Source organism: Nymphaea colorata, chromosome 3, assembly GCF_008831285.2.
Source record: "Nymphaea colorata isolate Beijing-Zhang1983 chromosome 3, ASM883128v2, whole genome shotgun sequence".
Classification (NCBI taxonomy): domain Eukaryota; kingdom Viridiplantae; phylum Streptophyta; class Magnoliopsida; order Nymphaeales; family Nymphaeaceae; genus Nymphaea; species Nymphaea colorata.
In genome coordinates, this window is record NC_045140.1 from 24,989,673 (window position 1) to 25,061,570 (window position 71,898).

At 37.5% G+C, this 71,898-nt stretch overlaps 4 protein-coding genes across 6 annotated transcripts in view; 2 read left to right on the forward strand and 2 right to left on the reverse strand.

Annotated features, from left to right (window-relative positions):
- Nucleotides 1-15,165: 15,165 nt before the first annotated feature.
- On the reverse strand, nt 15,166-18,595 carry LOC116249613 (4-coumarate--CoA ligase 1-like). Its single transcript, XM_031622769.2, has 5 exons — nt 17,450-18,595; nt 16,799-16,994; nt 15,841-16,054; nt 15,583-15,685; nt 15,166-15,479 (listed from the first exon to the last, which is right to left on the reverse strand). The coding sequence occupies exons 1-5, from the start codon at nt 18,494-18,496 to the stop codon at nt 15,360-15,362; spliced, it is 1,680 nt and encodes a 559-aa protein (XP_031478629.1). The 5' UTR covers nt 18,497-18,595; the 3' UTR covers nt 15,166-15,359.
- A 5,940-nt stretch (nt 18,596-24,535) lies between these two features.
- LOC116249612 (anaphase-promoting complex subunit 4) lies at nt 24,536-48,734 on the forward strand. 2 transcript variants are annotated; one of them, XM_031622766.2, is made up of 20 exons: nt 24,536-24,725; nt 24,845-24,956; nt 25,516-25,607; nt 25,879-25,971; nt 28,991-29,230; nt 30,136-30,216; nt 32,290-32,447; nt 33,363-33,523; nt 33,664-33,764; nt 33,835-33,909; nt 38,392-38,571; nt 39,322-39,401; nt 39,478-39,576; nt 39,825-39,929; nt 42,111-42,249; nt 43,139-43,357; nt 43,433-43,588; nt 43,947-44,028; nt 45,473-45,585; nt 47,529-48,734. In XM_031622766.2, the coding sequence occupies exons 1-19, from the start codon at nt 24,642-24,644 to the stop codon at nt 45,565-45,567; spliced, it is 2,352 nt and encodes a 783-aa protein (XP_031478626.1). In that variant the 5' UTR covers nt 24,536-24,641; the 3' UTR covers nt 45,568-45,585; nt 47,529-48,734. The 2 variants fall into 2 exon arrangements, with proteins under 2 accessions (XP_031478626.1, XP_031478625.1); XM_031622765.2 differs by lacking the exon at nt 47,529-48,734 and having other exon boundaries at nt 45,473-45,743.
- A 4,742-nt stretch (nt 48,735-53,476) lies between these two features.
- LOC116251681 (CASP-like protein 2C1) lies at nt 53,477-56,413 on the reverse strand. The gene is made up of 3 exons (XM_031626075.2): nt 56,173-56,413; nt 54,981-55,122; nt 53,477-53,887 (listed from the first exon to the last, which is right to left on the reverse strand). The coding sequence occupies exons 1-3, from the start codon at nt 56,331-56,333 to the stop codon at nt 53,639-53,641; spliced, it is 552 nt and encodes a 183-aa protein (XP_031481935.1). The 5' UTR covers nt 56,334-56,413; the 3' UTR covers nt 53,477-53,638.
- Nucleotides 56,414-65,436: 9,023 nt separating this feature from the next.
- The window catches only part of LOC116250411 (SNF2 domain-containing protein CLASSY 1-like), a 7,549-nt gene continuing 1,087 nt past the window's right edge, over nt 65,437-71,898 (forward strand). For both annotated transcript variants that reach the window (XM_031624036.2, XM_050076592.1), the window contains exons 1-6: nt 65,437-65,639; nt 65,771-66,012; nt 67,369-68,566; nt 69,007-69,593; nt 70,634-70,780; nt 70,870-71,898. The exon at nt 70,870-71,898 is cut by the window's right edge. In XM_031624036.2, the coding sequence (XP_031479896.1) occupies nt 65,600-65,639; nt 65,771-66,012; nt 67,369-68,566; nt 69,007-69,593; nt 70,634-70,780; nt 70,870-71,898 (3,243 nt within the window). In that variant the 5' untranslated portion in view covers nt 65,437-65,599. The remainder of the gene's footprint in view (nt 65,640-65,770; nt 66,013-67,368; nt 68,567-69,006; nt 69,594-70,633; nt 70,781-70,869) is intronic.

Consider the following 71,898-nt stretch of genomic DNA (forward strand, 5'->3'; position numbering starts at 1 on the left):
TCGAGTTGGTTGTTTAGTAAGAAGAATATTATCTTCTTGAAAACACTGAATTGAATGCTTATTTATTATGGCTAATATCGGTTGTTGATTCTATGAATAATATGATCTATAATCGTGTTTTATGTTTATTGGTTTTACCAATATTATGGATTTTTATGGGAACAAAATTACATTTTCTCACTAAACGCTCTCTTAGTAGTAAATAATCTGCTCTCTCGCCACTCAACGAAAACAAAATGTTGCACGACCACCCAAGACGTTTCCAAAATGAAGGAAGCAAAGAGGGCCAACTGTCTGTCTGCAACCTACTTGAAGGTTCAGTGCCATGCCTCTTGTCTTAAAAAAATAAAATCAAATAGTATTCTCTTTCAATTTTTTCTAAAATTTATTTTTTAACCCACTTTTTACTTATAATAAACTTTTTTTTTTGCATTTTTTATAAGAGTCGTGATTTAAAAAAAATGTCAAATAAAAATTTTAAGTGAGGAAAAAACAAAGAATGCAAATCATTTTTAATGTATTTTTTGTTCACTGAATTGCATCATTTTCATTTCTTTTTTTCTATTGAAGTTAATAAAAAGGTTGCTACAAGTGGGATGTCACAACACACAAGTCGCCGTGGTTGTTAAAAGTCTAAATTTTATTAATACAAATGTACAAAAGTTAGTCGCTTTTTTGAAATTATCGACAAAAGGTTTCAAAAGATGCCCTACCTTGTTGAGCATGCTTCGAAATACACCCTTGCCTTCTTCACTTTTTCCAAAATGCGCCAGCACTTTTCCTGATTAATCAAAATGACTCGCTCAGGTTCTTGGTCGAAGTCAAACATGCCACAGACTGTTAGCATTTTGAATGCGGCATTTTTCCTCCTTGTTTGAACCTTTTATTTGGCAAGGTGTGTTCGAACAGGCTATCCGAAATACGGTTTATTTTGAAATAATTTTATTCGAAAGGAGGGTTTTGGATACCCAATTTGTTTTATTCGAATTAGTTGAAACGGCTAAATTTTTATGCAACCTTACTATATCTGATCTAACATGCATCTGAAGTCAGATTTGGTTCAAATCACGAGCACTTCGTATGCTTTTCATTTCAAAATAAGTCAATATTCTTGAGCCCATCATGCAGATGTCGAAGAATCAGATTTGGACTGAACCAAAATTCTTTCATTTTCTTGAGATTTTATTGGGATTTCCGACCAAGGAACTGCTCTTGATTATTATGAACTCACTATTTCAGAACTAGATCTGACTCACATTGTTATTAAGATAAACAAACCTTTGATGCAAAAGAGAGAAAATACATCTCCAGATATGAAGCATGTTTATAACACGATCAGAATCCAAATTCTGGATTTTCTACCATTACCTCAAGTTGGGCATGGATCCTTTAGATCTGGGAAAGAATTTTGGATTTGGTATCAACATGTCTTGGGTCTAATTCAGCTGGAAAAATTACAAGATTTTATTCTCTTTTTAGATAAATAATTTTTTTCCCACACATCGAAGTAGGACTGGGAATAGGCCCAACCCTACCTGGCCCGATAAAAAGTTAGGCTCTGGCGGGATGCAGTCTCAAAGCCCTGCCCAAGAATTGGCTTGACCAATTAAATTAAAATAAAAATATATGTTGTAGTACGGTATAACACATAAATATAATTAATTACAATAATATATATAATTACATTTATCAGAATGACCTTAAATCTGTCAAATAGAAAAGCCAGGCCTATGAGGACGAAAAATTGAAAAAATGAAAAATACAAATTTTCAAAAGTATTCATTTCTTTTCCAAAAATGCTTAAGATGTCCTAAAATTCTACCCTTCACTGTTCTAAAATCCAGATGATTATGTTTATTTCAACTTATCAAATTACCCGTGAATTGTGGGTTTAAACTTGAAATTGACGAGTCTTATCTTTTTAAACCACTGTTTTTAAACTATATATGGGGATTAATTTGCTTATTATTTTCTTTTCATGCTTTTTTTTTCGGGAGAACAAACTTTTAACTTAGGAAGACAGTTAAAATTTTATGAGCATCTGAACATTGATTAAGGCCTTTGGGTTTTTAGTGATCGGCAGCAGAGTGAGTGATAGGAAATGGGTAAAATTTAAAAGTTGGCAGGTCATGCCATTTTGCTTATATGTTATGGAGCCATGATTTATTGATTAAAATTATCGAAATACCCGTATTAACTAAATGGAAGACACTTCCTCTTATAAGGGTTTAAAAAAAAGTGGAATTTAGAAAATTTTTAATATATAAAATACTAAAATGCCCCTCCGATTAGATGTGTGGGGCATGGCTTCCCAAGTTAACGCGATAACATGGAAAGTGCCTCAGGAAGTTTCTAATGAGTTTTTTTATTTTATAAAAACGATAATTTGGCATGGAATATCTCATTCCTGGGGTTGCTTTGAAGGACCGGATCAGAAGACAGCCCACCTCCTAAGTTAAGGGCTAGTTAGCCGCTACGGTCACGACAGAGGATGCCAGGAGCTCTCCTACTGTCGCCGATGGCAAGGAAGACTTGTTTGGTCATAGTTCTGAGAAGGTTTCACTAACTATTAAAATATTTATGACAATTTCCAAGTTTATGGGCATCTCTGGTGTCATTAAAGGAAAGAATCCGTACTCCATTTCTAATACCAATGTGCCCTGTCAACACTGATGGACATGCCCAAAGGAGGAAAAAAAAAACAGAGAGACTGCAAATTCGTTATTATTTTTCATATATAATGGAATTTATCACTATGGAAGCTAATGGTCGAAAGAGCTCAGCTCCTGCGTTTGCATTCTGGTTTTTTTTTTTGCCTTTAAGCTTTGTCTTATGCAGTTGACAGAAGTTGAAACAGTCAGACAACTCGAGGCAGCCGCTCTCCTTTCCTTTCATGGAACTTTTGCAGTTTGTGAAACCCAGGTAGAAGTGTGCAAAAGATGGTCGTAGTCGTAGTGTTGAGGGACTGGGAACTGGGAAGAGCTTTATCATACATTGCCAAGTTTCTCAATGGATACAGAGGATTCGTCGATCACCAACCAAGTTTTTCGTGAGTATACCATAACTTTGGATGAGTGGATCAAGGATTAAGTAAGAAACAAAAACTCTAGATTTAGAATCCAAATGTCTATTTATGCACACAAATAACAAGTACACTACTGATTTCTTACAAAAATCAACTATCTAAATAATGGAAAAGAGTTCTTTAAGAAATAAGAATGAGAAATAGATGACTATTGTAAAAGATTGGTCCACAAGATTTATTGATGATAAAGAGGCGACCACGAGCTTAACCTGAAAACAAATGGAAAGTCAATCAAGTGAATAATGAAACAATTTTCATGCATGTCGAGTCAAATAAAAAAAAAATATCAACGCACATGGTAGAAGCAAGTCTAGCAACTCAAATTCTTTCATATCCTTCATAACTGGAGATGACATGTTTAGAGCTCTAAGGATATTCTAAACCCTCAAGTATGCGCTATCTTTGCATATCACTCTTAGGTCTTATCATATGCATAGTACAAAAGAATAATCAGTAGTTTCCTTCGAAGAAACGAAATAAGTAGCTTTTATTATCATATGCATAGTACAAAAGAATAATCAGTAGTTTCCTTCGAAGAAACGAAATAAGTAGCTTTTAGCCATCATCAAGGGAACATGATAACAAAGTATAAAGGTATAAAAAAGAGAAATGTATCCACAAAATCACGAACTGCAGATAGTTGAACTTACGTTTCAAAACCTTGAGAATTCAAAAATCATGATTAGCTATTGATTTTATTACCTTCTAAAAGTTAAGATGTTTTCAATAACTATTTGGGACCAAACACTGCTCATTTGATCTATTAAGTAGCATGTTGCACCACAAATAATTACATAGGCCACCTATATTCACAACTTAATGTCCATATATTTATCAAATGAGAGATTAAAGAATTTCAACCGTTTCAATGTCATGATGGATGAAGATTTCATTCACCATTTTAGGAAGGATGATTTGGCTACGGAGCTAATTGATTCACTTTTTTATGGTTATCGAGAAAAAAGCTTGTCAGATAGCTAGAAAAGAGAAAAATACATAAATCAATGCGATAAAACCAAAATCCTGCCACAACTATTGGCCATAAAAAATAGGAGTAGACCTACTTACAAATATTACAACCTCGTTTGTTAACATCAAAAGTTCTCAACATTTTTATGTATATAGCTTAGAAAATGAAAACTATTTGAAAAAGTTGTCTGTTCAATAACGATAAAACTAATGAAGAGATCTCCAACAGAGACAAAGCACCATTGAAAATGAACAAAGACGTGAATAGTAGTTTATGACTTTATTGTTGAACTACAAAAAATATGTGCACAACCTGGTTTGATCTTTCTGGAAACTATTTGCGGAACAAAAAAAAAATGACACAAATCCAGTGAGGATTTGCAAAAGAAAACCTACCCAACTCCCTCCAGACTACGAAATTCTCATTCAACTAGAAAATAGGCTAGGCTGGACATCTGGACATAGTAAAAGAATAGATAGTTAGAAAATCACAAGCACAAAAGGCAAAAACTGTAGGCGAACATGAAAATTAACTTGATTCGATAAAAATTGGTTGTATGCATTAAAGAACACAAAAAGAAAATGAAAACACATGTTTTCTGCTCAATTTCTTGTGCCCCTCTCTTGTCTACTCAATGGGCTGAAAAGCAAATTGTGGCAAAGAGATGTTTCACATGTTTTTGAAAGTATGGCAGCAGAATGCAACTACTCATAACTATTTCTCTATTTTCTTTTTGCATGGGCTCCTTTCGTTTGAGGTCATGCTTGATTACGGAAAAATAGTTTGAATAGGAGGTTGTTTGTACATTTGGGCTGCAGGTCGCAGGCAAGGAGAAAACAGTTGAGGGAACGAGAGATCGAGAAAGAGTGAGTTGGGGAGAGAAACCATGGAATGTGAGTGGGAAATGTCACCTATCACGGGCGCTGCAGGTGGTCGTCGGTGGTCTAGGTTGCTGGCGACTATTGAGTGAATAGAGGCAATCGATGAGACAGAGCTTTGGGTGTGAAGTTTCTCTCAAGAAACGCTATTAGTCGGACCGGCTCCACCCCTGAGATCATGCCTACTTCAACCTATTTTCATCGAGTCAGTGGAGCTCATACGTATCGTTCATGTGTATCGAAAACGAAAACATCATCTCATGTCGTTCAAATGCATCGGCTCGTATAATCACTTTCAAATGTGCTTAAGTTTGAAATTAATGTTAAATTGTTATTTAGTATGATTTTTGGAATTTATTGCTTTTGGGATCCAAAAGATTTCTTACAAAAGATGAATTAGAAAAAGTGTGTTGAATTTGTCACACCCACTTTTAACATTCCATAACATTTTCTAGCAAAATGTAGACGTAAATAGTGGTCCTCAAAACAATAGAACTCTACCTAAAATGACGTTACAATGCATAAATAAGATTTTAACAGTCAATATCGTCCTTTTAAGCTTATAAAACTCATTTTGTGTAGGATCTATAGGTTTACTAAAATAGTTTTTGGTTCAAGTTACCAAATAAGATCATTGTTCACACCAAGTCAAACAATTCTAGGTATAATAAAGTTGAGATTCGAAGCAAGTCAATGAAATTAAACACACTACACAGAGTGTGCATACATGTGTGTGTGAGAGAGAGAGAGAGACAAAGAGACAGAGAACTAACATTAATGTATTATTGTGCCAAATTTATTATATGATGATACATAGCATCATAAGTAGGATTCAGTTAATGACCACAAACATGGTTGATAAAGTAAAAAACAACAACTAGTGGTTTGCTTAGGCAGTCTGGATGGGCTTGAAAATGAGAGAGTAGATTCAGTCCCATGGACTCAAGCTCCAAGACACCGACCCATCTTCATAGTTGTACATGCACTGGGAGACCCTCGCAATGTTGACAGCCACATTCATAAAAGAACGAAAGAAGGCGATATGTGGTTGCTGCTTGAGCAGAGAGCAACTCCCTGTTCAGCCTCCTCTATGCATCCCTTAGCAAGTTTCTTATATGTTGTCGTGTTTGCTCCTCTACTACCCTTGCCTCGTTCTGTTAACGATAAGGTTGAAAGGCAACCTTTTTAGAAAAATTTAAGGAAAGAATCTCAGCAAGATCAATTGAAACTAATGATAATGGAAAAAGAATTTAGTTTCTCATGTTTATCATTGTCAAGATTATAGTGTTAACGATAAGGTTGGAAGGCAACCGTTCTAGAGAAATTTAAGAAAAAAATCCTAGCAAGATCAATAAAAATTAATGGTAAAAGAAAAAGAAAATCCTTTCACAAAAATCAGATTTAGTTTCATATGTTTACCATTGCCAAAATTATAGGAACTTCAACTACTTAAATGTGTTTAATGCATTGTGTAACCAAGACTCATGTTGGCCTTTCATGGTGAAAAATCATGCACGTTTAATAAAAAAATCTTTTCAGTGCTGGTTTTTATTTGTTTTGTTTCTTTTTTATTTTTTAATTTGGTATCAGAGCATGATGCTTTATGTGACCTCGAAGCTTGAGACTACTTTTGTCATTCAGCAATAAAGCAGATTAATTATTAAAACCAATAAAAGACATTTCAGGCACTCTGCTATTTGACCTCCCGCGCTACCTTGTGTGGCCGCCGCATTTGTTTGAATTCGTTCTCGAGTCAAACCTGTGTCACTCGGTTCATATGAGGCTCGGCTCAAGCTAATTCCATCAGCACATTTTAAATGAGCCAACCTTAATCCAATTAAGTTTGACTTAGATAGGTGTGTCTTATGATTCTTAGTGCTGCAAAAAATATATATTTCAAGTTTAACAGTTACTTGTTTAGTCTTTCCAGTATTATTAGCTCTCAACTGAGTGACTCCTTATTCTTGAAGCTTAAATTATGGGGCCTTTTAAGTTGAAGCATGATAATTTTGAGCTTGAACTTAGGTTGTTAGGACTTAAGCCGCATTATGCTTGATCCAGCTTGACAAGTCAACTTGAACTCGACTCATGAACAACATTATGTGTGCTTTTTGGCCCACCTTTATCGGGCATAATGGGGACATGTAGCCTTGAAAGAAAGAAGGAGAATTGGGGTTGGGGGAAATACGTTGCCTTTCGTTTCCCCTAACATATAACCTGCTCCAAACATGATTGGCTATATGTTCATTACATTTTTATATTATATGATTAAAGAGAGGGTTATGGTAGGAAGGTGCCTAAGCTGTAAGAATAGGCACATAGATTAGAATACACGTGATATTAGGATAATTGGTTGTTTGTTTTATTTTACCTATTTTCCCGCTTGCTTATCTTCTGGTTTGTTTCTTTATTGTCGCATGAATTAAAGAGAGGACTAGAGTGTAAGGAAACAAAATTAGCAGTAATCCTATTGTGATTAGCGTGAAGAGCATATTGTAAGCTTTTTTTTTTAAATCTAAAGTTATAATGAAAATCATCCAGATGGTTCGCTAGTCTTCTTCTCATATAAGCACAAGACCACATTTTCAGCATTCCTGGAAAACAAAGCGAAATTCGTAGCACCATCATCATAGAAGGTAGCACCAAGGGGTTCAGGAAATCCCCTTGTAAGCTTTTTTTTTTTTAAATCTAAAGGGTCGCGAGAACATAAAGTAGATCTGATTGAGCAAGTGGAGCTTCGTCCTCTTTTCAACAATGTAATATGGGAAGAGGGGTCCGAAATGATATACATTTGCAAAGACATTTTAAAAAATTAAGCTTTTCTTCTTTTTTTTAGAAATGATTACAATACACGATGAATGCAAGGGCGCCTGCTGTAAAATGTTTGACGTGGCATATGCATGTGAAACATATATTGTTGATAATATTAACCAAGCTTAAACAAGCCTGGCTTCTCAACTTGCTTAAGTTATCGAGCCGAAGATTTTATTTTAACTGGAGTTGTTTTAATGAATGAGTTGAACTGAGGTTTAGTTCGTCCACTACCCGTTATGGAGCACCTCTTTGCATCTCCATCAAAAAAGGCAATGGGTGTTGTCGGCATGCATCCTAAAAGCAGAGTGGGCAACGAATAGCAACATTCTTACAGTTCAGCAACTACTGACACGTGTCTTTAAAAAAAGACAAACATATATATATATATATATATATATAAATGAGAGAAAAAATGAAATCAACTAGCTACCACTGTGGCTAGATGGTTATTTTATGTGATTAAAAATAGATGCAAAAATATGCATTAAATTAATTATGTTTGCATAAAGTATTTTCTTATTTTTTAATATACATTTTTATTGTTTTCAACGACACAAAATAGGAAATAGCTAACTCATTGATTTCAAGATATATTATATAAGATTATCGATTCCTTGACCGTTTAACCGTTGGGATGATTGGGTTGCGTGTGTGAGACCTCCACATGATAGGAAGACAGAAAGGCCAGAGGATTTTAGCTTCTTATATATATATAAGAAGCTGTGTAGCTTCTTCATCCAATTGGTGGGCCATTATAATGGATGCGGGAACAAACTTTTCTTCTCAAGTTTATGAGCTGTCAGCTCTATTCTTGAACAAGATTTTCTTGGTTATTGTAAACTTCATTTTTTACAATCAGTATTTTTAGTGTTAGCTACTTAATGTTCTGATTATTTTCTTAACAGGAAAGGATTATGGAACAGTTGGAAAAAAACTACTACATCAGTGCAATAGCAGGTGCTAACAATGGCTATTCCTTGGTTGTGATGTCAAAAGGTTAGCATTAATCCTGAACTGTGTACATGGTCATTTTCAAAGTAATCTAGTTATCTAACCAAAGGTCATTTAGAGAGAAAACAAAACATGAATTAATATTAAATCATTAAAATGTCTATCACTTTTTTTTGCTGTTTTTCTTTTAAATTGACCAGTTCAGTTCAGCTTAAGTGATAAGATGATTTTAAAAGAAGGGAGTTACCAGTCAATTTATATATATATATATATATATATGGTCCATTGTTGAGCTCATTTTCTTGATGTTTGACTGGGTTTGAAAGGTTATCTAAATGACAAGGAGGCGACGGCAAGGACGATAGACAAGGACTGGGTTTGTTGTTTTGTTGTATGAGTCTAGTTAGGAAAACGAGGATGGAGCTTCGAGGTTTCGGCAGCAGGGAGGACAAAGTCCCAACTGCTGGGCCTTATCTATGCCATTTTATACATGATATGTGAGCACCACAAATGAACATTAGCCTTATTTCCATGTCTCTCGTCAGTCCTTCTTGTTACTTGTTTTGCGACATCAACTATAATAAATTTGGTTTTCTTGTGCCGAATGTTGTATCTTGAAACAGCCGAGTTGAAGAAGGATGAGAGGTCGAAGTTTTGTTTTTGTTAACTTTTTATTGCGTACGCTAGAAAATGACCTGTGCAGGATTTCGTTTCTGCTCGACATTCTCTCCTCTGCTTTCTGTCTTCGGAACTATTGGGTCCACGACTCCACGGCATTGGCCGGCGGATTCCCACGAACACGAGATCGTCCGATGTATTGTTCTTCTTCCTTTGATTCATCATCTATCGCGGTTTTTTTTTTTTCTAAGATTTTACGCTGGGGACATCGGGTGACGAGAGGATAAAGTTTTATCCCATTGTTTTTTTCTTCTTAACTGCATACAAGGAGAAAACGATACAGAATTTCGTATCAGCTCGTACTTCTTTCTAACTCTTGTTTCGCAGGTTTCATCGTTTCCAATCGCTTATCCTTCCTTTACGAGTTCGCTGTCTCTGGGTTCCCTTGTTTATAAGAGCGCCGATGTTGAATTTATTGTGGGAATTCAAAAATCTTGGGTAATAAAGAATGAAGGAAGGGCTGATCCACTTGGCGGGGTTTACAATCTTGAGAAGACGTCAGGATCGAGGGTGTTTTAATGTACAGGGGGAACCTGCTCGGTCTGGCAACGAGATATCAATGAAATCCTCCCTCCTACTGATAAAAGTAGTCAGTCCCTCAGCCACGAGAAGGTGTGCAAGTATTCGTTTGGACGGAACTGGGTGTTGGTGTATGGAAGTTGATCCATACTGGACGCTCATTTTGTACAAATGCGGATTTACCCTAATCCTTATGTTTTGAGGATGGCCGCCGCTTGAGAGTGTCTGTTCTGTGTGTTCATAGAAGAGAGAGAATACAAGAAATCTGTGCGACCGTGGACGTAGAAGATTATTTCTCCGAACCACGTAAATCGTTGTTTTCTTCCTTGTTGCTTTTAACCCGCTCTTGAGAGTTTATTGTGTGTTGTTCCTAACACTGGGTGGCCAGGTCATTTGATGCTTATAGTGAGATTCCCTTGATTCTATGTTACAGTGTGGGAGTGCCTTATAATGTTGTCGTGGTTGTGGATAGGTTTAAGTACTGGTCAGGCAGAAGGGCTTGACCTACGAACTGAGGGTTGAGGTGTCCTCATTGCCCGCTGAGACTGGTGACCATGATTTGTTCCTATGAAATTTAAAATTGGATTTTGTGGCAATATATATCCTAAATACAGAGTGTTCACGTTGACAGGGTATGTTTAGATCAGACTCCTCTTCTTGGGTGGTCCCAGAGCATCAAAGTTTGCCTCCTGGTGCAATATGCGTTTAATTAGAAAAGTAAGATATTCTTAATTGTGGATACAACATTTCCAATTTTCTTGTTCCCTTAGTTATGGTGTAATGTGCAGCCTTTAGTTGCAATTAGCTAGAGCCAGTTTTCTGCCTGTTATTTGAAATGACTTTTTTTGTTATAAGTTAGTTGGAGATGAATCTCTTTCGCCTTAAGTTTTGGACAACTTGGATTGATGTATGAGAAAGAATTGATGTCCAGTGAAAAACGCTAGGTACATTTAATATCAAAATTTTAGATGCACCTTTTATAATTGCGAATAGTTTGCCTGTGCTTTTAAGAATTTTCTAATACTTAAAAGTGCACGTACTTTTTTTTTATAATTAATAAAAAGTCTATTATATTGTTAAGTTGCCTATAAAGCCCCACAACACATGAGATTTTCACAGAAATCATCTTCAACGGTTCAACCTTTTTCATTTTAAGTAGGGATGAATAAAAGATGGTGAAAAAGTTACCCAGCTATTACAAAATTGTCCAAGTTTGAAAGATGGAGAAAAAATGAAAAAAATGAAAACCAGATGCTCCTAAGTTCAACTTGAAAAAAAGCCCTCTTTAATGTTTGGATATTATTTGCATGATGTTTCACTATTTACCGTGAACATATGACTATTTTTTTCAAGATTAAGGTCAACTCTTTTAGAGGAATCACCGGTCATGTGATCGGTGGCCCCATAGTCAATAATCCATCCTAAATTTTTTTGAATGAGTGATGAGAGTATGTTGTGTACCTTGAGACAAATTTCCAATGGGCTGAGTAGAGACCACATTTGTCTTAGAAAAATGCTGAAAAAAGTTTTCCAGCTCCTCACGTGTAATGAAATTTGTTGTGTTGGAGTTGTTTGATAAGAGTGGCTTCTCCTTTGATGGCGGCTTCCCATTTAACTCCCAACATTTTTCTCTTTGTGTCCAGTTTTTTTGCAATATGAACATCTAAAATGATTCCTTCCTTTCTGCATGACGGTCACATTTCCACTGCCTTTGATATTAGGTCTGAAATTATTAGGCAGTGGTTCAAAATGAGTTTGGTCGCTTGTATCTTCAGCAGTCTGATTTTTCTTTTCCGGATTCATAACCTTCCGGCGAGCAACCTCTCTTTGTATGGTTTGACATACTTGAACGAAGTTTGGCAAAGGATTTGTCATAAGTATTTGACTCCGAACGCTCTCAAGTATAACACCAAGTCCACCAAGAAAACGAAAGATTTTATGCTCTTCCAAACATTGTCTATATACATTTGGATTAGTTGTAGCAGGGCGATATTGCATTAATTTCTCTCATAGACTATGGTATTGGCTGAGATAAAATTGTAACGGCTTATCTTCCATTGAGATATGAGCAAGTTCTAGTTGAATTTGATAAACTCTAGCCAAACTATTTTGTTCACCATATACTTCTTTTTATGTATCCCAAATATTTTTAACCGTTTCATGATAAACGAGCATGTTTGAAACATTCGGCTACATAAAATTAATTAACCAAGACATAACCAAATAATTTTCAGATTGCCATTTTGGATCAGATTTGTCTGGAGGGGAGATCTTACCGTTAATGTAGCCGATTTTTGATCGCCCACTAAGAAAAAGTCTTGCTGCTTTGGCCCATCCTAGATAGTTGTTCCGTTTAGAAGAGTTGTGGTGATCTTCAAGGTGGTATTTTGATCAGTCGTAACTTTTTACGCTGTCACTTAAGTTGCTGCCTTGATCTCCATTGGTATGAGATTCAGCCATGATGGAAAAGACTGAATACCACGATCACAAATAATGCTCTGATACCGTATTAAGTTGAGCAAAAAAGAGAGAATGACGGAAAACACAACAACAAGATTTACGTGGTTTATAATGGTTCTGAGAATACTTTTGATAACGTGGATTCAGAATTTATGATAGTTTAGCAGCAAAACAACTTTGTAAATAGAATACATTAAACTATGTTCTCTGTTCATGATTTTGATATGCATTATAATTAGCAAGTGTGTTTACGTGTTTATAATCGGAATGTAAGTGGGATCTAATTGAACACAATGTCAAACCATTATTAATAAGATTGAACCTTATTAAAATTGTCAAACTATTGTAGGCATGTAAACACACTTGTTAATAAGTGTCGGATTATAATGCATATCAAAACCATTAACAAAGAACATAGTTTAATGTATTCTATTTATATAAAAAGAAAGGAACCGCAAACATTTATAGCTTACGCAAAAACCATACAACTCCGAGCAATATGAAAGCCAGCGGCACAAGCATCCCATACAACTAGATTGGTGGGGTCAAACATTGTTGGTATGCAACCATTTCCATATTTAGGTTTAATTTGGTAAATGCATGGGTATCATGTGGCTAAATAATTATGAAATTACATTTTCAAAAGATTGGAATAGTGATGAACTCCATTGACATGAAATTGGAATAGTGATGAACTCGCTATTTCTTTATAACATATATTTCTTTGAGATATGTCCCCGTCATGCAGTAGGTAGGCGAGTTCCCACGCGAAATTACGGAAAAGTCCTTCAAATGACGTAGGGGAGTTGGTGGGGCGAGAAGGAAGCGTGTCCCCGCTATTGGAACGCAGATTTTACGGAAGTGCCCTGGGGGTTTTTTATAGAGACATTTCCGACAACACGTTTCAGACAATCAGCGGAAAAAAAAAGCATTTGGTCATTATTAGCCTTAGGTTATTTATAAGATAATGAAGCCAAATCTTTTTCATAAAACAAATTGTAAATCCATCAGCTGACATTAGCTCGGTTAAGTACGTTCGATGTAATCATTGTATGTTTAATTTAATTGTATCCAAATATTTTTGTCTTTTAGTAAGATTTAAAATGGTGATCGTGTTGGAATATTTTATGGATACTATGAAGTTTTTCATTAATTTCGGTAACAAAGTTGGCATTTTCATATTTTTTAGAGGGTAAAATGGTAACTCTTTAATGAGTTGACAATTAATTTTGAAAAACTAATAACATGCATCTTTTAGTTAGCTAAGTAGGTGTATTTTTTATTGGGTCAATTCCTTAGGTATGTTTTTTTTTTAATGTCTTTAACTTACTGCGGTTGTTTCATCGTGAAAATGGAACAACAAATAGTGCTTTAAGGAGACCTTTGGAAATGCAAGAGGGAAGAATATTTGTTGTGAAGGAAAATTTGTCATATCCTCTTCTTTAGCTTTCGAAAGAGACATTTGTTGGGGAAAGCTTTGGCGACATGTTAAAATTTTATCTTGGAAGATTCAGCACCACAAAATCTTTGTCTTGGGAGTATCTCCGGAATTTGTTGCATGGTGGTAAAAAAAAAAAATACAACGAACGATTGGTAGATATAAAATCTCTTTTTGGAAATGTGACTCGGTTCGTTAAGAGCATGGCTTTCCGTGATTTTCCGGCGGAGGTCCGACTGAAAATTGGGAAGAGCCTCCTGGGGGAAAGGCCATCCATCAACGGCCATCTTCTAAGGGAAACACTTTCGAGGCGAATTGTCACTTGGAAAGTCTACGGAGTCAAATGCATCGTTTGCAGTAAAGAAACAACAATGTGCAGATTAAACTAACAATGCACGAAAATATATGTCTGAGATGGTTGCAGCTCTCTAGTCTCCAGGCAACTGGTCGTGTAAATTTTGAAAATGTTACATGTCCGTACTTCCGGCGGAAGCAGAAGACGCATTAACCACTTTCAGCTAATCGCAAAGCTCAGACACCGAGCCACCTGTCTGGACCTCTCTCGACTCGCGGGGCAACGCGAAGTTTTACTACAAAAGTTTTAGATAGGAGGTGGAACGTACTTTGTAAAACTTATATACGTGATTCTGAATTTTTCTAAAATCCAGGGGTGCGACACCGTGTAGTGCATAAACCCACCCCAACCAAATCTTTTTATCTTTTTGAATTTTCCTGGGGAGGCTGAAGACGTCATAAGTGCAACCAGTTCCCAAGGCATTTCCTCACATACAATTAAATTGTGCCGATGAGGAGGCAACTTAAATTACCAATTTCTTTTGAACTTGATAGAACGTTAGAGAGAGAGAGAAGAATAGACGGAGAAAACCGGTGGGAATGGGGCCGCCATTGGCATTTCCTCTGAAGAGCTCGCTTGGCCAACATGGCGTTTGCTTTGATTGATACATTAATAATGTAATAATGGCAAGCGATACATGTTGGTTTTTAGATTTCCCAATGTTAAATCTAATAATCGAAGCGGTCCTTATTCTATTCATTATAAGCTGTTTGGCATAAGGACTCGTGTGCCCTCTTGTATTGCTATTGGAAGTGAAAATAAGGTACTCGAACTACTTGATTCTTCTGATTCGTGCAACTTCTCCCACCTAGCTCTCGTCCTCTATACCGAACTCCCTTAAGGCGGTTTTATTAATTCCATGGTAGGTGCGGGGCTACTTCCTTTGCTTCCTATTTGCTGCATTCGGTTGCATTTGATTTTCAGTTCCATCACGCTAATTGATTGCTAAGATCAAGTGCAGTAATTAATTGCTGAGTTTCTCATTTGGGGCCTCTATGTCTTCATTTTCTCACTAACTGCTGCCAAAATGAAAACTTACATTTATTATTGTAAGTGAAGGATATATGAAACCGCAGTCAAGAACATATCATATGTTGTCTAGCGTATACATCTTGCATATATGAAACGCTAAAGCCCTTAATATGGTCATAAACTGCGCACATAATCTTTCTGGCTTTTGATCTGAGAAAAGGTGGAAACTACAAAACAAATTAGTTTGTAGACAAAGCGGCCAGCTTGGCTTTCAAATCTTTCCTTAGAATCTTCCCCGACGGAGCCTTCGGGATCGTCTGTAGAAAGAAAACCTTGTGTATCTTTTTGTAGAACACCACCTGCCATGACGCACAAACAAACAAGCGGCTCCATTAGCACACACATTTAGCAAATTTTTTTATGGTTCTATTTGTTCTTTGATTATTGGCATGCTTCTCTAACCTGTTTGGCGACAAAAGCCTTGAGATCATCCTCGAAGACGTCGGAGCCGTGGGATTTGACGACGAATGCCACCGGAATCTCTCCTGCTAGCTCGTCCTCCATCCTGCGGAAAAAGAAAAAGGGGTTAACAGATTTCTGACCAAGGCATGACGTCTACTAGGTCATGCCCAAATTTCAATATAAAAGCGCCAAAGAGGTCGGGGTGGTGCATGCATCATCGTTGGCATAGGAGGCATGGAGGGGCAAATAAATACTCACGGGACGACGGCGGCATCGACGACGGCAGGGTGGGTGAGAAGAAGGGCTTCCAGCTCGGCAGGGGCCACCTGAAAGCCTTTGTACTTGATCAGCTCCTTGAGACGGTCGACTATGAAGAGCTCCTCATCTTCATCCACGTATCCGATGTCTCCGCTGTGCAGCCACCCGTCCTTGTCTATCGTCCTTGCCGTCGCCTCCTCGTCATTCAGATAACCTTTCAAAGTTCAAACCCAGTCAAACATCAAGAAAATGAGCTCAACAATAGACCATATATATATATATATAAATTGACTGGTAACTCCCTTCTTTTAAAATCATCTTATCACTTAAGCTGAACTGAACTGGTCAATTTAAAAGAAAAACAGCAAAAAAAAGTGATAGACATTTTAATGATTTAATATTAATTCATGTTTTGTTTTCTCTCTAAATGACCTTTGGTTAGATAACTAGATTACTTTGAAAATGACCATGTACACAGTTCCATGCTTGTTCATGATTGACAAACTGAAATTCCATAACTTTGTATGATGATTTCATAAACATAAAAGAAGCTATAAATTAAACAATTGATTCTTGTGAGAGTACTCGTTTAAGAGACCGGAGGAGGAGGATGTGTCCATGTCACTTAACTTTCATGGTCATCAATGAAGTTTATGGGAACCAAGACAATCGAGATGTGGGGCATCCCTTCCTTCTTTTCAACATAATTGAAGGTCTGATCTAGCCGCGTTAGGCAAATTCATTGTTCCACTGTATTTAGGATTACTATTTTATATGAGCCCTTTTAGAGGGAAAAGGTTAAAAAAAATTGCTGTCCGGTCAGCTTGTCCACCGTTCATGTACCAATTCAGATCATGAATCTAGAATCCGAGGTGCTATATATATACACATATATTATATATATATATATATATATATATATATATATATATATATAAAGTTGAGGGTGGTAGTTCACCTTTCATGATTTGGGCACCTCTAATGCAGATCTCACCGGCCTGATTGTGAGGAAGAGAGGCCCCTGTCTCTGGGTCTACAATCTTCATCTCTGCGTTCCTTATCACAGTCCCACAGGATCCTGATTTCACCTCCATCGGCTCCTTTGCAAAGGCCAAGCACATCGAAAGTGCGCCTGCTTCTGTCATCCCATATCCCTGCACATCTTCCTCTGAATTAGTCACTTTCATCTCTCTCTTTTAATATATATATATAAAAGAAAATTTGGCATTTTTGTTGACAAACTGCTTTACCAATAAAAAGCATCTAACGACTAAGATGGAGCGAGAACCACCTTCTCGCATAAATTTTTGGGTAGGTAAGGAAAACATTCCGTTTTCCCTTTCTTTAATATGGGGATTTAGACTAAGAGTCAGGACAGTCTACCCAACTCAACAAGCTGGAGATCAGGCTGCAGAATTTTGTGAGAACATCAAAAATATTAGTTACTGAGCTAAAAGTATATAATATTTCTTGAAAATGATATTTTCTACTCCATGGTTTCTTAACATGATACTATCAAATAGAGCCAATGGAAAATGCATTCATCGAGTTTTTCATAAATAGTTTAGGTCGTTGTTAATAAAACTTCATGCGTGATTCGCGGACCCACCTGACCGAGGGCGGCGTTGGGGATCCTGGCTCGGAGGGCGTCCTCGAGCTTCTTCCCCATGGGCGCGGCGCCGGAGACGACCCTCCGGATGGACGACAGGTCGTAGCGGTCGACGTCCGGATTCTTCACCAGAGTCAGCACGATGGGCGGCACGATCGGCGCCACCGTCACCCGGTGCCTCTGCACCAGCTCCATCAGCTTCCCTACCTCGAACTTCTTCATCACCAGGACGGTCGCCCCCGACCTGATCGCTCCGAGCAGCACCGACGTCAGCGCGTAGATGTGGAACATCGGCAGCACGCATAGCACCACGTCCCCCTCCCTCAGGTGCATGTTGGGGTTCTCCCCGTCGACGTGCTGCGCCACGCTCGTCACGAGCCCCCGGTGCGTCAGCATCACCCCCTTGGGCAGCCCCATCGTCCCCGACGAGTACGGCAGCGCCACCACATCCTCCGGCAGCACCTCCACCTCCGGCATCTCCCTCTCGTCCGCCTCCGTCAGGCACGAAACGTGCAGGCACCCCTCCGGGTACCCCTCGTCCACGCACACCACCTTCACCCCATCCTTCTCCCGCAGCTCCCTCACCTTCTCCGCGTGCACCGCCAGCGTCACCACCAGCCGCGCCTTGCTCGCCCTCGCCTGCCTCCCGATCTCCTCCGCGGTGTAAAACGGGTTGGCCGTCGTCGTGGTCGCGCCGCGGTAGCTCGCGCCCAGAAACACGAACGCGAACTCCGGCGAGTTGGGCAGCAGGATCATCACCACATCGCGCTGCCGAACGCCGAGCTTCGCCAGCCCGGCCGCCACACGGCGGGCGTTAAGCTCGACTTCGGCGTAGGTGTAGACGTCCCCGGTGCTCCCGTCGATGATGCAGGCCTTGTCCCTCACGGCATCCAGATTCTGGAAGCAGTAGGCGTGGAGAGGTAGGTGGTTCGGTATGTCTATGTCTGGAAGCTTGGACCGGAAAATGAACTCCTGAGTCTGAGAATCCCCCATTTTAATGGTGGTGGCTGCGGCGGTGCTGGTGGTGGCGGCGATGGCGGCAGGCATACTGGCTTTCTTTTGCGTTCCTTTTTTGGTGGTCAAGTGGGTGGGGTTGCAGATATATAAGGATTGGCATTTGAGTGCGCAGTGAGGAATGGAAATGAGAGGTAATGGAGTTGGTGGGGGTCAGAAGGAGAGAGTGGTTGACAGAACTGAGAAAAACGACGACGAAGTCGTGGGGAACGGGGATGACGTAGTGCCCAGCATACGCACATGGGGTCCAATATTATACGTTTTTATCCACCTTCTTATATAGAAAAAACATATTCATATTTGCTAATGCTGTTTTAGAAATAAATTCTGTAATTTCGACCATCCAAACATAGAGATACTTTTGATAACGTGGATTCAAAATTTCGGATAGTTTAGCATGCAAAGCAACTTTGTAAATGCTTGTTAAATTTGTTTAAAAAATTAAAATAGGTTTATGAAACAATAGTTGAATTTAACCAATGTTTAATAAAGATTTTTGAAACACTCACCCGCAAAATGTCTCTGCTGTCAATAATACAGGTTGAATTGATGGCGTGTGAATTATGATGAATTTATTGAACCAAATGCTGAGCTGCGCATTTAAAGACAACAAATACGCTAAAAACAGAGTATGTGTGTCTTTTGGTCTAAAGAGTCCACCGCTCGTTCGAAAGATGAGGTGGAAAACACAAATTGTTGTTTCAAGTAAAGAGCTTGGTGGCGGCCGAGACTGAAATGGATGGTCGCCATTTGTCTCACCAGTCGTCATTTGAGACTTTACTTTCGATTTAGCATCAAACTTGGCTCGACCTGATCGTGCTCGGAGTCTGCTGGCTGCCGACAATGGATATGGACACTTTGAGTCGCCTTCAATTAATTGGTTGGTGCACAGAGGGTTACATGCTCGGCCCGAGCATAAATCAGCCACCCTAATAACTCAAGACTGCTAAAAGAGGAACATCCTTCTAAATTCGAAGGGGTAGATACTTAAGTTCCGTTTAAAACGAGTGAACAGCAGAGCCAGACGTACCAACCCCATCACTGTACAAATTCAGAAAGTAGAAGGAAAAAAAAAAAACAGTTCAACATTTGTTTTTGTAAAAAAAAATTGTTTTAGGAGTTAGTTTGGATGACACTTCAAAATTAGATTTTGCTGTGAAAACCTGATTTTGTTTTTGAACTGGATTTGATAAAAGAGAACTGAATTTGATAAAAGAGAGCAAAAAAACTCACATCCCCGCAATTTATTCACAAAAATCCAATTTAGAAGTGTTACCCAGACAAACAAACCAAGTTTTTGAAACCCATTAAACTTGGCTTTTATAAAACTTTGCATAAGAACTGACTTAGATGAGGTTGTCATCCAAACGCTCCCTTAAACAACTTGAAGAATATATTCTCGGAGTCGGGTACATGTCTAATGGTCAAATTGACCTCTGCAACGATCACAGAAGAAATCCACAGCTCACCAAACAAAACTCGAAATCCAAACTTGTGATCCTCATTCGAAATCCAAACTTGTGATCCTCATTGATCTTAAGTTCACAAATATCTTATCCTTCCATTGATCTATATATATTTTTAGTTTTTCACCGGTTTGTGCTGACAATAGTTATGGATTTCAAGATAATGAAAAACACAAGAAAATTTCATACCTTCCCTTTCCATTTAAAAAATATTTTTCCGATAAGTTTTGGCCGCCCGCCGGCATGACCTAACTGAACCTAATTTGAGCACCTGACCTAATAGGCGACCAGCTTAATTTGATTTGTCGGAAATAACGTCACAAACAAAGACTATAATAAGTTTGTGTGATATATTATATAATCATTTAAGTCCCTATTAGAAAGTTTCCGCCTGCAACAGTACTCAACGTACTCGCTGTCCCCACCGTTGCTGGTTTCATTTGAAATCTATTTATTAGTCAGATGTGACGACGAAATCCATCTCTGATCAGATTATTAATTGGTATAGGATTAAATCGGCATACAGTTTCATACCGAAACTTGGAATTAGATATGTGTCTGAGATATGATAAACAAATTATGTGGATTACATATCATATGGCAGTAAGTCTGCGTTCAATCAAGTTTCTCCACATGCCTTATTTTATACATCAAGATTGCTTGTGGAAGTCACCCATGCATGCTACAGACTTTGAACTAATTTGGTGCCTTTGTTAGCCTGTGAGGCGCTCTCTCCATTAGTTTAATACCTTTCCAGCAAGCATTGGATGTACAATACTAGTATGTTTTTATAGTTTATTAAGAGAAAATTGAAATAAGCTGGCTAGTTATGTGGCCAGATGGGTATTTTTTATTTCGTATAATTAAAAACCATGGTAAAAGATGCATTTTATTGCTAAAAACTTTGGCCAAACAATTAGCTGTTGCAAATGCACATTTTACAATAATATTTAATAACATAAAATAAAAAATAATCATCCACCTTAGAAATAGCCAGCTCGACCCCGTTTATTAAATGTTTATTAGTCAATAATTGTCTATGCGTATCTTCAATTATTGTGGCCATTTCTGTTTTTTTGTGAAGACGATGCAGAATGACCAGCTCGTTTTAGAGGTTGATGTGTGGGCCTATTAAGATCCACTAGAGAAACATGGAACCAAGAGCATTAGGTGTGTTTTGAAAGGATCTCAATAGCATGGATTTTAAATCTATGGTACATGTTAAAAACCATGAATCTAAAGTCGAATGGAAGGAGGTCTAACCTAAAATTCATGAATTTAAGATTTTAGGAATTTCATATGAGTGAAGATCTCATACAATTAAGTAAATATTTTAAACTTCAACGAAACGTCTGTGATATGACTTGGTAGTGACGTTTATTCCCGAGCAAAATTCATGTCGGATGTACTTATGCAGGACTAAATGTTTAGTAATTTTTTTCTTTTTTACTGGTATGAACTTATGGATTGATTTTGGCTCTTAAGAAGTTCTGAAAAATATGGGGCGATCAGGATAAGCATATGCTAACAGGATAACCTTGATTTTGAGAAAAGAATCTAAAAATAATTGAAGTTTCGCCATAATGTTGCTACCACTAAGACTTTTCGAAGTTGGTCGCCTCTGTGTTGTCGTTCTCTGCACACAAATGAGCAACAACATAAAAGAGCGAAGTTGTTGAATGAAGACGACACTTTTGAGATCATTCAACATCGTGTGGCGTAAGACTCATCTTACCTACCGTCCGTTTAATCATTGTTGTTGCAGGACGTGAATCTCTCGGCCGTCCGGATGGTCCTGCCTTTAACACTCACCCAGCTCGCCGGAGCATCTGGATGGCCGGAGAATTTCAACTGTCTTGTTATCGTTGTTGTGATTCTTGTTTCGTATGTGTTTATTCAATTTTGAACTTTCCGCTTATTCATTAGATATATTTTTAAAGATATTATGAAAAAATAACCTGAAAAGGCCCCATCCACCAACTTTTTATGAGACAAAAGCAGCCGCCCCTACCCCGCCGGTAAGTATTAGCACTAAAGTCCAAGTTTTTAGCGTTATTCAAGAATTAGTACGCCTAACTTTATCTTGTGCAAAGGGTGTCAGTGTCAATCACCTATGGTGAAAAATGAACCACGAGGTGAACCGACGTTTATACTTCCAATCAACTTACCGCCATTTGATGCTGATTAATTATACTTTGAACTAACCAATCATTGTTAATTATCGGTTGCTTTGTTTTCAGCATTTTTAACAAATAGCTTTCATTTTCTTAAAATTTTTTTCGTCATCTTTATTAGTCTTTAAACATCAATTAAAAAAAAATCAAGCTTCAGTAATTAAATAATTTGATTAGCGATTTGGACACGATTCCGTTGGGGGCGAATTCCTTGACTCCATTTCTAAAAAGAAGAATACAAACTGGATTACATCAACCAGGGTAGCGTAGCGTGGACGTATTTCCAACATGACAGACAAAAAACGTCATTTCTGCGGCTTTCTGTCTTCTAGAAGACCACAAACTGGGAATGAGACGGCTACAGGTGGAGCCAGGGCGTCCCCATGAGCTACGCCGTTAGGTCCAACGTAGTTTATGAGAATCAGCCAATTATTCAAATTCTGTGGCCGGCTCTTGGTACTAAACCGTCAAAATGTCAACTATATAGGTGCATATATCCAATAAATGTTGCCAATTTATAATATCTTTTATTTTGAGACATTCTCCTCAGTAGCATGAATTTGAAAAACATTTGCTTTGCTACGCGTCACAAGCAAAACATCCATGATTAGCTAAAACCATGTACTTTTGATGCTTGCTTATTTAGCTTTTGTTTTTAGTGAGGGAGTGGTATTAATCTCATTGTTTGAAAAAGGCTCGAAGGCCCCCTAATTCTCTTTGTTTTTGGGGTTTTAAGCTGTGTCGGTGTCACTGATAGCAACGGTGTATCCTTCAACTTGGATGTCGCGTCCTACCACCTTGAGATACGAGAACATAGCGGTCATAAGAATCTCATTGTCTTTATACAGATCCTTAACCCGACTAGCTATGCTGCTCTAAAACTTTGGACAATGTTTTTTATCTTTTATATAAGTTACACGAATTGGAGTGGCATCTTTTGTCAATGTGTGATATATATATATATATATATATACCACTCCAATTCGGTATAACTGAGGCAGATTGCATGTATTTTTATGGCCATTGGTGAGAGCAACATCACATGGATGAAAGGCCAATTAATTGAGATTGCAAAACAAATTCTGCATCCCAATGGATTTGAAGATTGGGGATATGCAATTTCAGTTCATACAGCCTGCAGAACCTTACTTTCAAGTTCTTTTAACACCAGAAACTGACCTCTCAAGTTGACCATCTCTACTTCGAGGCATTGATTGATAAAGAATTTGATCACCCACAACCTGGTTTGAAAATTTTAATAAAGAATTTTAAAATATTAGTAACATATAGTATGTCGAATATTCCGCTCAAATTTGATCACCCCATCTGATCTCATAGACCATGCTTTAGAATAGAATTGTCAAGAAAAATCCTATTTTAGCGTGTCACCTTCACAAACAACCAGTTTTGATGTTTGAGCTTTGCATCAAGTTAGGTGCAAAAGTTTATTGAACCAGGATTCTAATTTGGTTTTACTATTACCCAAGTGAATCATAACTTTAACTGAAGATAGAAATGCAATTCGCCTTCACTTGTGATACAACAACATTCTACTTCCAATCTAAGGCTAGTGTCACCACCACAAGGAGCTGGTTAGAAACATAACCCCAACTGATTTGACCATCTTTCCTAAATAAAAATCCAGGCTGACTCAAAGCTCAACAAGGTTGGGCTCGGTCTACCCTAAAGCTCTTGCTGGCAGCTCAAGCTCACTTAGTTTATTTATTGGGTTGAGCTTGACCATCAACTTTATGCCCGTCAGTCAGCTACTAGGTTTGATATTTATCTTAGGTTTGATGTTTATCTTTGCTTGAAACCTTTAAATTTCATTTTTTAATATATCAAAAACACTTAGTAATGTTTTCAGAGTTTTTAAGATAGTCATTGGCAATACACTAAAAGTTTATAAAGGAGCTATTGGCTACGTGTATATATATATATATATATAGAAAGAGAGAGAGAGAGAGAATTAAAAATCTCTTATAAACAAGTTTTAATATATATATCGGGTCGAGTTGGGCCTCCAATACCTTACTCGGACCAGGTTGGCCCAGTAGATTTCTCTTATCGAACTTACTCAAATGTCAAATAACCAGTACAAGACCGACCCATTGGTGCGGTACCCAACTATCTATCGACTACCTAGCCGGTTGTCTTCCTTACGCACAGGACTTTAGTTAAATGCCTTAGTAATCAAAGCAATTTCTGAGGACCCCGGGCCCCAGCGTCACAACAGGTCGCCATCGCTACGAGCCACAGAGAGAGAGTAAGGACTCTGGGTTTGTAAACGGATCCATGTGATTGTTTAACACACCCTAATGGTTTCCGGTACGAGGTGAGACCGGGTCGTGTCCGACCCGGTGATTGCCCTAACGAATACTGAGTTCAGTTCCAGGGTGACAACACACGGGCCGTTGCTTGACCCTTATTAAACCCGTTCCCGGTACTCTTCAGCTCTGTTTTTCCCGCCCAATCTATCTACACCTCCAAGGGATCGAGTTTTTCCTCCCTTCCTGTCTCTCTCGGATTCCATCCCTAATGGCGGAATCGGAAATGCTGATCGACGAGCCTCCGGAAACCATCCCGTTCCAACTCCAGTTCGACAATCCGGTGGCCTCGGAGGTGCTCCCTCTCTTTCTTTCTCTTCTCCTATCAAGAGTCTTTCTGTTGATCCTTTCGGGATCAAGATTCAGAAAAATGTAATCGGTGATATCGATTTTTCCTCGTTTGTGATCTTGAAGATCAAGCTAGCCGAATGGAATCCCGAGAAGGACCTGCTTGCGATGGTCACCGAGGAGTCCAAGATTGTTCTGCATCGTTTCAATTGGCAGAGGCTTTGGATCACTTCTTTAGGTATATCTTTCTCCTTTTCCGGACGCAATCTAGGGTTAGGGTTTTCGTATGTCGTTGTCTAACCGAAATCAAATCGGTTGAAAGCAGATATATATAGTTGTTCTGTTGAGCCATAAGTGCATGAAAGTTGCGATCAATTACACGAAATCGGCCTCTTCATTCCTGTCCTTAAGATGGCGAGGCCAATTCATCTTCGTTCAAATGGAGGGGAAGTCCACTTCTTTGGCCATGCCTCCTCCTTTGAGGACGATACTGATACAAAAAGGAAGAAAGAGACGATGTGATTGTTCTTTAAATCTTGTGGTTTATTTATTCAATCGCCTGAAAATGGTATGGAATTAAATTCAGAAGCATATTTAACATGCAAGAATATAAATGCACAAAAATGGGGTATATTTTATTTTATCATGAAAAAAGGGTTATATCACGCATTACAGTGTATTCCTGAGGATCTTGTGGCTACCACTCTGATTAGTCTACCGACAGGGTAAAATAAAAATTGAAGCAGTATTTGTCATCTTTCGTGATATCACGCTGACGTAACCATCGTAATCTACAGGGAAACCTATTACAGCGATATGTTGGCGTCCTGATGGTAAAGTGCTAGCTATTGGCCTTGAAGATGGATCGGTTTCACTGCATGATGTTGAAGTGGGTGTCTTGAGACTACTTTGCTTTCTTGTGGGCTTCATGCATATGCTTTTGTAGTTCGTCAACGTTAGAATGTATTTTCGCCTGTCTATTATACTGTCAATAGCAGCTATGCAGTTTGTTGCTTTTCAAATCTTGGACAGTGACAGACTGAAGCTTAGTTTGCTTGCATCCGTTCATTATACACTTTTTGATCTATTGGTATGTTTATTGTCGATTCTGTCTGAGAAACTGTATTATATATTAAACTTTACTTACACCTAAACTGCAGAGTGGGAAGGTGTTGAAGCAGGTTAAATTACACATAGCAGCAATTGTCTGTCTCAAGTGGGAAGTCGAGGATCAAACGGGAGAGTCTGTAGGGGTATAAATCCATCTAGTTAAGCGTTTTAAACTGATTATTTCTTTTGCTTATAACTTGATTGACATCTGTCTACCTGTTCTTGCTGGTTAATGGTCTTTGCCACCACTTGCATGAAATACACTTTTATGTATGACATATGACGACTGACTTTTGTAAGTATAAATTGTGAGACAAATGAGCTTCTTCATTTGTGATATTCCTTTTACACTTTTGGTATTCTGTTCTGGAGTCTGGATTATGATCAGGATGTTTGACAAAAAATGGGCATGTTATGTGTCTGCCGATTTTCAATTATTTAAATGCGTGGTTAAGCTGTTGTCAAAGTTACATGCTAATTGAGAAACCAAATTTGGAAAAGTTCACTTGTTTGCTAGTTGTCATGTCCTGTTTGGACATGCAAGTGCTAAGACAGCTGCTACAACTCGTGGAGTCTCCATCATCTTTCTGTTTTTTTCTCCATTTCTATTAATTCCAAAACACCCTGACCTTATACATATAGCATCATGAGGCAAAAGCTTTTTAAATTTGTATTAAATTTAATTTCTATATTCATATATTGCTAATGTAACAGTAGCATCTTCTGTTGGTTTATCTTGGTATGGTTTCCAGAGAACAAATGCATATTGTTTGATACTTTCTATTAGCTTCTTAATTGACTAGACAGTTGATGGCATTTAAAAGGTCAAAGTCAAACATCAGATGCATGATGAACCAGACATAGAACTACGGCAGGATCAACTTTTTTTTTGGTTTTAATTGATCATGATAAGGGAAATATGGTAGATTTGTGATTCACCTAATGCTTCTTCTCAGTTGCTTAAGATAGTTACATGGCCCATATTTGAAGGTTCATCTCATCAGTTCATTTCATAGATGGCTGTTTCAAGACTTGGCAGATGGGAAAATGGGACATTCAACTTTTATGCAACGAAGTTTGTCAATTTTTTGATCTTGAGTTGCCTAGCTGGAGGATATGGACTGGGCTCAGGTTACTTGTACCACCATCACAAATATCGTGAGATTATAAAAAATCTCGCGATATTTACAAGAAAAACAGGTAACATAAAAGAAAACAGCAAAATGTCACGAAATTTTGAAAATCTTGCCAAAAATGAAAATCTCACGATTTTTCCTGAGATTTTGGGATTTTCTACTTTTTAACGATTTTTTAAGCTTTTTATACAAATTTTTTTAAATTCTGTTGAGATTTTCCTGAGAAGAATAACTTCGCTGAAAAATTACACAAGCAAAACATTGCCGATATCTTCCCAAGGATGATATTTGTGACAATGACATGTACCTCAATTACCACACCCAATTAATGGAAGTCCAGAATTGGATTAGGGCTTGGATGAAAAAGCTGTTACTTAGGTAATTGTCTTGTTTGGATATATATGTTGGAACATGATATTTGCTGAATTTAGATGGAATATCCTAAACCATGTAAAACCGTTATCAACTCATTTCTGTCTGGCAGTGGTGGATATATCCAGTTGACTAGTATCCTGTATCTAGTACTTTCTAGCTGTTAGGAGTTAGGATCAATATGCTACCCTATCCAACTCTTTAAATCCTGAACAGATGGTATAAGCCTATAAGGGACAAGAACTATGCTGTCCAGGTTTGTTGGCTATTTGAAAATTTTCTGTCATTGCCAGATCAGGCCTCAGATGTACTTAATGCTTTTTAGCATAATATCTGCAGTGGAAAATTTGTTATTACTTTTCTCATTTTTATTTCATTTTCTTACAAGAAATGATTCCTTCTGGGAAGCAAGTGGTTGTCATCTTTTCTGAAGGTTGTGCAAAGGGGTCTTCACACAGAGAAGTCACTCAGCAGTGTGCAGTAACAATGTTCTGCTGAAATTTGATCTATAATGCAATTTGTCCTATGTTTTGGAATTGAGCGCGGGTTGTTAATTACTGAAGGAATCAGCATTCTTATCTTTGTCAAGCTAAACTTTCATTGGTTAATGACTGTTGGCTTGCAGAATTAGGAGCATAAGCTTCCAATTGTTCTTATAGTTTATTATAGGAAATACTAGTAGATTATGTTTTCCTTTGATCTTTTGCTGAATATTTACATAATTGTGCTTTTGAAATCTGATTAATATTGCTTCATCTTGATAAAAAAAAAGAACTAATAATCCAGTTTATGATCAGATTCTGCTGTTTCATGCTTATAAATTTAAATATTCATGTGACAGATTTATCCCATGATTGGGTGAGGCAGGCTATTTCTTGTTATTTTCGTTTATTCGTATGAGAAAAGCTATCTGACCCAAGGCTGTGATCAGGTGGGACCATGGCTGGGTAGTGGTTGGCCCTGATCTGTTAGATTCAAATTTGTCTTTGGTTAGTTATTGGTGAGCTGTGCAAGAAACATATCTGGCCTCGTATTTTATCAAACTTGAATGCAGATTGACCTATCAATGGGTTGGATTTGTTGTCTTTGTCTTTGGGATTGGGCATTGGTTATTGTGTTGACATGTAAAATGGCTAGAAATATGCCCTTGAGTTTTGACCATGATTTGGTGCTTTAGAGTCTTAGACACTGGATCACTATTGAAGAACAGGTCTGACTTTAAACTCAGTTCGGCACCTTTTCTCATTTTTCCCGTCTGAAGTTGTGAGCTGCCAGCTGTTGGGATTATGTCTTCATAGGCAGATCTGAATATTGTTTTGTATATAGCTCTGAATTTGTCATCTAAATTTGAATAATGAGGTGTGGATTAGATTGTATATTTGTATTAAACCTGATCTCTTTGACAACCCTGTTTTCATCTATAACTTTTTGCTGATGCTTGTTCAAGTGCTAAATTTAATTTTGATGTTTTAAAGTGCTGTAGTTGCATCTTTATATCACCAATCATTATTTGAGTTGGCAGATGGAGCTCTTTGCAGAAAACTAGATATATTATTCCACCTTTTGTTCTTCCAATTTTAGCTGCTACTTGTAAGTTTTGAATTTTGATAATATGCTTTTAACTTCTCTGTGATTCTTCCGGATGATCCTGCAGGATGAGAACAGAAACATGTTCCGCTATGAGGATCGTACTTCACGCTTCTTTCCACCAGCCCCAAGAATTCCTCGAATATCTGGGGTGGGTTCTGGGGATCCTGGTTCAATGGAGAACAATGAAGATTCAAGTCAGGAGCTGTTGAATTTTTCACTTCAACGATTTAATCTTCTCTGCAGTGGAGATAAGGATGGAAGTGTTTGCTTCAGTATCTTTGGGATCTTCCCAATAGGGAGAATAGTATGTTATAATCGCTGCATTTTCTTTTAGTGTTGATGGACTTTTTGCTTTTTAATTTCTCTCTTTTGAAGCTGCTGGCGTTTTCACTTGCCATGTTCATGTGACCTATCCGTCTTCTTTTTGCTTTATCACCCATCGTGTCCTTTCCTGTGCTCATCTATTGGCATGGTTCGTTTCAATGTATGATGGCAATTTTAGTTAAACAGCCTAAAACACTTCCTATTCCTGTCTTCTATATGAGTGTTGTAGTGGGTAGCAGATTTGCTTCCTTCTAGACTGGTAGCAAACATTGCTATAAAGCAACATTCATATATGGCATGTTTTTTATACAAAACAAATTTTTGTTGTTTTTCCCAAATTTTTCTCTATTGTTCCTTACTTTTCTATTTACTGAATTTTTTAATATTAAAAAAATAAATTTACAATTTTTTTTGCAATATGTTACAGTGCATTATGATGCAACATAACTATTGGCCTGACAGATGCATGTTTTAATGCACACTTTACAACATTGATTCTTATAGTTGTAAATGTTGACATGACCTTGACCTCATGCTAAGTGTAATGCAAAAGGCAGGATGAGAGAGAGAGAGGTGAATGCTTAGATGCATCCAGCCTCATGAATAAGGTCTATTTGGAAGGGATGTTCAAACCACTAACAGGTCAAGATCAACGCAAGATATTCATAGCAGTTGTCCATTTCTAGCACTTCTACCATGCTAGTACTACACAAATATAGCCTTCATGGATTCTGCTTTCATATGAGTTCTGTTTCATGCTTGTGCAAATTATTTGTGTTACTTGGACATGTTTGATATTTTTACTTTATAAGTGGTTTTTTGGTTTTTTGCTCCCCATGTGTCAATGTCCTCATGTCTATTCTGTTCGTTGTGGTCCTTTATCAGAATATTGGAGACTTTGTTGTTCATACGGGTCACCAACACAAGAAATATACGTGTAACTTAGCCAATGCATCCATTCAGAAGGTACACCTCCATCTTTTTGCAGTTTTGAATCATAATCTGGTGTGCACAATCACTTGTACAACTTTAATTACTTACATGCATTTCCAAGTTGGCAGAAGGACAAGTTATCCTTGAACTATGATATTATAAAATGAACCGTGAAGCAGAAGAAACAAGAAAAGTTCAGTAACTCTAAAGGTGGATGTCCACGTTGATACTTTTGGAGGGCTTAGTCATTTTCTGACCGTGCTTTTGGAAAAGCATGTTTTCCACAGAAACATATTATTGATTTGATTATGGAGAAGAAGAGGAAGAAGGTGTGTGTGTGTGTGTGTGTGAGAGAGAGAGAGAGAGAGAGAGAGAGAGAGAGAGAGAGAGCATTTTATTTCATTGACCCTAATCCCATGTTAAAAATGGATTTGGGGGTGGCAACATAATTACAAGATAAGTCCACACAATAGCACAAAATTATTAAAGAAGACCACCCACACTAATAAATGTTAACCCACGACTTCTAATTATTTATTAAAATGCCCTTCACAAAATTAACTCTCAACATTCCTCCAGCCCCCTCAAGTTGTAGCATAGATGTCAACTATGCTCAACTTGTTGCGATATTTTGTAAAATCAACAATGGGAAAAGGCTTGGTAAACACATAAGCTACTTGACCTTTGAAGATGCGAATAGTCGATATAACTCCTGGCTGAACAATGTTTCAAATGTAATTGCAATCAACTGTTATATGCCTGATCCTTTCATGAAATACATGATGGTTGGCAATATAGGTGGCCGCCTTGTCGTCACATCTCATCGTCATAGGTAACTTCACCTAAACTGTTAGATTGATGAGCTCAGTCTTTATCCACGTCAGCTCAACAGTTGTTTGGGTTATAACTTTATATTTTGCCTCAGATTGGATCTAGCCACAACAGCCTGCTTCTTGCTTGTTTACGAGATCAAGTTTTCACCCACAAACACACAAAAACCTGTAATAGACTATCTATCATCAACTGTCCTACATAATCTGCATCAGAGTGAGCTTCTAGCCTGGAGAAGACTTCAAATATCTCAGGGCCATCATAGATGCATCCCAATAAATTTTCTTTGGCTTGATCATAAACTGGCCTAGTCATAGTCACGTAGAGGAGTTTCCCAATCAAATACCTATATGACTTGCTATCCACAGGTTCTGACTCATCATCATGCAAATGTAATTGTGGACTCAAGGGATAGTAGCTAGTGGGGCACCAAGTAAACTCGTTTCCTGCTCAACTTTGACTTGCAGGTCAGTGGTTCACCCAGTTGTCTGGATGGGTTAGGACATTTTTTTGTTTGTTTGTTTGTTTGTGAGCACTTGAATGAAGTGTAGACATACTCAAAGTTCCAAGCATTAAAGTCTCTAAATAATATGTGATATCATTAATGAAGCAAACTAGTCTAGTTATACATGATTGTTGGCATTATGTTTAACAAGATTTGATTTTCTGAAACAAGTTTTCCTAATGGCGTTGTGTTTTTGAATATTATGATGCATGATGTAAAAGCTGGAAAATGCATACTTGGATATCCAATCTTGACCTTATTGAAGACTTCAAGCTCTCAATTATTTTTAACCTAAATATCTGGCAAGATGGTCGTGAATTGGTGACTAATTGGTGTCTGATGTAGGCCATCTTGGATGACTCATAAGTCAGCTTGCTGGTGGCTATGATTTTACATGTATGCCCCCAATAGTATGTACCTTGGATGCTTAGGCTGTTGAAATGGATGAAACAGGTAAATGTGTTATTGACTTGGGACCTGCACAAGTATCTGTAAGGCCCAAAGAATATTAAATAAGGGTGCATATAGATTTCTCACCAATTATAGTATGCAGGGTGAGTTTTTGGCTTGATGTTTCCAGTGGTCTATTTCATGGTGAGGCTGGATTTATCTTATCTACTCTGGGCCTTTTTCTGGTTTTCCTTGTGATCGTGTTCATGCATATGCTTCTATCTGCTATCTTCTTTTTCTTCAGTATAGTGGCACGTATGTCCATGCTTCTTGAGTTTTCTAGTGATTTAAGAAAGCTAATGGTATATTCTTGTGTACAGATAGCTCTTTCGAAAGATCTATCCCATTTGGAATTGCTTTGCTTCGGAGAGTTGGTTAACAGAGACTCCTTGAGTGAGGAAGCCTCTTGCTTATACAAGGGTTCCACTCAAAATGGATTGCATTATTTACAAGTAAATACATCCATATTCTGTGAAAGGTAACAAGCCTCAAAATTGTATTATGGTCCTAATTTTGCTTCCTGTGCATGGAAACGTTTACAGAATGATAAGTTGCATGAACACATAAGATCTTGCATTACAACATTTGTGCACTCAATTTTGGGAGATTCACTTTCATTTGGATAAATTGGCTTTTTCATGTAACCAAAATTTTATCTTTTTTTTTTAATAAAGTAACGAGAATGCCCTGAATCCTGATATGCATTCCAGTGGTCTGTTTTTGTGAATGGTTTGGTTTCTATATAGATTTCTAGTAGGCTCCAGATTACATTCCACAATATATAAATAATAAGCATCTAATATGTAAATTATATGATAGCATCTACAGCAGTAGGAAAATGATTTTACACTTTTTACGCATCATGCAACAGATACAATATTTTGTGATGCTTATGAAGTACATTTATCATCTTTATCAATAATAGCTTCAAGATTTGAGGTTCTCAGTGAGCTCTCCTTTGATGTGAAAAATACAAGCCACTGATGCGATGTTTCTGTTCTTGTGTGGGAACAGCCATTTTCTTCTTAAGCTGCTGCCTGAGCAAACAACTTTTTCTCCAAGTTCTTTATTGAATTTCTGCAGTACTTTACACTTCATCCTGATCTGTGTAGTTGGAATGGTTGTATCTGAATCAAGCCTTCAATGTGGATAGATCCTCTTACCAGATTGAGTTTGATAACACATTATGCACTGGAAATTGGCATCCATTTTGACCTTGGTCTTCCATGATGTTAAAAGTTGAATGTGTTTTCCACTTGTATGGCAACTTAGTAATAGACACTAGCTATGTAGCATGAAGAGTTTGTGCATTTTTTTGAAACTGTGTTCCTTGCTGCCGTTAAACTCAATTGAATTATAAATGTTTCTCGTCTTACTTGTGTTCCTTTTCTAGGAAAAATGAGCTCCATCAAGTGGCACAACAAGCTTCGAACATTCTTGAGCTCATTGAAGTTGTTCGGTTTTCTCTATCATTGATGCACAAGCAATGGTCTGAAGTCTTGACTATCTTTCATGAGAAGTTCCGTTCTCTATCTTCTTTGATTGTTGATCATGGTAGTCACTAGTAACTTATAAAGATAGTTTATTTAAATGCATTTATTTTTTTCGTCCATTATATGCTGCATTAGGTCAACCAGTTGTTTCCTTATCATTTGGTTTAGATGTATTTTCAGCTATTTTTTATTTTTATTTAGGACTCGATTCCAGTTCCCATGAAGAGCTTCTCAGTCTTTTATGTGGAGCCAGGACAAGCCCAGCCATTCATCAGTTTCTAGTGAACTCCCTTGGTGAACTGGTACTCCCAAGTTGTACATTTTCACTTTATTAATGTTCTGTTCGCAGTGTTTAATATATCCTTCATACAGGGATTAAAACGTGTCTCAAAATCTTTTGATAGTACTGGGAAAGAGATGTATCTGATAATCCGTGAACATCTTCAGGTAAATAGATTCATCTGATGAATTAATGGAAATGATTCGCCTTAAAAAATGGTTCATCACTCTTTTTGAACTGTGGTGCCAGGATGAGGAATAAATAAATCACAACTTCTTCCTAAGAAAAGAATCTTTTTATACATTTATCTGAAAGCTTGTATGCAATGGGCAGCACTTTTGTAGTTTGTTATTTAGCTTGTTCCTTTTTTTTTTGTCAATGCTAAGATGCTGATGTGTACAGAAATGATTAATGCAGGAGAGGTAAATTTTGGGAAGTGTAAAATTTGGTCAGGAATGTGTAGCATCTTTATATGTGTATATGCAATGTTTTGGATCCTTGACAGATAAATATTGGAAAAATGGGATAACACCATATGAGACCTGACCCATCTTCATCCATGGCATGCATGTGTTTGGGGAAATGCTATAGTGATTATCCATACTGTCATGATCCAATTTCTCTAAAGTCTGTAAGCATGCAGCAACCCCAGTTGCCACTTGCATCCACACAGGCTGTAATGGATGAAACAGAAACATGAAGAAATGAAAGTCAAAAGTTTCCACTATGTTGAGAGATAATAGGCTGGCCGAGGGTTTGAGGCAACCCTTAGCATTGCATGGGCCTAAAAGTTATCGAAATACTCAATTTAAATGTTTCAATGTCTTCAGCATGAATTACATATCATATTAGTAAGTTTAATCACTTTGATGTACAGTATGCTTTGGAATGGTGAACACTAAATATTCACGATTCATGAATGGAGGAATGCTTACAGTCAGTTCTTTGTAACAATCAAAGAAAATATATGAAGACCACCAAAGTGGATGCAGTCTTTGAGGTCTGTGATTGTGATGGATTGCAAAATTATCCATCTTTGGTGCATAAGAGTGAGGCCTCTTCTACTACTCTCGCTGAGACAGATCAACACCTGGAATCTGACGTGAATGCTCTTCGAGGCATTGAGTTACTTAGTTCATGGGACCATTAGAAGCTGACATGTTTTCAGATCATGATATCACGTTGTATGTGCTTTTAGGCTGTTGTGCTATGCGATACGGGTACGTGACATTTCACAGGTACTCGTGTCAATACGTGGGTACGGCGACACTGGTATGTGGGTGTGGCTGGGTATGGCTGCATTTTAAAACATTTAAAATTATATTTTCAAACTTAAGTTTTTTCTTTAATTTTGATTTTTCCATACTTTTATATTTCCTTTCCAATAAGGTTCTATATTTTCCATTTTTCCTCTCTTTTTTATTTAATTTTGAGAATTTTTGTGGATTGTTATATATATATATATATATATATATATATATATATATTGCTGTACCTCGTACCCAAATTTTCTAAAATCGTTGTACCCATACCCGCATCTCCGTGCCTGTATCGTACCCGCACCCACGTGACATAGCTGTTGTGGATGATAAGTTGTGACGAAGAGGCTTACAGATTCTGTTTTGTAGAATTTGAGGAGTGTTCTTATTCAAGGGAAAGCAATGATGCTTTTCTCCACGTCTTTCTGATCAACAGCATGTTTCTAGATGTTTTCTTTGGCAGGAGAATCTTTCAAGCATGCTCTATTACTTCGAGCAAATAATTAAATAATTTTTTTGAACATCATGACTTTATTTGACCAGTTTCATTACTTTGATGCATGTCATGTTACCAGTCATAAACAAGGTTTAAACAATTTGCTTTTGAATACGACAGGCTGCTCTTCTTTGTCTGTTCTGCAAATATGTGCTTGTACCCGTAGTTGCAATTGCAAGTTCATGCTTATGAGAATCTTGGGGGTGGGGGTATATCTTGTAATGCCTCACGAGTCGTTTGATGCCCTAAATTTTTTTAAGGACCATTCTTCTCCTATACAGCAGGTGTAAGATTTCAGGAAAAATAAGACTCGCTGGCCAAATTTTTTCTCCCGAAATGTTAGGGAGCATTGTAACACCTGTGTGTGATTTCAAGGGTCTAATTTTTCACTGCAACCTTAAATATTTTCATTATTAGCAAATGCCTCCTCCGAGACTGGTGGTTCCTGGAAAAGAGATTAACATAGATATGTATGCATAAAAATATGTAAAAATAAGAACTAAAATGTAAATAACAGAAAAAATCAGAAAATTTCCCTGGATATGTTTTTTTGTTCGTTTTTATGTATTGTGTCAGCTATTAAAAAACTTGCAACGAGAATAGGAGATGAACAAATGAAAAGTGGTTGTAACTGTGGCTGTAATTTGCTTTTTATAGGAAAATTGTTGCAGTATCAGCGTTTGTAAAGTCTGGGGTACCCTCCATCAATCTTTACCTAAATGCATCTTCACCTCCTTCTTTTACAATTTATGCTAATTGAATTTGAGTTTGGCATTTAAGGCTTGTATTGCACATGCAACTTTTAAAAGTATGAAAAAGAAATGGTTTTCTGTGCTGGCTTTAACTCTTTTTCTTTCATGATACTTGTTTTCCTTCTTTGGGTAAAGCTGTTCATGCCATCGTGTTTGTGGCAATTATGATGGCTGTTCTTTCACTACATTCACTGCATGGATCTTAGATAATTTTCTGGCTATTATTTGGCAGATCATGTAATCTATTGACTATTTTTTAGTGACAGATTTTTAAATGTTAACCATCAGACAACCTATGACACATGATAGCATTGAATTCCCATATAATACATATATATGGATGTAGTATCAGCTAAGTAAATCCATCACCATATTTTTCTAAAAAAAAATATGAAAAAAACGTGATAAATAAAATGGCCATTTAAAACTTCAAAATAACGCCATTAAAAAAAATAAAACGAAAAATACCAGAAAAACGTGCTTTTTGCGTTTTTCCTTTTTTTTTCATTTTTTTAATGCCAAGTTTTTTTTTTCTATTTTCTGATTTTTATTTGTTGCAAATCTACTTATGATGTTTTTATTATTAGTTTCTCACTTATTTTATTTTTCTTTCACTTTTATTTTTTTATTTTTTTTAAAATTTACCATATTTTTTCCATGTTTTCCCATTTTTTTAAAGCTCTAAAAATCCTCACCGCTTAAAACATTAGAGAGTTTTTTGTGACTACAGTATGAAGATCATTGTAGAATCTGATTGAATGACGGGTTGCTTGTCGAAGGTTAGAAAATTATCCTTCATTTGTAATCTGCCTTTTCAAAAGTCACATTTAACATGGTAACCTATGTGCCTTCTTTCAAATTGATCAAATGGCTCACACTGGTCCTCATGATTGTCATGCTTCCTAATCTTCAGGTTTCGGAAGCCATGAATATATATGCATCAGGTCTGTGTTTTTTGTTATGGATGGATTGATGCTCCACATTCTAGTCTCCTCTTGCATATCTCACTGCAAAACCATCCAATCAGGATTGTTGAAAAGACTGATGGACATGATCTTGACAAATAACTGATCTATTGTGTTTTGGATCCTCTTTATTACTTTTTGGATCCACTTTGTCAGTTTTGGAGCCTTTTATATCTTTTTATTATTGTTGGACTTTTCTTTGGATTGTCGATCCAGTTTGTTTTGGTAACCATATTTAAGGTGTGTGCACTCTTTTGGAGGAATTAATTAGAAGTTATTATGAATTGTTTGCCCTAATTTCTTTGCTCATTTTGAACTTCCTTTTTAATTTCTGTCACTCAATTTGTTTTCAATTTTCTTTCCATTCGTTCTTCTGCAGGGATTAGAGCAAGAAACTCTAATCACTGCATCAGATCTAGAAGGCTTTGGACTGCATCTGTTCGACGTTTAGGAAAAGATGATCAAGCACATAAAAACAATGACATTCAATGCACCAAAACTTTTTGGTTTATAAAATTAATATTTTTATCTAGAAATTCCATATTACGATTTTTAACAAAAAGACTGCTAAATCCATTTATACAATCAGATTGAGTGCAAAAATTACTTTTTAGCCTAAGCCATAAAGGGCCATGCCAAAGCCTGGAGCACTACGTCTAATTTTTCTCTCTTTTCAAATGGGGCTCAACGTTATTTACAATTCATGTTACTAAAGAAGATTTAGTGGCTAATGGAGCTTAATGTTAGTTCATTGTAAGAGCTATTGCACAAGAAAACACAGAAAAGATCATATGCTGGGAAATGATAGAGAAAAGTGATACAAGAAGAGATGGAGAGGAAAGAACACAAATATGATGAAATAGGCAAAAAGAAATATTCTAGTAATAAATCTGTATACATTGTGTATACAATGCGTTTTGGTAAAATGGCCGATGGTTTGTCTGTTTGTGTGTTTTTTTGGCATAAATTGTTGGATGTGTGTATCTTTGCATAATCAATGGAAGCATGCAATTAGGTGTTTCTCATGTTTGAGTATTTTTTGATGTAAAAAATCGCCTCAGATTTGCCTTTCAATTTCGTTGCCACTATCTCACTTGGGGACAAAGTATTTATTATTAGTTGAAATTTGATTGGTTTTTGTCAAATAATCTTTGTCGGTTTTTGTTTAATATTTTAGCCAGCCGTCGAAATAATTGGATTTAGAGTTGGAGAACTGAGGGCCCTCTCAAGATTTCATGCTCGCTATAATACTATTGGATTGAATGAAAAGCTGATTGATCATTTTGAGGAAAAGGCTGGCATGCTATTAATACAGGTTGAAAGATTATCAAGAATTCTCTCAGTAACGTTACTTCAGGTACCATTAGTGACACTGCTTTGGTGACTTTGGAAATAGTATTTGTAGCATACAGTATAGTTGGACATTCCGCAAATTGACATTTATAGACATCATGCTTCTTCACAAGTTGGTTTCATCTTTCTTTTCTTGCGCTTTGGCATGTTGCTGGTGGTTGTTTAATTAATTTTATTTGCTACATGGATATCTACAATCAGTAAACAGAGTAGCATTAAATGAAAGTATCTACGTGTGGACTTTCAATTTCAAGTCACTACGGTCTCCTGCTTAAGTTTGTGAACCAGAATCTGAATGAATAATGAATACCAACTTTGTAGTGCACCACCATATTAGTTTGTAATGTACCCGATCACCAACGCATTAGACCTACTGCTTATGTACCAGATTATTTAACCACTGCTCTGGCACTATGTGGTGCTGTGTACAAAAAGTACAAGTTTTAGGTGCCTAATTGGGCATGATTTCTGCACATCTGTTCTGTGTTCAGCTTTCTGAGCCTATTTTGTTGCTTCAGAGTTCAGACAAGCTTTATAACGGAGCTTAAGTGAAGCCATGACCAACCTGCCCCATTTCCCTGACCCATCAGTCAGACCGCCTCAGCTGAATCTCTATTTAACTGCTTTTTTCTTTGGTTGTTTGTCACTTTTTTCCATGTTGACAGTCTTGGCATGCTTGTTCAATCTATGATTGGTGAACATTTTGAATGGTGTAGTGAAAAATTTAACTCATTCAAATTCTTCTTGTCTGCAGTTTCAGAACTTCTTCAGTTGGCTATCGAAGTGTATAAAGTTAATGTCTGAACAAAGCGATCAGCTTCCTCAGCCAAATAGGTTGTGTTTCATTAGTACTCTTGGTTTGGTTATTTAGTTTCTGTTTCTTAGAGACTCTGTGCTTTTGATTGTACAGTGAGCTCGTGGTTGTATTCTTGAGGTCTTTGTTCAATCACGATCCTTTAGGGATTCACTTGAAGTATTCAAAGCAATGCCCTCACATTAAAGTTCATGCGTAAGTCTCTTTGATCATTATTATTATAGGTATATACCTTGGGATCTAGAACCAAATAACTTTTTTCTGCTGCTGATTCACTAGTCTCATTTGAATTTTCCAGCTTCATCATTTGAGTTTGTCAAACATTGTTGTGTGTCCCATATTGAAATATGCTCATCTATCCTGTGTTTAGATTTCTTTAACAGTCTTTGGTTCTTTGGTTTCTTAAAGTTTTTTTACGGTTGAGTTGATTATTATTCTTGTAGAGCAACAATGGAAAGGGTGGAAGAGCTTATGATGATTGGAGGGTTTGCTGACCCTAAGTTTTTGCAGAGGACTCTTGTTGAAGAATTTGACTTGTTACAGAATAGGTATTTTTTCTTTTTTCAAATATCCCAAGCTGCTGTAGTCAATTTTGGCTAAAGAGTTTCTGCTTGTACGGTAGATACTTTAAATGGCAGATTTCTTCCTTTTGTGTTGATCACATTTCTCCTTATTTAGTAAAAACATAGATTGCTATCAGACTATTGAATTACCTATTTATCTATCTATCTATAGAGGACGTGAAATCCTCCAGCCCTCCGTCCAAACACAGCTGTCTGATGTAATGCATCAGGTGGTGTGCTGTGAGGAGCTGGAGGATTTTGCCATCCAAACTTGGATTGAGAAATCCAATGATCCTATATATATATATATATATAGTTCTATGTTGCCAAATGACTGAAAATAAAAAATTTATTGCATTAGTGACAGTTTATGATGCAACAATGGTATGCTGTTTTTAGCAATGATTCCAGATTTTAATTTTTTGCCATCCAGCATGCAGCAGGATGGGGTTCTCATATATATATATATATATATATATATATATATATATATATATCTCGAGATAAATTCTTCACCTACTTTTTCTCCACCTTCTTTTGTCTCTTTCATTGTTTATCTTGATAACCATCGTTACTTAGGACTGGTGGATCCTAGGGAGGGAAGGGGGACCTGAAAAACCAGTTCCAAGATGAGTGTGGTTTAACTCATTTCCTATATATATATATATATATATATATACATATTTGCATACTGTAATCTTTCCTGTTTATACATTTTCAAGGCTGTCCTTGGTCTTTCATAGCACTAGGGTGAATACCTCTTCTGTGAAGCCAATATCAGAACTGGTAAGAAAACCTTCCAAATACTATATATTCCTTGCCAGAATTGAGCTTATTATAATATTTTTGTGCCTACTTGAAATATCTTCTTGGTAACTTTACCTTCTCAAGGTGGTGATATCTTCTTTTGGCAACACCTACCTACTGAAAACCATACTTCTCGTCCACCTTCTCTTCTCATCTGCCAAAACAAGGACTGGAAATTGACTGCCTAGTTTCCTTTTGTTTCCCCAGATGGTTAGCTTAGGATAGAACCACAAGCAGCATTTCTCTATCTGATAGGTGAATTAGGTACTGTATCAATGGCAATTCGGACGACCCAACTTCTAGTCTTTCGAATCCTATATATAGGGGGATTTCATTCAATTTTAGCTTTTGTGCCTTTCATACTTATTGTTTAGTGACTGATATATCTTTATTGTGTGTCTGTTTGCTCCATGTATTTATGTATGGAAAGTTTTTTGTAGCCTTTTCTTCTTAGTCTTGTGACATTTTTGTGAGCACTCACTTTATTCTTCAAACCCTTGAGAGCTTTTTCTCGTGGAAGCCATTCAAGATATTACCCTTGGATTTGAACTTTAGGGGCAAAAGGAGAAGCAAAAATTGGCTGACTTGCACCGTTAGGTCCTTGTTTTGCCAAAATCCTCAATTTGGGTTAACTGGGTCTCCAATCTTGGTAGGGGTGTCAGGAAAATGAGGGAGAAAGAGCAATGAAGGGGAAGAATGCTACGGATTTGGGCCACTTGTACTGGGCTAGTGTGTGGGACACACATGGTAATTAGGCTTAGGCATTTATCACCTCTATTCTCTTCCAAATTTCTATTTATGTGATTGTTCCCAAGTCATTATCACATATGAAATGTTAAAGTATAAACTTTAAACGGTTTTTCATTTTTTTATCTTCTAATCTGTTTGAGTTTGAATAACTAGCACTCCCTTTATCATTTTCTTCAAAATATCTTCAGCCTACTATTTCTCTATCCTCAGTGGTAATTGTTAAGAATTAAGATAGTTGGAAAGAAGCAAATGTGGAAAATGCATTTCTTTCTAAATTCTAAGAGTAACATCTGGAACGTTTTTGAGGGGACCAACATAAGACAGAGTTTGAGCAGAGAGGAATCTCTTTTATCAAGTTTGGCTAATATGCAATATAGTGCTGTTTGGAGAAATATTTGTTTCCTGTGGAGAAATTAACATCTTCATGTTGGTGACTAGAGAATGTTGTGAGGCACGTCTTGGATTATCTCCTGTGCTTCTATTTGTTTGCTGTCATTTGTAACTGCATGTAAATGCTTGCATTTGGTTGTTGTATCTTCATTTCATCAGTTTATTTACTGCTGTTTATTGTGTGACTATGTGATGGCATATGGCCTATTAATACTGCAGTTGCAAGGAGGCCTTTTTATTACCTTTGACTGTGATTTCCCAGAAGCTCCACTGCGAAGACGTGATGCCCCTATACTCATTTCCATCAATGTCAAGTTTTGATTCAGCTGCTGTACCTACTTCTTTAGCGTACTACAAGGTCCGCACTGTGCATGGATTTGCCATTCATTTCCAGTACTTACCCTTTTTCATTCAAAATGAAAAGAGAAAGCCACACTAACGTCATGCTTGTAGCTTGAGTCTTTTAGAGATCAAAGTGACAGTTTGAATATTCATCTTCATTGCTGATCATAAATCCATGAGATTTCATTTTCCTATGATATGATTCTATGGTTTTTCTTATACGTTATTGCAATATACCTTGAGCCAAAGGGGGAGGGGTGCAGAACCTATGCCATTGGAGGAGCTTTGGCTCTTGGCCACCTTTCGTGAGCTATGGATAGAGCCATTTGACTTGTTAGTGAAAAAGTGGATTGGCTTAGTAAGTATATTTTCTGTTGGTTCCAGGTTAAATATTTTGGATGACTGGTTTTGTCCCTTTTACATGGTTTATCGATTTATCAAAGCAAGTAAACAACACCACCAAGTATTTTCTGTTTACCTCCTTTTTAGTAGTTGGAAAACATTAGTAATTTATGACTGCTGATGAAAATTGATGTTTAACCACAAGTTGGATAGGGGTGGAAGATGATGTCTGAGGGAATTATCGACATACAAATCAGTGTTGATGCTCTCAAAGAATGAGAACTCATTGGTAAAAAGCTCCCAGTTGTAATTCATGCATGAGGCTTATGTCATCTCTTTTATTTGGTTTTCAACACCTTGCCTTCTTGATGACCTTAATTAGAAACAAATATGTGAAAGAGCGTGTGAAGAGTTTTCTTTTGCTAACCCTAATGCTGCATGATGCATAATCTTACAAATGCTAATGATGTGTTGTCAATTAGCACCTCCAAAGCTTAAAACTCCCCTCGTTGCAACAAATATTGATGCATCTTATTACTGAAGCGATTTTTTTTTGTTTGCAGAATCTTTGTGCTGATGTCTCTACATGTTCAAGGTCTAGAAATGTGGATTATGCATGTTTCAGAATACCTAATGAATCCCCAGACAAAACGAATACTGTTGGTATAGTAAGAGGCTTGTCATGTAGTTCACAGTCTTTTGACAAAGAAGATGCATTGGTAGAAGCTATTTTTTTACATATTCAAGATGGATATCATTGTGTAGATCTTGCACTATATAAGGTAAACCATTTTATACCTTCATAGTTTCCTTCTACCTTTGTTCTATCTTGTCAAATTAACTTTTTTGGACAACAGGACTGCCAGCTTGTTCTGTTGTTGAATGAAACTGTTGTGTCACCAAATTCCATGGATAGAGCTTATATGATGCTTGTAGACGTAAAAGAACTTTCATTCTTTTCCGTTTCAAGGTTATCAGCTGGAGAAAACATCTGGGAATTCTGCTACTCTAAGGTACTTCTATGGCTCTGTTTTAACTGGATTAGGCTTATTAGATGTAGGTTAGTCTTGACTATCTCTTTGATACTTTTTCAGAGTATGCCTCTACACCTTGCAAATAGTGTGTCAGGAACTTTAGATTTTGGAGTTCTAGTTCCATTTGCATGGGATGAATAAGTTACAAATGTCTATTTTGTCTGCATTTTTCATTAATTGCATTTTGTATTTTGGCATCTATTTTTGTCAATTTTTAGCTAGCGTTTAATAAATGTCTCATTCAATACAACTTTGTTGTTGATTCTCTATACCATTTATCTTGAACATAGTGGTTTCAACATTGTGTTTTAATAGGTTTCATTAAAATTTTCTTCAGGGTTATGTTATTGACTTGGACCCGAAGGACTGGAGAGTGCGGTGTGTTCCTCATTCTTTGGTAGCACCACTGGCTGTTAGCGGTAAACACCCTTTCCTCATTACATGCATAATCTAATAAGCTTTTTTTGTTAGGCACTATAAATTTAAATCTCATATCTAAATCACTCGGGTGTGCCAAAAATGGTGATGCACCCGAGTCCACTCCGGGTGCAGGTTTGAACTGACATGGCACTGGACTCGGTCTAACCGAGTCGAGTGCCGCTGACCGCATCCACTCTTTTTTTATTTTTTTTTTTCATTTTTTTCTTCTATATTTTCATTCTTCCTTTTTCCCTCTTCTCTCTGTCCTCCCCCATTTTATTTAATAAAACTTTGAATGTTTTATGAGATTAAGGTAACCTTGATAAAAAAATTTTAAAATATAGACAAATAAAATTACTTATATAACATATATATGTATATATATATAACTATGTGCCCTCGCTGCACCTACATCCAATTTTTTTTGGAATTTACCGCATCCATCACCTACACCTGCACTCGCACCCTGCACCCATGTATGGTCTCATATAGATGTCCTGTTTTGCCATGAAAAATTGCCTTTCTGATTTTGCAGTACATTATGTGAGAAAAAAATGGTACCATAACCATCTAACTTTGCTAGTACAGTGGCTTTCTTTCTCAATTGTAAGTGGAAGGTTTTGGAGAATACTATTGAAAAAATAAAAACCTGGAACGACCAAATCACATCATGATGGTCTCGCTCTCTCAAATGCCTAACAAAAATTAATAAGTGTGCAGTCTATATTATTGATGGACGTTTTAGCATCATGGTGATTCTCTATCAGTCTATAACTCTCTTTACTTTGTCTTGCAAATTCAATGTTTCCCTTAGGCTAATTCACATGAGTATGGGTTCTGGTACAGGTACAGTGAGGCCGGTAGGGGTACAGCAAGTTTAGAAAATCCAATTACAGGGGTACAAGATTGTATATATAAAAATATATATTATATATATAACAATCCATAAAATTTCTCAAAATTAATGAAAATGAGAAGAAAATATAAAATCTAGGTGGAAGGGAAATAAAAAAAAGAACGAAAAAATCAAAATTAAAGCAAAAATTAAGTTTTAAAATACGATTGTGCCCACATACCCGTGTCGCCATACCCATGTACACTACGGACATAAGTACTTGGGCAGCTCACATGTACCCATGTGACTTAGGGCCTTGGGAAGTCATAATCTGACAGTTAATGACTAATTCTACCCTTTTTCTGCTATTTCTTCTTTCAATAATCTTGATGTGCCAACCATGTTCTACCTGTTAAGTTTTTTAACAAAAAACTTGGTTGTGTATTTTCTCTGGTTTCATGACCATTCATCTTAGTCATAGGTACGCGTGTCCGCTAAAGTGTTATGTGATCGGAAAATGGGATGTTCTGGTACTTCTTTTAAAGGCCTAAATTAGATTTATATTCATATTTAATGCATGTTTTCTTGCTTGTAATGATCGTCCACAGCTTCTAGAGGTGTGGCATGTCTCTTCGCACTAAGAAGACGTGCACTGGTTTATATATTAGAAGAAGATGAAGAAGATACTTCTGACGTTGAATAGAGTGGTATGCTCTGAAAGGTAACTTATGTGCTTATTTTAGTTTTGTTTATTATATTGCGCTTCAGCTTTGTAGTTATTTGGGTCTGTTGTACTCAAAATCCCACTGAAGCTGAATAGAAATTGTATCATGAAGAAAATGCTTAGTCGACCATATGGTATCCTCTGCATTCGCTCAATATGTTCTCAAGGAATTCATGGTAAGGGATATTTTTTCGGGAAAAGACGAAGCATGACTCTCGTTGATAATTTCTAGTAGAAAAAAGATATATAGTGAAACTGTTTCAGGCAACAAGCTACCTTTTAGGATCTATAGTTACAGTTTTTGCTTTGGTCGTCTTTCAGCTTTTAAATGTATTTTCAAAATGCTTAACCGAATCCCACACTTTTCTCGTACTTGGTGCAATCACTCTCTCATGCTGACTTTTTGTGCATTTCCTTTGTTCTCTTCTCTACCTACGGACCAAACATGCTCGCCTTCGTTTTCTCTTCCACACGCGTCCCTGTGATATGGATTGGTACAGGTGTAGGTTTTGCTATTTCCGTTTACTAATTTATAATTTTGTGGATAGATATGAATATGTATTTGGTTACTTCTATGTATGTGTGTCTATATATACATTATATATATCACCCAGGTTTTCGAAAATTGCTAAACACCCCCTATTGGTAGTCATATAACATAGACACGTACACAGTAGACCCACTCTCATTTCGCGTCATCTTTATTCTTAGTGGAGTGGACCAGTACTTAAGGGGCCGTTTGATGGCCTGAAAATCAGAAATTGGAAATATATTTTTGGAAATATATTTCCTGAAAAAATAGAATGGGAAAAATCTTTTCGATTCTCATTTTGATGTGTGTGTGATGACTAAGAAATATATTTCCAGAAATATATTTCTGTGTTTGATGATAAAGAAACATATTTCCTGATTTCCAGAAATATATTTCTTAGTTTGATATAAGAAACATATTTCCAGATTTTGTAGAAGAGAAAGATTGATATAGCATAAATCATCTTCAAAAGCAAGGAAAGATAGATAACGTCCATACAGATCGTAATCTCAATTTATACAGGATGTTGAACAAGATCATTGTGTTATTCCAGGACAAAAATTCCTGCTGAAACAGAAATACAGATGCAACAAAGTCTATCCATTTACCAAATCAGAAATAAGGATGCAACAAAGTCTATCCAGACCAAAAAATCAGTTCTATTTCAAAAGAGTGCTTGATATAGTAAGTTGATGAAGATGCACTTAGATCAGTTTATAACTCAGTTTGCCAAATGTGTTAGCTTATATGTCCTATTGATCAACGAGATAAAGTTAGCATGTCGCAAAGCCAAGAGCTGGAAGTGCACCAGTGCTTCTCACTTTTATAGGTCTGTCTAGAGAGAGAGAGAGAGAGAGCTTCTAGGTATCCATGACTGCAACACTACATGAAGGGCCAAGACTTGACTTGAAAGCACAGTAACAAAGGTAGCCTAGATGATCCATTGTGTCAATTGGCAAGAGGAACATTTGGGCAGCCATTCACTCTTGAGAAATTGAGCACATTTACTATGATATCCTCTCTTATTTTATCAAGCAACGTCAGTGCAAAGAAAGGAGTACAGTGATATCAATGCTCCTAAAGCAACAGAAAGACACAATTTTCAACAATCCGATGACATTGAAGCAAGATTAACAGAAACCCAAGTTAATCTCTTACTTCTTGCTTCTCAAGAACAAAAAAAAAGGTGGCTTTTTTTAAGAGGAAGGAAAAACGATTAAGCTGGTGCTGGACGGGAGCCCTTCCAACGATCTGTTGAACTGTAAGACGATATATAGTTATCTCGTAACAAGTTGAGAAATGCACTAATTTTTAGACCCGATGAGAAGTAGTGGCATACCTGGAACTTGATCTGGAAATGTTGTTTTAATATTTTGGCCTAATTCAAAACTCTGTCGATCTGATCCAGGAGCCTATTCTTCACGAAGATTGGAGATCCACCATATGGGCCAGGCATGTTTTGCCTTCAGCCTCTTGGTTCCTTTTCCTAGCTGTGGAACATAGATTAGACCCCAACAGCTCGGTATTTTCCTGGCTAGTAGGTGTCCTGCTTGTGGATTGGGTTCAGAATCGTCCTCCCATTTGCTTCTTTTCTATCCTAGAGCTAAGGAACTATGGAAATTTTGGTGCAGTAAGTTTCAAGAGCAAGTGCCTCTAGTAGTGAACATCAAGGATCTGATCAGAAAATGGAAGGGTAGTGGAAACTCGACCTCTCATTCAAACCCCTGTCGCAACTGCATATGAGCGATTCGTTTTATTATGAAGGACATTGAAAGGTGAAGCATGATTAACAAAAAGACACAATTCACTGTGTATGACATGCCTAATCCGATGGACAATCCGGTGACAGTAATCAACCAATACAAAAGCACCCAAAGAAGCAAATAGGATCAAGGAAACGCATGATTGTACAGAGCCATATAGCAGGAAAAAGGGTCAAACCATCAAAGATGATAACCAGATTCAAACAATGGAAAAGATGAACTCTAAAATTTTCGAACCATGCTGAAACAACGGAAAGGATCTTCTCAAAAACGTTCAAGCCAAGGCGCAAAAGGCTTCCCAAGCCACATGACTAAATCAACAAGATGAAAAACAAAAGCGCTAGAGTATTGATCTTACGCACCGGAGCAGGCAAGTGGCAGGAGCAGGCCAGTGTGAGGGAGACGACGAGGACGAACGTGAGCGAGCAGCGGCTGCGGCTGGAAGGAAGAGGCAGAACACGAGCGAGCGGCTGGGTGAGGAACTCGTGGCAGGAAGAAAGGGGCAGAACGTGAGCGAGCAGCGGCTGCAGCTGGGTGAGGAACTCGCTGCAGGAAGGAAGAGGCAGAACACGAGCAAGCGGCTGGGTGAGGAACTCGCAGCAGGAAGAAAGGGGCAGAACGTGAGCGAGCAGCGGCTGTAGCTGGGTGAGGAGCTCGCGGCAGGAAGGAAGAGGCAGAACGTGAGCGAGCGGCTGGGTGAGGAACTCGCGGCAGGAAGGAAGAGGCAGAACGCGAGCGAGCAGCGGCTGTGGTTGGGTGAGGAACTCGCGGCAGGAAGGAAGAGGCAGAACGCGAGCGAGCGAGCCCTAACGGGCCAAAAGAAAATTCCGGAAATATGTTTCCACCCCTGCCGGTGGAAACATATTTCCGGAAATATGTTTTCGGAATCGACCTGAACGGTCGAAAAAATATTTCCACGTTTGTTACGCTGGAAATATTTTGAAAACCAGAAAAATGTTTCTGGTTCCACAAGGAAATTTCCGTCCGTCAAAAGGTTCCCCGTTGTTTTCACTGAATAGAATTTGATAGTCTACCCAATCTTTTTGCTTCAATCTTTTTGCTTCCATATTTTTCCGTTGAAGCACTAAACAAGTTCTCTTTAAAGATGTCAAATGTGCGTTGAACATACCGAACGCCATCCTTCCCATGGTTGTACCATATACGAGTGACATGTTCACAGATCCTCTGGATTCCATGCCTAATCGGTAGTGAGACACGTAAAGCACAGCACAACCTAAGTCTATGTCGGACAATAATCGGAGACCATCAGACCAACCTCTATTTCTGCGTGCACAATCAACCCTCTCTCGCGCTTTTGGTGCAGGGGCACCAACACATTGGTAGTTCCAATTTAAGCATCAGAAGTGTAGTCTCTAATTGTATTTTGAGCTGATGGTTCTATCATGAATCAACGTGTTAAACATTGGGCGATTTCTCTATGGGCTCGCCTACCTGCGAAAGCAAAAATATGAAAAAAATGATTACTAAACAGATGGAGGAATGAATAAGTTTATCTTGTGGTTTCATGAAGGATACAGAGAGATCCTTTTAATTATCGTAATTTTTCCTCCTACTTAGATTTTAAAGTTTTACTAACTGTTGGCTGGTGTATGGTGACGGTGTTTATGCGAGTTGAATTGACGGTACAATGAATAATTGGTCAGGCTTTCGAATCAATTCTCCGTCTGGTTTCAATAGAACTGAATCCCTGACAAACTCTTACCAAGGTTATCCGCCAGTAATTGGACTTGGATTGGATTGGTCATGTATCGGATCTGAACCTAAATTTTCACCTGAGGTTAAGAATGTGTCATGAAGGTGTTTGGGTTGGTTCTTGGTTGTGTGCCAATCGCTTTTTTCAAAGGGATAGTGTCGAAGATCACGGTCAATGCGGGGTAAGTGAATGCATTCTCTATCAATATGGGGCCCTCCTGGATCTCAATTCGTTTGGATGGCTTTCAAGAGATGGTCAGAGGAGGCTTATCCGTTTGAATTTATTGCTTGTATCAATCGTTCGTTTAATATCTCTAATGCCGTTATGACCTATATGGTAGAATAATATTTGGCTTTAGTGGACAGCGGCGTGCTGACGAGCATCATTGTGGTCAATTGACCTTCTATACCGAAACTTGACTTGCAATTAAGTGAGGACTGAGATGCCATGTGTCCTCGTTGACTTGACGTGAACCCTTGTCCATTTCCGTGGCTCGTTGTTACATTTATTGAGTCAAGATCACATTCAGATTCGTTAAATTGACTACAGATGAAAGATGTGCATTTCTATGGCAGAATGACACTATTGTGAAGTGTTGCTTGATATATCTTTCTTTCCCCTGTATATTAGTCAGTTCTTTTGTTTTATGTTTTTACCCAGAGATACGGAAGACTTAATTGAGTGTAGGACTACATGTTTAATTAGACGCTGCAAGTCTGTTTACTACGGCTTCCTGCTGGAAAACTTTGCTTTATTCATGGTGTATAAGTTATTCAGATCACCATGAATGTGGACAAAGAATTTAGTTATGGTCCTTAATGCTACTTGCCCTTGCCTGCTTCAACTCTTCAATGTTCCTATTCTCCTTTGGCTTAATTTTCACTTGGCATCAAGTAAACATTCTTTCGTTGCATGGAGTTATCATACACAGGGCCAAGAAATCTTTGGCCAGAGACTGAGATTTTTCACTTCAGCACTGAAATTCCCTAAGTGGATGCCGTCCTGCTCATTAGTCATTCTCGATGTTAACTTGTCACACTACATGTCTATCTTTGTACATGCATTGTGGCCTCAAATCTGCGACTTGAATGCTCTCTTCATGTTAAACAGAAGAAAATCATTTAATTACAAGGTACATTTTTATAAACGGAGGACAGTAACTGCCTCTATTTTTCTCACCCAGCTCCGATACTGCCCGTGATGTCTTTCATTAATGCCGCTATCTTATTAAACCATTCACTTCCTCGGTACTCGAAGCTTATGGTGCCATTTAATTTCAAATTTTGGACATCACATTTTTTCATTCGTTAGTGTCCTAGATATCCTTTAAAGCAAATATCATATATGGACATCGGTAACTATGAAGTTGTAACATGCCACCTTTATATGTAAAGCATCCTTTTTCCCTATTATTCGTCATATCGTGGCAACGTGAGGTAGGCTCATGAATCAGGAACTGCTTTGGTGATGTGTGCGTACAAGCGGGCGAGTGGATCTGGAGATTGTTTGACTTGGCTCAAGTACTCTCTTCGGATGTTTGGCAACAAGAGTGCTAACAGAGTGTTCCATAAATGGATTCTGTAAATCTGCCTCAATCATTAATATAGATTCATGGAATACTGTGTTAGTGTTTTAAAAATATCCTCTTTAAAACTCACTTCAAATTTGGCTTGACAGAACTTAACACAAAATACGACTAAATAGAGCTCGACTGCCTGACCCAAGTATAGCTTTTTCTAAGATGTATAGTTGATAAACGCCAACAAATTTTGAATAGGAAAGCTCATTAGGAACGACTCAATGAACTCATACGGTCGTCCGTGCTATGATACAGGTGCAATACTGCTGTCCGCTGCTGGTCCGCTGCCTTTAACCCTTCAATTGCTCGGATCACTTTTATCTAATGAAATGGGTGTACAAGTATGGAAAGATATGTTAGAGAAACTGAAAAATATTCCTTCCAGCAGAGTTCAACAGAAGTCGAAGCTAGCTATAGTGGATTAGATGAACTAGAGAAAATATTTCTAGATATTTCATGTTCTTTATTGGTTGGGATAGGGGAAAATGCTACTTAGGTGGGAAAACCCTGGCTGGTTCCCAAATTTTAGCGATTAAGGTATTTCCAGCTCAGTCATCCAACTCATTTAACTAACCAGGACTAGCCATTGGGTTGAGCTACTCAACTCGACGTACAGCGTTACCCATAGCTCAGAATTGCCGTCCACCACAGGTTTGCCTTTCGCGTGTCTCAGAAAAAGGGCAGCTTTTAAAACCCACAACCACCAAAAGGACTTAGGTGGCATGGAAACATCGTTAATGATTTTATCGTTTTCATTGATTCATCAACTCTGCCAGAAGCAACAGAAAGAAATCATTGGTTCTCCAAATAGGACAAAGCAATGTCAGTCTTTTTGTGCGTGTGTTTTACATATATATACGAGAGAGAGGCATATGCCGGACGGGACATATATTTTTATTATTTGCATTTCGTTTTTAAATTGATCCAGCCCTGTATATAATTTATTGGTTGAGTAAGAAGTGTAATTTGCAGCTTAAATGTGTTTTCTTAATCATAAAAATAAAAAGTCGATTATTCATATGATGCCAGAACTTTTACAGCTATTACCATTCGATAGTTAAGAGAAAATGAACATGTATATTTATGTGTTTTAGAGTAAGTTGAAATAATGTAAAAACATATGTTTTTTTAAAGTATATATCTAGTTTCATTTCAGATATAAACTGTTAGAGACCTCTCTTTGGTCCAATTTAGGCCTTTAGGTAGGCATCCGTCCCTTGCCTGAGCAGGCTAGCCTTCGGCCTGAACTCAGTTGACTAAGCCCAAAACACAGGCAGATTAGCATCCCCCAAATATCCAAACCTGGTTATATGAGCTGGTTAATGATTAAAATACCCTTATCCACACTGAAAAAAAAAACTTTTAGTAAAGACAAAAAGGAATATGAAAAAAAAAGTAAAAAGATTATAGAAGACAATTTTTTTAACAAATTACCAAAATGTCCTGTACCGTAAACACCGCAACTTTCTCTCTTAGTTCGCACCTGCCCCGCGGGCCGCTTGAACAGTAACCCGTACAGGTAGGTGAAATGCACGAATTATTTCATCATTTGATTTGGTTAGTGTCCATCTTTCTGAAATCTGATCTATCCGATATCTTGTGGCCCTCTCCTGCCGGATCTTAGACCAAGGGTACCCCATTTTTCATTTAAAACATGTTATCTTACCTCATAAAAAGGCATAGACATCATTTTCAAATTTTCTTTTCAGAACTCACGTTTTCATCAAGTTGAAGTGTAGTGGTAAGAAAGAACTTATCTGACAGTTGCTAATAGTTGGAATTCTCTCAAACACAGCTAAGTAAATCCATCAGAAAACATACATAGAACTGAAACTTCTCAGTCGGAGTACTTTTCTATCTTATTTACCACCAAATGCTGGTCACTTTTTCATTTTTCTCTTATAAGGAACACTGCCTGAACTGATCTAATCAACCTTCATAATCAAACATAACAATAAAGGTTACCATTGCAAGAAAAGGCCTACATTTTTCATTAGAGAGTCAATTAGTCTATGCCCTGTGCTTACATAAACCAATCTGGATGAGCTAGCTAGGTCTCCGTTTTGTCTGATTCGGAGGAAAAACTTGTTTAGCTAACCAGCAATTAGTCCAAGTTGAAGATTGATGTTAAAACGGTTTGAGGTCTTGCACTTGCCTCGTTTGTGCATGCTATCTATGCTATAAATGTGTGTTAAGCACGTAGATAAAACATTTTCTTTTCCATTAAATTAAGTCTCAAGTCTTCAACCCTGTGATCTCATTGCCATTACTTCACCATGTCCCCCCCTCAATTCATAGGAAAAAAGAAAACAGGTTCTTTACTATTAACAGTCATCGGTCAAACAGCAGGTCCTAACATCATCCAGCTAGTACACTCAAGCATCGGAAAGCTATGACCACATATTCTTGCTATTTGCTAACTGATGAGCAACACCATTCTCATCTTCACAATTTACATTGAGTCATCCTTTGACGGCAATGGGCCGCTTGCAAGGGTACAACCTGAAAACGTTGTAGGCCGATATACAAGAAACCACGGCTAAGAGGAAGGAGGCTGCCAACCCAAAGAGGAGAGCAGCAGCCACTTTGTCGCAGAACCTGGTGTAGATGTTGCAGAGTTTCATCCACTGGAACTGTGTCTGTCCTGACACCGCAAAGTAACAGCCCTGGGTTGCAGCAGTAGTCACAGAAAACGTAGCATATGCCATCACCTTCAAGCAAGTGATCAAAAAGAAGATGGTGAGCGCCGAGTCAATGCACAAGATTTCAATTATAAAAGTAGGAGAAAGGCTGTAGAAGTCAAGGCACTTGGATACACAACATTGATGCAGATAATGACACGGTCTACGCTTCAATTGACATCATAAATATGATTAAAATCACATACCATTATCTGGAATGGCTATTTGCTAATTGATTTGGAAGCTAAGGTCAACTCTGAACCGGATTTAGTGAGTGGAATTGGATGTTATATAAACACAGGGCGGGCCTTCTCCAGAACAACTTCAGAAAAAATGTGCAATCGATCAAATTTTTAGGCTCATATGTTGTAATTGAATTCTTCCATCTAAGACCCTTGCTCTGTGGGATAACTTGCAGAGAGAGAGCAGATAATTTGTGACTGTTCCTGTAAAAAGGTGAAGTGTCTCTCTACAGAGGGGCCGCTTACAATTTATGGAATTGGAAGACCTAAACCAGTCTGCATTCAGTACTTTTCGTTGCAGTAACTTCTGACCATCTATGGACACCAAAAAGATGGTGGGTTAATGCAGGCCGGCACTTGCACAGATTTAATTAATGGCTTCAACTTTGTGACCAATCTTTCAGCCATGTGGTCCTATCGATTAGCACCCACCCATGTAGCTCATTGCCACCTCCACCCATGAGATTGACGTGGCTGAAAACTGTGGATTACTCATAGCGCCATATTATTAGATACGTCCATATCCTAGACGCCCTCCATTGCAGTTTCTTAATCAGATAAGGAAGTAATTGGAAATGAAAGTGAATTTATGGCCATCCGTATGTCTATATATCAATTTCCCGGTGAAAAGTTGAGGACATGTACAGTTTGGGATGAGGGTCCCCTGCTCGGCCACTAAAGTGATAAAATACTGCAATAGATTGTTTTCGTTCTTCCTTATACATGTACTACTAAATTACAAACACGCAAAAGATGAAAGAGGTTAAAATACTGATGGAGGTGCTCTTTAATCTTTTATGTTTTGCAAGTTTAGTTTTATTGATGTCATAATAATTAAATTAAAGAGTTAACATAGAAAAAGATCGTTGCTAATCAATTACCTGGTCCATGGAGAAGCTAATCCACGCCAAACCCTTGCTAGGCCTGGACTTAAGGCTGGTCTTACTGCGTGCGAGTAGGCAGGCTTTGCATAACTGTGCCAAAAGATACCCCGTAGCTATGGAATGTGTGACCAGCAAGACCCTGCAAATGAAAAAGGTGAATAGGGCAATTAATTAAGGCTCTTGATTAGGTAACTGGTTTTCATCAGTGTTTGAAAGTTAAAATGTCGCTCTTCAGTTAGTTGTGAAGTTATTTCAAGCAAAATAGCAGGAGCGCGTATATATAACACCAGGTCTTTGTAGAAACTGCAGCACTAAGAATGTCTTACACAGCCATTTCCATGGTTGGCGTTGACGTGCAGCAGAGAAGTATTATGGTAAAGCATCTGCTCAAATCAGGGGCAGAAGAGTTTTGCCAGGAGCATATTAATAGAAAGCGTTTTGGGCCTCCAAGGGTTCTATGAACGTTGCTTTGTAGGAGAGCTTTAGGCCTCTAAATTGCAGCAGTTAAATCCGTCATCGGAAAAAAGACCTCTCATGCAATGTTTTTTTTTTTTAAAAAAAAATTGAAACATGTAAAAGAACCTGGCTTATATATATACTCTTCTCAACCAACAAGAAGACAAAAAGAACCTTACAGAAACATCCTTTTCGATCAACGTATATGTGACGGAATGATCTAATGCGCGCTTTTGAAATTGGAAAATACCCATCCACGCCACCAGATTCTTATGATAAAGAAAATGTGCCCCACTTTCTGCAATAGTACTGCTACTCTAGCGGATAACAGTGTAACAAGATCATACAAAGTGGCCTTAGCTTTAAAGGCTGCCTATATCCTGAATCTTCACAAGATCAAGCATTTGGATACCCATAAGGACTCTAATGCCTAGCTAGGTCTGCTTAAATCCTCCAAGTTAAAGAAAACTAGGAACCTACTGAAAACGTCCAACTTAAAGGTGAATAAGAGTCGACATATCGCAGAATCTGCGAAATTTTTTCTCAGGGGGAGGGAACGATGCGCGGAGCTTTACATGGAGAGGCTACCTAAACAGACTCCTCAAGCGGCAAGTTCAGCACGTTCAGAAAACTTGGGTTTTTTCTGATCTCTTCACTGAAAAGAAAAGGGAGATGAAACCTCTATCTCATTCTAAAAACACGAAGAATGTTAATGTAGGAAGCAGAATCATACACCAAAGCTTGCAGTGAATGGACATTCGCAGTCTCTTTGATAACGCCGAAGACCATCTCTGTTTCCTTGGTTGTGCCAATCAAGACAGCGGTTGCCATTGTTAACACAATTGCAAGGAACCTAAGGGCAGCCTCAGCCTTCACCAATCTGCTGTACTCCATCTCTAAGCAAGCACTTCTCGTATGCCTACAACTTCAACAACTGTACAAGAAAAATAAGAGTAGAGTCCAGCTATTTATAGACAGAGAGACGCAAAGAGAGAGAGAGAGAGAGAGATTAATATATGTTTTTTGGGCTACCTTTTTTTCTGGGTGTTAACTTATAATCTCTAGGCCCAATTGTAGGGTCATAATCATGTTAATGTGAGATAGTACAAGTTTCTCACAAGTTGCAACTGAAAGAATACAATAAATGTTCCCTTCATAAGGGGGTAATGGTAGTATTTGGAGCCTTGTGATAGTCAAACGGATTAAAAAAGTGGTGGGGCTGCCTGCCAAACTTATAGAAATACGTCGGCAGCTCACTGTTTGATTTTCCTTGGTTCGGTTTTTCTGTTTTTTTAGTGATTGATATTGATAGAGATTGTTGTTTCATTACTTTTATAATTTGCCAGACTTATTAATTGTCCATTAGTTACTAAAAACGTGGCCTGTATTTGTGTAGAAATTGCAAATTACAGCCTTATTTCTGCAACCTCTGGTTAATAATATCTTGATTTTCTATGAAGTAACCCTTCCAGCCAGACCAGAGTTGGGCAACCGATCAACCAAGTCACTTCGGATTTTGTTTGGCCATTAACCCGGAGACGTACACGAAATGATATGGTTCACTTCGCTTTCTGATCATGCATGCCATCTGATGAAACATTAATTCATGAGTTTTTGGCAGTCCCTCTTAATCATGTGGCGATTATCATATCAATTAGAAAGAGAAAACAGCGAGAAAAAGAAAAAGGGAATCCAAGAAAGAGAAGAAGAAGAAGACGAAGAAGAACGAAGCATTTTGCCTGTCTAGACGAATTACAAACTGAGCTGCTCATGATGAACAATGTTCACCTTTTTTTTTGGGTGAAATAAATGTTGCCATTGACCGCTCGCTTTTAAACTCGTTCACTGTACCCGTCGCTTGAGTTGGTTGGGAGGCATTTAAGTTGCATTAAAGTGCTGACACCTCTCTATCTCTTTCCTATACAAGAAAAGCAGAGAGCTGCCGACCTTCTGAGACGTGAAGGGTTGATGATTATCCGTGCGTTTCGCATGACATTTTGTCTGCCTTCTGAGCTTCCTTCTTTAATTTTTCTTCTTCATTTTACAACAGTTTAACTGATTTTTTCCACGCACATTCATGAGATTCAACAGCCGGGTTATTGCGCTGCGAGATCTGGGGGATTCAGATTCTTCCATATGAATGATCGAATACTGTCATTCTCAACTTTGATCTCTACGTTTACTGTAGAAACCGTACAGAGCCTACCAACTAGCTAGCATTTAACCTTGGCTTCAGTAGAACCTCAGACGCGGGTGAGACATGAAGGTAATAATCCAACAGAGCATGTTGGTTTACATTCTTCTTCAATAGTAGCGCAGTAATGTGCAATACAACTAGGTTTCACCAAGTACATTGTTTAGCTGGGGTGAAGGCCAGCAAGATTTAAGAGATCGGAGCCAAAGAATAACAGGGGCTACAAAACTGGCTGGCCGGGTTAAGACATTATTCAGAGGGCTCTAACTTGACACGTTTATAACTGCCCACTTTTGCATTCTGATCTTCTCATTCCCAATTCTCTCTCTTCTTCATGGGGGCACTACCCCTCCTGACTGCATTTACAGTCGCATTGAGAGGTTGCATTAAGCCGCTCAAGTGCTCACTTTTCTCTCTTTCATGTCGGTGCTACTCTCTTGACTGCATTTAGAGTTGGACTGCGGGGTTGCATTAAGTGGCACAAGCGCCGGACCAGTAATAGTTGTCCTTCCCCCTCTCCCCTTTCTCACTCCCTTTCTCTCTCTTTCTGTAACATGGGAGAGGATGCAAAATGTATGTTGTTAATGATGGCAGTGGTTAGAAACTTAAAACGCGTCTCAAAAGTAAGATATGTGAATTGAAGGATTAATGAAACAGATAGGACATAACAATTCCGTTTTCTTTTTCAGGTTGAACATACCTATAAAATGTTGTTGATAATACGACCATATCCTAGAAAGGTACATCCCATCTATACCTGTCATATGCGTATAATTAATTGCCATGTCTGAGGATGCCTGTTCCTTTATATTCATATAAATGAGGTTAGAACGATTTAGATTTGAAGAGCTAGGGACAGATCGAGGAGCATGAAGGATGACGATAAATCAGGTTGGGATTAATTTGTCTTCAAGATAGGCTCTAAAGCGAGGGCATATGCTCACTTTGGCCTTCTTGGTTCCGCTACTGCCAATTTAATTAATAACTTAATTAATACATAAAAAGTAAGAGAAGCAAATGATTGTTTCTTTTTAAGTTGATTGTTACAGAAACTCACAAAATGAAATGAAAATGACTTTATTGTACAAGTGAGCTGGTTCATGGCCGATCAACGTCATATAGAAGAAGTCGAGCTGGGAAGGTGCCGCTAATTGGCATGTGCGGTGAAGTTCATGTTTTTGGTTCTATTCCATGCCACATATTTATTTAGTAGTGGATATGCATGGGCTGCATGTCCATGTCTTTTAGCCTAAAGTGAAAAATTGGCCTTGTTTGCACTTCTTGTATATAGCCAGTAATATATGATCTTTCATTTAACTGCTTATTTCCTATGTAATAGTCTATGTACGTGGTTAGATGTGATCAATAAATTAATCAAAACCTAATTAAGCATGCTTAATTTGCTATTCTAGCACAAGTTGAGCATGTTCTTATAAAATCTTCTATAATTTTATGTGTACGATTATGATATCGCCTAGCTATACGCAGTAGGTAATACATATTTAGAAGTGCACCTAGTAAGTGAACCTGGTTATATGTGTAGGTCTATGTGCATGACACCTACCTTTGGAGGTGGGTCAGAGGCCCCTAACACGGCCTAGTATTAATCAAATTAAGAAGATATACAACGGTTCAAATTAACGGATTTAAACACGAAACCAGAGAAAGAGGTAGAGAAATGATTGAAGATAGAAGTACTGCTTGTGTGGATGATGAATACATGGAACGCCTTATCGATCAAGGATAGTGCTAAGATTTTTTGCCATGGATGTGTAAGGTCACATTATTTTTAATTCCAGCCCGGCCGTGGGGTCACGACAAGTCACTAAAGATAGGAACTTTGACATTTATTGGTTTTTATTGTCATTAATAGCGGGGAGCTGCATCTGCCGCATGGAAGAGGGAAAAGCGATATTACATTTTAAAAGGAAGCTTTGCTATTTTAAAAGGAAGCATTGATGAACGAAAGAGAGAGCCGATAAAATGTATAGTATTATCAAAAAAGAGGACAAGATGCCACTAATCAAGCAAAAGAGAAAGAGAAAGTAAGTAAAAAAGAACTTGCATTAAACGAAACTAAAAACATCCAAAGAGTAATGGATGCATGGATACAACCACAAAGAAGTAAAACAAAGGAAATAAAAAAAACGAGCAGTAGAGAAGAAGCGAGAAACCAAATCCAGCAGCGAGAAAGCCTTTATAATAGCCAGAAGTTGCACCCGGAGGGTTTGCAAGGAAAAAGTTAAGAGAGTTTAATATTTTGTGATCAATCATGTTGAATCAATACTTTGATAAGAAATACATCTATTTGTTTGTTCCGTTGAAATCTACGCGTATTTATTGATGAATCTTGAGCCCACAGGATCGAGGTGCAGATACAACTCCTTGCATCTCTATGTGGTCCAATGTGAGAAAGCATGGGAGATGATCCCATCCCCATACTTAAGGTGTCCCATCGGTGAAATGAACATGGAACTTCTTCTTCCTTGTAGGGTTCGATCACTGCTTCCTTCACCTCGAGTCCCTTTGTCTTCTTCCTGCTGCTAGCCTTTTAAGTATTCTCTACCTTGTCGTATTCGATCTTTATTATTCACTTAGTTGGGTTAGCTATAACTCTCTCACAATCCCAAATCAAGTTGTTGTCTTATGACGAGATTTTCTTCTGTTTTGTCCATGAAAAGCTCACTGTACTGACACCTTTTACGTTTCGTTGGTATCATTTTATTACTGACGGTTCCCTTTATTACCAATATGTCGTTTTTTTTGTAGTGTGACTTCCTTACCTGCGTAAAATCTCAACATATTTGCCTAGTTTGTGGAGCAGTTGACGAAATTGCTCATGTTTTTATAAAATATCTTAGTGGTCGTTTGGTAGTATGGACATTCTGGGAGTGTCCCATGAATTTAAACCAGGCATTTTTTTAGATTCATGAAACATTCAAGAAACAAAAGAACGAAAAGAGGTGTTCACAACCTGCCTCTCAAGTCATTTTTGAAGAAGCAATATGCAATCCCTTCTTGTGGTAAAAATATCATCAGTCGACTCACGAAAGTCCAACATTGATCACAGAGTCTATGATTCCAATGTGGTAGAAGGTTGGACTTCTTCTCTCTCTCTTATATATATATATATATATATATATATATATATATATATATATATATATATATATATATATATATATATATATATATATATATATATATATATATATATGTTTGAAATGTAGACTGTGAGTTGTCAAGATAAATGCTGTAGGGAAGTCATTTTTTGTTCAAATTATTTGGTTGTCTACTGCGGGTGCTGATTTCAAATACAGAAATGTACAGTCCCGTTGATAATTTAGTTTCCTGTTAGACGGCGAAAAGATGCAATAAACCGAGGAATTATTCAGCACCAACTTGGGTAGAGTAGATTCTAGTCCACGAATGTTTAAATTTTTAAAGTTAAATGTCTCGGTGTTTACTTTTTTTTCTCCTTGAAGGAATGAAAGCGGATTCGAAAGCACTCGTGTGGCCTATAATTACGGGTTCGTGATGAAGCGATGGATCCTCACGGATCCATTTTCGGCGGACAAGGACTCGAAGTTGGCGTGGTGACAAGAGAAAAAAAAAAAAAAAAAAAAACGAACAAAGATGTGCAATGATCAAAATATTCTTATTTAAGAAAAAAGAAAGAAAAAAAAAACAACGTTTTAAAAGGACAAAAAGGGCTTGCAAAAATATTTAAAAAATCTAAAATATAATACTACGACGACCCCTTCTCTTATACTGACGCAACTTGCATTCCCATTTTGCTGTGCGATCCCACTTGCCTTGAATGCTCTGCCACTTTTATGTCCAAGTGCAAGAGATCGCATCCTGGCTTTCTGTAAACTTTTTGGACCATCCGATCCAATTTGCTACCGGGGGAGTTTAAATATGCAAGCTATGATTGATGGTCAGTTTCATTTAATCGGTGCATTATTCCATTAGGACCAGCAGATGCGTGCCATTATGTCGAGTTCGATTCTTTAGTACTATAATTTTTTTTCACAGAATCGAGTCATTATTCACACTACATAGGTTTTAAACATATAGGTCAAATTAAAGTTTCTAAATTTTAATTCGAAATATTATTTTTTTAAAATTTTTATATAAGACAAATAAAATTATTTAAAATTTATGTGTAAATTTTAAAAAAAATAAGTTGAACCAAAGCCCATGCTCCCCTCCCCTCTTATGGACAAAACATTGAGTAGAAGCATCAACTCTTTGTCAAGACGAACTCGGTCTCTCGCTCCTCAATCTCAAAAAAAAAAAAAAAAAAAAAACTATGAACAAGTTTTTATATTAGGAAGTACAGTTGTTTGCACAAAGTTTAGAAAAAAATAAGCATGTGTGATTAAAAATAATAGCGAAACTTTTTGAGGTACGAGTTGGTTGGAAAAACTATTTTGGAGTTTTGAACATGAAATGCCGCCCTAGGAGGTAAAATATATCCGTCTGTCCATCTTAGCTGGCTCTTTACAGTGCGTTCAATTTCACCTTCCAACTATACAACATGCACCAATCGAGAGATGATACTTAAAATGTCGCCCAGATTATATAAGCATGAGATACAGAAGCTCATGATTATAAGGGAGAGGATTTTATTTGTTTAAATTCACGATTGGGAGATTGTGATTATGATGACACATTCCATCCAGCATATATTGCAAGTTATGCCGATTCTCATTCAATAATATATAATTGATTGGCTGTCACTGCGCATGTCCCTTCGAATCTCTGTCAAAAATATTTTGCATACCTCTTGGGCTTGACCTGTATGTTGTGCTCTCCTGCTTTTATGAATATTATGGATGTTTATGGGAACAAAATTATATGTATTTTTTATGAACAAAATTATATTTCTCATCAAAGGGTTTCTTAGTAGTAAATATTATGGACGTTTATGGGAACAAAATTATATGTATTTTTTATGAACAAAATTATATTTCTCATCAAAGGCTTTCTTAGTAGTAAATATTATGGACGTTTATGGGAACAAAATTATATGTATTTTTTATGAACAAAATTATATTTCTCATCAAAGGCTTTCTTAGTAGTCAACAATCTGCTCCACAACCACCGATGACGTTTCTAAAATGAAGAGAGCAAAGAGGGCCAACTGTGTGAATCAACGTACTTGAACGTTCAGTGCTGTGCTACGTCTTGTCTTGAAAAAAAAAAAAATCAAATAGTATTCTCTTTCATTTTTTTTTTAAATTTATTTTTTTAACCCACTTTTCACTTATAATAAACAATTTTTTGCATTTTGTATAAGAGTCGTGATTTTAAAAAAATGTCAAATAAAATTTAAAGTGAGGAAAAAACAAAAAACAAAAATAATTTTTAATGTTATTTTTTTTTTAACTGAATTGCATTCTTATCATTTTCAATAATTTTTTTTTCTATTGAAGTTAAACAAAGCTTGCTGCGAGTAGGATATCATAACACACAGCACACGTTGCCGTGGTTGTTAAAAGTTGGTCGCTTTTTTTTTTTTTTTGAAGTTATAGACAAAAGGTTTCAAAAGAAAGATGCCCCCCTACCTTGTTGAGTATGGTTCGAAATACACCCTTGATTTCATTAGGATTTCCAAAAGGCGCCTGCTTTTTTCTTGATTAATCCAAATGGCTCGCTCAAGTTCCTGGTCGAAATCAAACATGTCACAGACTGTTAGCCTTTTGAATGTGGCATTTTCCCTTTCCTCCTCGAATCTTTTATTTGGCAAAGGTGTGTTTGAACAGGTTATCCGAAATAAGGTTTGATTTGGATACCCAATTTGAACGGTTAAAACCTTATTATATCTGATCTAATATACACCTGAAGTCAGATTTGGTTCAAATCACGAGCACCTTGTATGCTGTTCAATTCAAAATAATTCAATATTCTTGAACCCATCGTGCAGATTTCGAAGAACCAAAATTCTTTCGTTTTCTTGAGATTTTATTGGAATTTCCAACCAAGGAACTACTGTTGATTATGAACTTTTTATTTCAGAACTAGATCTGACTCACATTGTTATTAAGATAAACAAACCTTTGATGCAAAAGAGAGAAAATACAACTACAGACATGAAGCATGTTTACAACACCTGTTGTAGATCTGAATCCAAAGTCTGGATTTTCTACCATTACCTCAAATTGGGCATGGATCCAGTTAGATCTGGGAAAGAACTTTGGATTTGGTATCAACACGTCCAAGATTAAGTAAGGGTCTAATTCAGATAGCAAAATTACAAGATTTTATCCTCTTTTTTAGATAAATATTTTTTTTCCTACGTTGAGTAGGCTGGGAATGGCCCAACCCTTCTCGGCCCGATAAAGTAAAAGTCAGGCTTTAGCAGGGTGCCACCCATGACCACAACTAAGGCCCAGCTCAAGAGTCGACCTGACCCAATTACAATAAAAATATATTTTATAATACAGTCCAATATATGAATATAATTGATTATGATAATATATATAATTAAAAAATAATTTATTAGGTTGAGCTTGGTCGACTTGGCCCAGCGGGACCAACAACTTATCAAGCTAACTCGGAGCTCAATTTTAAGGCTAGGCTTGAGTCGGGCCAAGTACTAAATGCTTATAAAGTACCCAACCCAATGCCCATTCTTATTTCAAGGAATTACTAATTACAATACTCCTCTTCATTTGTTTTAACTTTTTACTACCACATGTGATGGTAGTTGGATGAATTGCCATGAATATGAGAAGGGAATGTTGAAGAAAACCACAAAAGTTTTGATCTACTGTCTTTTTTCTTTCACAAGTTTCACAAAAAAAGAAAAAAAAAAAAAAAATCCACCAAGACAAAATTAAAAGTCAATTATATTTTGGAAAAAAAAAAAACATACCTTTGCACGAAAGACGAACGGTCCTCCTTTGTTATATTGCACTATCGTGCCTTGTGACGCAAAATAACCAGAATGCCCTTAATCTGTCAAATAGAAAAGCCAGGCCTATGAGGACGAAAAATAAAAAAATGAAAAATATAAATTTTCAAAAGTATCCATTTCTTTTTTAAAATTCTTTAGATGTCCTAAAATTCTCCCCGTATGTTATGGCGCCATGAATTATTGATTAAAATTATCAAAATACCCGTATTAAATAAATGGAAGACACTTCCTCTTAATAAGGGTTTTAAAAAAAAGGTGTAAATATATAAAATACTAGAATGCCCCTCTGATTAGATGTGTGGGGGCATGCCTTCCCATGTTAACGCGATAACATGGAAAGCGCCTCACGAAGTTTTTAATGAGTTTTTTATTTTAGAAAAACGATAATTTGGCGTGGAATATCTCATTTCTGGAGTTGCTTTGAAGGACCGGATCAGAAGACGGCCCACCTCCTAAGTTAAGGGCTGGTTAGCCGCTACTGTCACGAGCGACAGAGGATGCCAGGAGACCAGGAGCTCTCCTACTGTCACGGACGGCAAGGAAGACTTGTTTGGTCATTCCAAGAAGTTCTGAGAATTAAGATATCTTATGAAAATTTCAAAGTTTCTGGTGTCATTTTCTTAAAAGGAAAGATGGTCGCTTTCCTGAGAGCTCAAGATAAAACTCTCTTTGAATCCGTACCCCATCTCTGATACCAATGTACCCTGTCAACACTGATGGGGACATGCCCAAAGAAGGAAAAAAAAGACTGCAAATTCGTTGTTATTTTTCATATATAATGGAATTTATCACCATGGAAGCTAATGGTCGAAAGAGCTCAGCTCCTGCGTTTGCATTCTGGTTTCTTTTTTGCCTTTAAGCTTTGTCTTATGCAGTTGACAGATGTTGAAACAGTCAGACAACTCGAGGCAGCCGCTCTCCTTTCCTTTCATGGAACTTTTTGCAGTATGTGAAACCCAGGTAGAAGTGAGCAAAAGATGGTCGTAGTGTAGAGGGACTGGGAAGTGGGAAGAGCTTCATCATTCATTGCCGAGTTTCTCAATGGATACAGAGGATTCGTCGATCACCAACCAAGTTTTTCGTGAGTATATCATGATCCAAGCTGCATGCATGTGCATCTATGGATGACAATCTTTGAACTTTTTTCTGTTTTCTTCCCTTTTTGTTTGAAGTGAGCACTCTTGGTTTATTTTCTTTGGCTGCAATGTATAGCAATGGAGGCATTCAATCATGGTGCATGGTGGGGAGCAAGGAGCGTCAGAATCCAAGAAGGAAGGGTTATTGTGGATTTTGATAATCAAAACCTTTGCAGTCAGGAAACGTCCCTTGATAAGCTCAGGTGGAGGTCAAGGAAAGCAACGCCATCCGACTGTGGCTATTTCTTAAAACCTGGGGTAGAAGTTGCTGTATTATCATCATCTCCCAGTGCCATTTCCAAGGGAGACCACAACTTGGTATCTTCTATTTCTTTTCCCTTTTTCAAAATGTCAGGTGATGTCCTCTGTTGAAAGAAATCATGCACTATACGTTAACTGTAAATCCCTATACGATGTCCCTCAATCATGGAAATGCTGCACTTACATTGCTGCAATACGCTGCTGTGGCTCAACTAACATGAGAAATCCTGAAATTGCAATTTTGGCCCGTATTCTTTTGCATTCTATGCCAGAAAATGGCCAACCTTTGGGCTTTCTCTGCACATTATGCTATTACCGACCTATGCTGACTAATACAGGGTGGAGAAGATTCTGCTTCTTGCTTCGGAGACAATAAGGTGTCCAGCAAGTTCAAAAGTGCTTCTTGATCAGGCCAAGTAATAACTCAGGGGTCCTCCGTTTATTTCATAATGGTGAATTAGTTGTAGAGATTACATCCATTGAAGGCCTTTCTTCGCAAAAACTCCACGGCAACCAAAATTTCTCCCCAGGATAAAATTCTGGTTTTCTCGGTGTACAGGACTCCAGACGGCCTGCTTGTCCTGCAAATTATTACCATGTATCCTGCCAGAATTTCTTATGATCTCAAAACCTGTGCGTTAATATGTTCAATTTTCCCACTTTCTGAATGTAGATTTGCATAATAATAAATAGTTAGGTGTCAAATTTGATCTGCTGTTTTCTAGGTTGTGGTCAGAGAGAACACCCTTGTACAGTTGTACCTTTAAATTTCTATTCTCTGCTTTTCTGCATGTCCTTTGAAATACCCGAAGATATTTCTGATAAAAAGTGTTGAGTGTGGATCTTATTTACATTCCACTCTTGCTACTCTTCAAAAGTATAAATCCTTGTTTTCACGTGGTCTCCAAAAGCAAATATTGGTTTCATTTGGGAGCCTTAGGGTCGCAACTAACAATAAATAACGGAGAGGTGTTCCAGTTGCTTGTGCAGTCTATCCAGCATGTCGTAAGTGCTAAGCTTAATTCCATGGCAACAACAGAACAATTTTCATGAAATACTATGCTGTGGGCCAATGGTAATACAGAAGCAGGAACGGGATGACAAGTATAAACAACCAGGAACATTCTAATGGTGGAAAAAGGTTACAGCATGTGATGAAAGAAACTTGAGAAGGCATGATCATACGTAAGCTTATAAACAACCAAAAGCATTCTAATGCTGAAGAATTTCCCAATTGAGAATATAATGCAAAGTGTTGATTTTAGATTATGTTAAAGTTGTGCTTTGCGAACTTCAGTTATTCTCTCGGATTTAAACAAGTATTTGACTGTTGTTTCCAATTTATTGCTTGCATCCATAAATGTATCCTACTTCTCTCAATTTTCAATAATGTAAGTGGGTTTTTTCTTGTAGGCATTGCGTGATGCTAAAATTATTTGTGTAAAGAGAGAGCCACATCAAGATCAATGCACATGCAGTTACTTTGTGAATTTCCGTAAAACTCAAGATCGACCTACAAGGCATGGTGTATATGCAAGAAATAAAGTAATGCAATCAGTCAGTGATTTTTTTATACTGCAAAAATTGCGTACAAGACCATGTAAAGTGGAAAGGTTGCAAAGAGAGCATTTTGAAGATTGTCATTCACTGTGTATCAGTAAACTGACAAGTGGAAATTGGCGAGCTGAGATTTCATGGTTAGTTGTAATTTCTATTCTGAGAGGTCTAGATTTTGATCTGAAGCTTAAAAAAAACAAAACAATATATGTGATATCAAACAAATTTAAGGGCTCATATGATGGTAGGAGTGTAATGGCTATTAGTTTCGAATGGTGTAGTGGGATTCTGAAACCGAAATTTGAGCCATTTGATGAAGATGCATTGGCAATGGCAATCATTCCAGTGGATGTCGACTCTGTTGATAAGGGAGAGAGATATGTATCACATTATAATGTTATTGGCCCAAGACGATCTCAGCGCCAACGGAAATGCCCAGACCGCTTTGTGAGCTATGGTTTTGAGTCTGTTTATGATAATCAGAAACATGAAGAAGCCGGTTGCTTGAATGAAGAAGAAGAAGAAGAAGCCGAAGAAGAAACTCTTCATCAAATTCTTGGCCGTCTGTATATTAAGAATAGGAACAAGAGAAAGCATACAGATTGTGTTGTTTTTGAAGATGACGGAGGGGGAAAAAGTTTCTACCAAAGTAAGTTAAGTAACAGAAACCTGGAAGCAATACCTCAAATTCTTGAGGGAGGAATATGTGTAGAAGTCTCTTTTCCAGAAGAAAATACTCACATGACTAATAATAAGTTGGTCAGTTTCTCTAACTTCATGGAGTTGAAACAGTCTGAAGGTCAAACTATGGTGCCAGAACATCTTCTGATCTGTGACATTGGGTCTACTCATAATATTGACCATAGAATATCTTGCTACCTAAATGAGAACAAACTGCCTGCTGAAGCTGATGAGTACATTATCAAGGAAAACTGGAAACGAAGAAGACACATACATAATGATGTTTTTATGGGTAGAGATCTTAAGCAACATAATGAAGATGACCATGCTTCTGTACCTGACAGCTTCACATCCATGATGGAGAATTTCCCAGGTATACTTATAATTCATTTATAATTTTTCTTGCAAGTTGTCATGCAATACGTCAGTTTCATCTTTGGGTTTCTGTAAGTAGATGTAGAAAAAAAAACTGTAAATTCCTGCAGCAGCTGCCAAGCAACTGAAAGCATAAAATGTACTTTGAAAAAGATATTTTGATGATCCACACAGCAGAGTACTCTATTACTTTTAATTTTAGGACATCTAATTTTAGAAAAATGGCATGCCATAGGTTATTTTCCTGCATGAGCCCTGATGTAATCCAAGGGAAAGTCAGAGCTGGAACAAAATCAGAGTGTTCCTCTGTTTGAAATCTATTTAGGTATAAGACAGAGACAGTAAGTGAGGCACTTTATAAAAAAGTCGCAGAAATGCAGCATTTTGCGAAAGTCACAAGATGAGCTGTAATATCTTGTCCTTGCTTTTGGATTTCAGGTTCTAAAAATGCTCATAACCAGAAGGTCATAGAAGCTGCATCCGAGGACCACAACTTCTACAAGATCCCAAAGCATCAGAAAAAAACAAAATCAACCAAAGAAGGAAAAGTAAATGTGAAGTTTTCACACAGGTCACAAATCCAAGGTGGAAAAAGTTCTAGCCCAAAGCTTTCAGACGGCAAATCACAGACTGTTCAAGGAAAAATTACATATGTTGGTGCAGCCAACAGTTCCTCTATGAAGAAACAAGGAAAGCCATACACGTCACATGGAAGACAAGCATATAGTTCTATAGTTAGAAATAATTATTTCAATAAAGGAATGTCCAAAAATCTTTTTCACTTGCAGTGCAATAAACGATTAGAAGTGCTTCGGCAGGTCATTGACTGTGAGCAAAGAATGCTGCCACTGCCTGTTAGTGCTCGGTGGGAAATGATGAAAAGATCAAAGCAAAGAAATGTTTCCATAAATGTTCTCCAGTGGTCTCCACCCACTGAAGTTGAGAACACCGACTCTGACCTTGATAGTTTGTGGGAAGAGTTGGAACATATCTCATTACATGTTCCACACTCTCCAATCAATGAGGTAAAATAATTCATCCTTGTTTTGGTTTGCTATTTATGAATGCACATGGACAACCTAAAGTTGATTGACTATGCGATACTTTTTAGCTTTTACTGCATTGAATTACATGATACAACCATGACTGTCCCATATTGCAGCAATGTACCTTTGTTATTTAAGCTGAATCTCTTCAATGACCAAGAGGATTAGTTGTCTTATTTTTCTTGTTCTCTTTTCTTATTTCGTTGTTCTGAATAATGCAGCTGAGATCTGTTTTACTTCTTCTCTGCATTTTGTCACAAATTTGGCTAGCACAAAGTCATGAATGGATTCTTGTTATTTGTGAACGTGTCAAACATGGCATCCTCTTGGACGCTGCTTATCATAGGTTTGAATCAGAATGCAAATATGTTGGAGAGGAAAACATGGTATATTCTTCTGCCAATAAAACATAAAAAATTCATGCTTTGAAATAGTGGCAGAAGTTTACCTGCAGTCTCAATTCAAACAGATAAATAAATGTACGTTGCCTTTGTCAATTTATGATGTGGGTATTAAACAAGGTCAACCGATGAACTGGGATCCTCATTATATGCAGCAGGTTTTTTAAAACCTGTCTAACTGATATCAGACCCTGTCCTCAGCAGTCTCGTTATACCTTGTCTCTAAAGAGGCCAGGTAGATGTTACACCCTTGAATACAAACACACCCAAAATAGTGGATGGATTTCCCTAATTACTACTATTATATAAATGTTCCATGACATCCTTCTTCAACTTTGAAACAAAAAAAAAAAAAAAGGTTGGAGATGCATGTTAAGTATTAACAATCCAAATCAAGCCAACCCAAACTTTTTGAACGAAATTTCAGATGTCACTTTGGGCTGTTAATGGGCCTTCATTCATCAAACTCGGTACCTTTTAATTTTGCAACAATGGCAACAGGACAACTTGAACTAGGATGAACAATATAGACACCAAATTGATTATTGAAGTAGCTTCCTGTCTTCTTTTTGTTCTTTTTTTCTTGGAATCTTTCATTTCACAGCGTTCCTATTCCAGGAGTCAGGCACAGAATTCTTGGATATTGTAAGGGAGGGTTCAATACCAAGTTGTGAACACAAATATGTTCTGGATGAAGAAATTGGGATCATATGTGAACATTGCAAGTTTGTAAAGCTGGAGATTGGCTATACTTTGCCACCTTTTGTAAGTAACTCAATCTGAAGAAACTAACCCCTTCTAATCTTGTTCTCGATTTGATTTAAACTAAACTGCTTTAATGTCCTTTGTTGCAGAACTCTTGTTTAAATCTGAGCGAGGACTTAACTGGTAAAGAATGGAATATGAACAGGCTTTCTGAATTAGATGAAGACCTGCCCGGGAAGTTTAACTTAAGAAACATAACTAATAATTCAGCCAGATCTGAAGATGTTTGGTCCCTGATACCAGACATGAGAAGCAAGCTTCATGTCCATCAAAAGAAAGCTTTTGAGTTTATATGGAAAAATATTGCTGGATCGGTTGAGATAGGAGAGATGGATCATACATCCGGCAGGGCAGGTGGTTGTATAATCTCACACTCTCCCGGGACTGGGAAGACACTTCTTGTTATAGCGTTTCTTAAAAGCTACCTCAGTTTGTTTCCAGGGAACAGGCCCCTAGTATTAGTTCCAAAGGTTACACTCTATACTTGGACAAGGGAGTTTGAGAAATGGGATATGTCAGTTCCCGTATATGAACTCTATGCAACCCGTGATTATCAGGTTATGAAATCCAGGAAAGGTGAAGCATCAAATGGTTTGCTCGGTGGTCTAAAGCTGCCTGTTGGCATGAAGCGGATCATGGATTGCCTTGAGAAACTGTGCAAATGGCATGAAAGCCCGAGCATATTATTAATGAGTTACTCATGTTTTTCCTCTTTTACAAGTCCGAGAAAGTCAGACAATGATTTGACTCGAAAGATAGCAGGATTGCTATGCAGAAGACCTGGGATTCTAATCCTTGACGAGGGACATAAGCCAAGGAGCATCGAGTCAATATTGAGGAAAACCCTGATGAATGTCACTACAAATCTGAGAATTCTGCTTTCAGGCACTCTATTCCAGAACAACTTTGAAGAGTACTTCAATTCTCTTTGCTTAGCAAGGCCAGCATTCATCCAGGAGGTTCTCAATGAATTCCAACCAGCCATATCAGTGAGCAAATCGGTTAGGAGACCAAGTGCAAGAGAGAGAAGAAATACGGCAAAAGAGAAGCTTGCGAGAAGCATCTTCATAGAAGAAATTGCTAGCCGAATTAACTCAGAAGAAGAAGAAGACAGGAAG

Bases quoted from the DNA above. Each gene is read 5' to 3' on its own strand.
- LOC116249612 (XM_031622766.2), top strand. From the start codon at position 24,642: ATGGCGGAATCGGAAATGCTGATCGACGAGCCTCCGGAAACCATCCCG. The intron at 32,448-33,362 runs GTAACAAGCCTC...TTCCTTTTCTAG, and splicing joins ACATCCATATTCTGTGAAAG to GAAAAATGAGCTCCATCAAG. The intron at 33,765-33,834 runs GTACTCCCAAGT...TCCTTCATACAG, and splicing joins TGAACTCCCTTGGTGAACTG to GGATTAAAACGTGTCTCAAA.
- LOC116249613 (XM_031622769.2), bottom strand. From the start codon at position 18,496: ATGCCTGCCGCCATCGCCGCCACCACCAGCACCGCCGCAGCCACCACC. The intron at 16,055-16,798 runs GTGAACTACCAC...GAACTTTGAAAG, and splicing joins AGGTGCCCAAATCATGAAAG to GTTATCTGAATGACGAGGAG. The intron at 15,480-15,582 runs GTTAGAGAAGCA...GCGTCATGGCAG, and splicing joins AGGCTTTTGTCGCCAAACAG to GTGGTGTTCTACAAAAAGAT.
- LOC116251681 (XM_031626075.2), bottom strand. From the start codon at position 56,333: ATGGAGTACAGCAGATTGGTGAAGGCTGAGGCTGCCCTTAGGTTCCTT. The intron at 55,123-56,172 runs GTATGATTCTGC...TTTCATTTGCAG, and splicing joins CATTCACTGCAAGCTTTGGT to GGTCTTGCTGGTCACACATT. The intron at 53,888-54,980 runs GTAATTGATTAG...ACTTGCTTGAAG, and splicing joins TTAGCTTCTCCATGGACCAG to GTGATGGCATATGCTACGTT.